General features: G+C 42.8%; 3 protein-coding genes across 3 annotated transcripts; 1 reads left to right on the top strand and 2 right to left on the bottom strand.

Moving 5' to 3' along the window:
* Window positions 1–416: 416 nt before the first annotated feature.
* LRIT2 (leucine rich repeat, Ig-like and transmembrane domains 2) lies at window positions 417–4,567 on the bottom strand. Its single transcript, XM_072340739.1, has 3 exons — window positions 4,455–4,567; window positions 3,238–4,019; window positions 417–1,234 (listed from the first exon to the last, which is right to left on the bottom strand). The coding sequence occupies exons 1-3, from the start codon at window positions 4,565–4,567 to the stop codon at window positions 417–419; spliced, it is 1,713 nt and encodes a 570-aa protein (XP_072196840.1).
* Window positions 4,568–10,843: 6,276 nt separating this feature from the next.
* On the bottom strand, window positions 10,844–22,387 carry LRIT1 (leucine rich repeat, Ig-like and transmembrane domains 1). The gene is made up of 6 exons (XM_072340572.1): window positions 22,319–22,387; window positions 22,140–22,176; window positions 20,731–20,992; window positions 17,866–18,332; window positions 14,362–14,667; window positions 10,844–11,829 (listed from the first exon to the last, which is right to left on the bottom strand). The coding sequence occupies exons 3-6, from the start codon at window positions 20,850–20,852 to the stop codon at window positions 10,844–10,846; spliced, it is 1,881 nt and encodes a 626-aa protein (XP_072196673.1). The 5' UTR covers window positions 20,853–20,992; window positions 22,140–22,176; window positions 22,319–22,387.
* An 11,445-nt stretch (window positions 22,388–33,832) lies between these two features.
* RGR (retinal G protein coupled receptor) lies at window positions 33,833–47,967 on the top strand. Its single transcript, XM_072340642.1, has 7 exons — window positions 33,833–34,102; window positions 36,956–37,112; window positions 37,716–37,837; window positions 44,366–44,519; window positions 45,035–45,152; window positions 46,474–46,587; window positions 47,559–47,967. Exons 1-7 carry the CDS (start codon window positions 34,024–34,026, stop codon window positions 47,700–47,702), a joined length of 888 nt encoding a protein of 295 aa, XP_072196743.1. The 5' UTR covers window positions 33,833–34,023; the 3' UTR covers window positions 47,703–47,967.
* The last annotated feature ends 3,266 nt before the right edge of the window (window positions 47,968–51,233 follow it).

Genomic DNA, 51,233 nt, shown 5'->3' on the forward strand with positions numbered 1-51,233 from the left:
GGCAGCTCTGGCCTGTCACTGCATGTGCTTCTACTGAGCTGTTGGGTCTGCGGTTTGGTTAATGTTTGTTTCTTTGCATGCCAGATTGAAGCAGTCACACCATGGCTTTAAAACATTTCTGAAGAAGTGACTACCAAATATTTTTGCTTTGTAGTTTTTTTGGGTTGAGTGCATTTCAATGTGTGTGTGTGCCAATGCATGTTGCTCTGTGGCAGTGCTGGGCAGCCTGGGGTGCTGGGGTGCATGCTCCATAGTCCTGGGGCACCGAGCCCACTGGAGATCCTGGCCGTATGCCCCACCACACCCCACATCTGTGCCACATGGGGATTTTCACTGCTCCTTCTCAAGAAAGCCAGCAGGATGGGGACCATTCACCAGACCATGCAGCCACAGGGATGGTTGGGGCGGGGGCTGTGCTAATAGAGGTCAGCGCTGTTCCTGTGGGGCAGCCGGGCCTTGCCGGGGCGCTCAGGCTCCTCTCGTGCTGGAGGCCGCCGGGCACCACGGCCACCATCAGGACGGCAGAGTCCATCCTGACTGCCACCAGGCAGGCTGTCCAATGTGCTCTCCTTGCTGCCAGCACCTGGTGGCTTGTCTGCACGGCGGCGGCGGGGCCAGGCAGCGGGACAACGGGCCAGGCAGCCAGGACGGGCCTCGGCGGTGCAGGCGTACATGCCGGCAGGCACAGCCAACACCATGGCGCAGACGATGACAACAATGTGGATGAGCTTCTCGCGCTGCTCCATCTGGCTGACGTCACTGCCTGTTACAAAGACGACACACTGGCCCTTGCGCGGTGCTTGATTGCGGACGGCCACGCAGACTTCATACTTGGTGGCAGGCAGCAGGTCGGTCACAGAATAGGTGTTGACACCAGGGCCAATATAGATGGCGTCCTTCTGTGCGGTGTCATAGCGGCCCACCAGCAGTGTGTACCAGATCTCCCCTGGCTCTGCCACTGCTGCTGCTGCAAACCACTCCAGGGTGATGCCGTAGACCGTTTGCTTGGCAATACGCACCTCCACATGGGAGCCTGGCTCAACTGGGGCGGCAGCAGCCCATCCTGGCTGTGTGGCAAAGGCTGGTGGGGTACCCACATGGAGCACGATGGTCACCGAGGCGTTGCCCAAAAAGTTGGTGGCTGTGCAGGTGTAGTTGCCTGCATCTGCAGGCCGTACAGCCGGGATCAGTAGGTCGGAGCGGATGGTCTCCTCACTGATGGGCTGAGTAGAAACTGCGGGGCAGAAGGAAGACATGTCAGTGGCTTGAGTAGCCATATTGTGGCTCTGAGACCACCTCAGAACAGAGTGGATGTTCAGGGGCCTAGCAGCTCTTGCCCATTCTGGGGAGAAAGGAACAGGAGTGTGTCCCTGTCAGCCAAAAGAGCCAACCCAGTCCTGGGCCCATCGGTCACAGCACAGCTAGGTGGCTGAAAGAAGTGACAGGCACACCGCACTCAGCATTGGTGCAGCTTCACCTCAAGTACTACTTGCAGCTTGGGGCACTACAGTATAAGAAAGATATAATAGTATTATGTTGTGTCCAAAGTAAGGCAACAAAGACAATGAAAGACGAAAGTGTATGACTTCTGTGGAGAGGCTGAGGTCCCTTCGCTCTCTCAATGTAAAGAAGGGGAGCCTAAGGGGTACCCTCACTGGCCTCACAGGGAGAGCAGAGAGGCATGTACTGACCTCAGCTCTTTGGTAACAACAGGATGAGAGGTAAGGGCTTACAGCTGCATCAGGGAAGGGTCAGATGGTAGGAAAAGGTTCTCCACTGAAAGTCTGGTCAAGCACTGGAACAGACCCTCGAGGCAGTGGTCTCAGCATCAAGCATTCTGGAGTTCAACAACTGTTGGGACAACACTCGAAGTTAAGTGGTTTAACTCTTAGCCTGTCCCGTGTGGAGTGACAAGATGGGCTCGGTGATCTTCATGAGTGCTTTCCAGCTCTGGATATTCAGTGAACCTAACCTGAGAGGGACATTTCAATGAGCAGAACCTTAATACCACAGGGCTCTCAAGCGCCTGAGGCAGGGCACTGGAGCTGGACTAGCCCACCAGTGCACCGTCTGCCCTCCATGTGTCCAGGCTGCAAGAAATCAAGGAAGGCTCTCTAGTTCAGACACATGCTACATCTTCCACTAGACTGGAAAATGAAAAATTCCATTTTTGGGCTCTGACCTAAAAAAAGGAGGCACGTGAGGCCAAGGAAAGGTTTAGGTGGATGCAAAATGCAACTTCAGTAACTCTATGAGCTAACCCATCATCTACTCAAACATGGGCATGTCTGTAAGGAAAACCTGTGTGTAATTAATCCAGCATGTTCTCACAGAAGGATGCGCAAGTGCTGCTAAAATGCTGAACTAAATCAAACATCAGACCAAGATTAAGGGCAAATGCTGCCTTAGATAGCAGGATCGTTAGGGCTACACGTAACCTGCACAGTGGCTGTGTGTCTTTTTAGCTCTGAATGTATGAAAATAGCAACTTGCCCTGTTGAAGACTAGTACCAAAAATAGATGTGAGGGAGGACTTCTATGAGGCCAGCTGGACAGAGAGGAAGATAAAAGGTCTCCTAGTATGAAGTCCTCAGCAAAGCAGGCAAATTAGTGGGGTTTATACAGAACGGCAGCATTCATTTTGATTATAGAGTGAGTGGACACTGTCTAGTGATGTGACTTCAAGGGTTTGCAGACTGCATGGATATTTCCTGAGAAAATGTAAGGAAATAGTCTATAAGTGTGTACCTGTTCACACGTATTCTCCTAAATACATATATAAATTTATTCTTTACACATATATCTCTCTGTATATAATTATGTGCATATAGAGGATATATATATATAGCCATCTCTAGTCACACACACCTATGTATTTATATAATTGTATATGATGTAGTAAATATTATATATATGTGTCTAGATAACTGTATAGTTAATATGTATGCCTGGCTGAGGTATTATTTATAGTTCTTATATCATTTGCCATGATGGAAGGGCTACTAAAAAAATCCACGCAACATAAAATAATTGTGGAACTTGTTCCTTTCCTCTTTGACCAATTTCTTACATGAAGTGTAATAATTAAGATTGTGTGGATGCTTTTGCAACCCCAATGACAGCGATGCACCTAAGAGGCAGAGAACTGGTGTGGTGACTAGATGGTCTGAAGAACTATGTCAGCAGAGTAGCAAAATGTAAATAAACACACACAAAAAAAAGCTTTGCTTTGCTTACCATTAAATGCCCTTAGAAGTTTGAGTGCATAGGTCCACCAGACGGCTGGGGCAGGGCTGGCTTGCACAAAACAAGTCAGGGTGACGTTCAGCCCCACTGGAACTGTCAGGTTGGTGTCAAGGGCTGAAGTCTGAGGCTTCATGCAGCTGTTGAGCTCCACCTCATGAAAAAACTTCCCTGCCCTGAATTTCGGGCTTGAGCAAGTTAAATAGGAATTCATAAGAATAATAGGAGGGCCAACTGACTTGATAAACTGGACAAATCCCCTCAGGCGGCAGTCACAAATCCACGGGTTGTCATGGAGGGCCAGGACAACGTTGGAAATAGCTTCTCCCTGCCCTGCCGCCCTCTGGCTTCTCTGGTAGATAGGCCAGCTATAGAAGACATCCCTGGATATGACAGTAAGCTGATTTGAGGATAGATCTAAATAGGTCAGGTTGGACAGAAAGCGGAGCGCGTGTTCTGGAAGGACATCCAGCCGGTTGTGCTTCAGATCCAGAATTTTCAGAGCTGGGGTGTCTTGAAATGCTGTCCATGGCACTGAACTTAATTTGTTCCCTTGCAAGCGCAGCTCCTTCAGAGCAGGCAGGTACTCCAAGCTTTTCATGTGCATCACCGTGATGTTGTTGAAATTGAGCCAGAGATACTCCAAGGCACTAATGTTCGCAAATGACCCGCGAGGCAATTCTGTTAGGTGAGAGTTTTCTATTCTAATTTTTCTTATGTCTTGAGGGATGCTTTCGGGAATCTTCCTCAGCAGTGCAGACATGCAGAGTAAACTCCTGAGGAGGAAACGAGAAAATTCTCTAGGTCACATACAGCTTTCATGGCTAAGAAATCTGTTCCCAATATAGGTCTGCAAGCACGCGAAGAATTATCAAGTGTTGCTTTCATGGCAACGTGGCAATGTATCTACCCTTCAGTTCAGTTTTACACCCATTTTTCCCACTAAGAATGCCATTGAAATAATCTTTGAAAAGCATTAAGAAAATGTTACATGTGCAACTACATATCTCAAGGGAAAAAAAAGAGATCTCATAATTATATCTTCAAGATGGTTATGTGCAGTATTAGTTATAGCAAAGGTGTACTATGAGACCACTTGGTTTTGGTCCTCATCACAACAACAAGTATGTAAAGGAATATATATATATATACATACAGAAATCTCTGAGCTGCTTCAACGCTGTTACAGCTAAGACAATTAGCTCTCTTACCTTCCAAAACTGTCTTGAGAACAGGAGCATCCTGTGACACAAGATGAAAAAGAAGGGTTTATCTTGAGGAAGGCCACAAGAAGAAGAAAAATGTGATGAATAGTAGGGTCCATATTCTCCTTTAAGACAGCACTGTGCAGGGTGTTCACCAAACATGCCAACAGCCTCCAAGAAGCAAATCCTATTATCTGTAATCTTCCTTGACGCAGAAATAAATCCTGCTGGGGACCCAAGCCTAAAGATGACATGTAGTATGGTTCACAGCCTATGTCGAAGGGCTAAGAATCACCCCTGGTCTCACTCCTGGCTAGCTCTTATTTAGCCACGGGGATGATAGATTTACTTGGATGGTAATATAAAGGTCAACAGGTTCCTGAAGCCAACAACTTTTCTGATCCCAAGTAGTTAACCAGGCCTATTTACATTTTTGTTTGTTTGGTTGGTTGTTTTTAAACAAGTCTGCTTCACTCTCCTGTATTTTAGTGGCATTCATTAAGGCCAAAAAACACCGTAAGGGCCAGACCTCCCAGTTGTGATTTGGCAGCATGTAGTGCTGACTGTGCAAACCCATCAGGCTCCAAAACCTGCTCACAGCTTATTGCAGGGTACACTATTACCCACGGTGGGCAAGGAAGCTACTCGGCCATCCTGCCACTGAAACTGGACACTAGTTCTCCAGTGAAACAACTACCTAAATAAATAAATAAATAAATACTTTTCCCCTTCATTATCTCCATTCTTACACACTGCAATGAAAACAGCAACATAGGTACAGCCATGGACTTTCCTGAGAAAAGTCTGGTTTTAACATTCATCTACATTGTACAAAATACAAAATTTCAGTGCTATTGCAATATGGTAAGTTCTCAGGCTCCCCATGTAAGACATGAGTGCCAACTCTCTTTGGTCCCCTTGAAAAACTCAGTCTTAATAATTTCATGAGAAGATATATGTGTTTCTTTTTAAATCCAAAACCAGACAGTTTTCAGCTCTGATTTCCAAGCATCACCGTGTTCTTTTGGGGCCATCTAGCGTGCTTGAGCTTCATTACATCCCGATGGATGCAGCAACCGTCGGAAAAGGGCTTAACCTCAGTACCAATACATGTGAAGCTGGGTCACAGATCAAGATTAGCCTGAACCTACTTAACCTCCAACCTGCGGACCAGGATAGAAAAATATTTATAGCACAAAAGCTTAGAACCATACATGTCTTTTGGGGCACGTGCGCTAGCGTAGCTGCTGTAAGCCTCTGGGAGACACAGGGCTGATTCTGTAGATTTTAATTCAGCAGGCACTTTGATTTCAAGGCTTATCAGAAGAACAGACTGGTGGAGAACATTGAGGACTGCTGCTGGGTTTTGTGACTGCTTCCAGCTCACAAGGGGCAGGCTGCAATTAGTAGGCCCATTGGGCAGCGATTGCTGCCTATGTCTAGCAGCTAACCACATCCATACGGGCATGATGTTTTTAGCAAAGATGCTCATTACTTACCGTGATGTTGTACTTGATGATATTTCAACAAGTTCCCTGCATTCTAGTATGTCATTAAGTCATGACATGAAAGAGAAAGGTTGCTGGTCTGTAGTGCAGCAGGGCCAGCAGCTATTACCTACTAGTCCCCACCTGACTGGTGGCTGCAGGGAGGTCACTGAGAGGTTCTTACAGTGTGGAACAAGCACAGACCCTGCAAGCCAACATAGGCTCTCTTCATCCCCTATTAGTAAGACTTAAGTGGCAAAGTGGTCACCAGTCAGTGGGGCTTGCTGGCTGAACCAGGAGGGCTGAAGGTAGCAGTGATGAGAAGCTGTGTCACACGGTGGTCTCAGCCATGGGAGCAGAAGCCTCAAGACTCCATGGTCCTACTTGGTGCAGGCAGGAGTATCTAGGAAAGCAAACACCACAGGCACCTGTGCTCACAGTCCTCTCCTGTAGCCTGCCATGGAAATAATTCCTAATGGAACAATGTTATTATCATTTTATAGTAGTAATTTTACAGTTTATTATAGCTGCTAATAATATTACATGGTAAAAATAGTAGTAACATACATACCAAAAAAGAGTTAGGCATCAGGGTCAAGCCTCTGTGTGCTTCAGAAGCCAGAAGGGAAACACTTTCAAATGAGGGGGGGGAAAAGGGGGAAAAGAAACGAAGTCTTGATGACAGTCATTGAGAAAAATGCTGTAGGAAATGCTCATTTCATGAGCCACCAAAGTGCAACCTCTAATACAGCTGGGCTGAGCATCATTGGTGAGAAGCTGTGGTTGTTTTCTTGGTTCCACTTCTCCAAGTCCTGCCTATCTCCTACAAGGCTGAAAAATGGCCTTTCAGAGCTGCCTGCCAGTACCACAGGCTAATACATTGGCTGTTCTAAAGTCAGAATTTATTTGCTACTTGAGAGGCTACTCAAATATTCCCAAATAATTCCAAAAACTACCAAGTGTACTCAGAAGGTTCAGTATTAACCTGAGGAATTAATGAGGAATTACATATCAAAATAAGATGAACTGATGGGTAGAGAGTACCCACGCTACAGGGTAGAGACTGGGAAGGGAGGAAAGAGTATACATTCTCCAAATAGTGTTAGCCACAGCCTTTACATTTATGCTTCTTACTGAAGAGGGATTTTGTTGCCTCTTCAATTCAGCCGAATTTATGTTTGCCTTTAAATTTAATGGTCACTTTTGTGACAGCAGATGTCCACTCAGTTCCGCTGCTCTTTACTGTCATGTGACATCACAACTGAAGCCAAAATGCAGAACAAGCTGTCTAAAACCCAAGCTGTCAAAATAAATTTCAATAGAGACATCGTATGCTAATCCATGGGAAATGGAATTTAAGAGATCACACTCACTGCCAAAGCAAATGCTGAAGGGAAGCCCCTTGCATGCTTCCAGCAAGAGCAGGGGATCCAAACTCTTGTCTTGAAATGATAGGCACGTGCATCTGTAAGAAATCAAGTTAAGGCCAATGCCTTACAATTAGAGTCCCTTTGCCAGGGTTATCACAGCTAGAAATCCCTGCTAGGAAGGGCAGATGAGGTGAAGGCTGCGGTTGGGTATTTCAGACACGGTGCATCTAACACCAAATGGCACAAGACTGAAAAAGCAGCTTTTGAAAAGAGGACAGTGATGTGAAAAGGAAGAGGTAAATCCCTTCATGAACCTTCAACACTAGCTATACAAACCTGCAAAACTTTCCCCGTTTTCTCAGTAACCCAACACCTCTGGTAACAGCCCTCTGGGATTCCTGGCACAGCACTGACTTTAGCAGGTCCCACAGAAGGCAGGCAATGCAGCCACCAGCCCCCCCAAACGTATAAATCACTTCATGGAAATGAGGTGGTTATCAGCCAGGACATTATTTTGCACCTGTGGATTTTTTAATGCATATGTTCCATTGAAAATATTTGCAGGGACTTTATGGTTCAGATCACACACTATTCCTTTTCTGGATCTGCTTCATCAGACAACCTGGGCACTTCTGAACATGTCTACAAAACCATTTTTCAAAGCCTTAACCTACTTTTTTTACCTTCCTTCTAATCCACTTCAACTACTTGCAGTATTCCTTCTTAATCACTTTCATCATATTATTTCCTTTATATTCTGCTCAATTCTTTCATCTTGATAGCTGCTTTTCTCAAGATTCTTTCAATAAAAACAGCCTTTCAGTGCAATTCAGTGCTATTTGGATCCATTTTAAAAACACTATTTCTTTCTTTTGTACACCTTATCCTTAATATTTCACTTTTGCACCAAGAAACCCAAAAAATTAAAGGGGGGGTGGGGAGAAAGGAGGGAGAGCATGGAAAAAGTCCTTACAGCACTTCTAAGGACTGACCTTAACCAAGTAAGAAACTGTTCCCTGTGATGAGCTCCGAGCCAGCTCTGTTCTACATGCAGAATAGAGAGCATCACTTGCCTGCACTGACCCTGCCGAAAGGAGGTCCCCAACACCCACAAGTTAAAGAAAGAGAAGAGTGCAACGAGGTTTTTATTCACATTTTCACTTGCCTCATACAACTGCAGATCTCATCCAAAGCTTTGAAATTCATCTGCGAACCATTCAGCAGAAAATAATTTTGCCTGTAACAGTTTGAAATTTCACGTACAGTTTAGCAAAGTATGACACCATAGAACACAGAGCTTACACATTTCAATCTATTGCCTACCTTGTGTGAATCACCAGTCTGGTACAGACATTCTGGTTTTGGAGCAGCAGCTGAGCTGCTAAAGTATTTTTCCTCACCTACAGGACAGTAAGAATCACTGTAGGAAATAGAAATGGAAGATCACATTTATTCTACTCGGGATTGCTGTTCATTCAAAGTGCAAAAATATCCAGTAGAGTCTAAAGCTTAACACATCCACAAGGATAATTTGTTCTTCCTGACCCCACAGGTAAGGAGTGACGGGACTTACCCAGTTGCTGCCTTCCTCACTATGGTTGCAGACCCTGTGTTGGAGTCGGTGAATGCTGTTCTTTACCATGACTAGGTGTGGTAAATTACCTTGCTCCTGCCTCCAGACAGCTGAAAGGTAAATACATCTCACTCCCAGATGGCTGCAAACCTCACTTGTGGGAAGGCCCTTGGACAGCAGAGCCACTCCATTCATGGCAGGAGAGCTTCAGGAGAGCCTTGATTTTTCAATACTAAAAATCAACCACCCATGCTAGGCTGGGCTCCTTGCTGATTTCTGCACAGCCCAAAGCAACACCGCTACAGATGAGGGCAGGAATTGGGTTGAAGAAAACAACAATCCTTTCAACCCATACCAAAAACTGCTACTGGAACGTTCTTGAAGACTTGAAATCAATCCTGGGAAATACATATGTATAAATAAGTAATAGACCTATTAGATGCTACCTATTTCATCAATTAATCCACACTCTATGTACACATCCAGAAAGTGAGTGGAGATCTTTCCAAGACATTTGCAAGCATACATATCAAATCAATTCCAAAAGACTGAGGCTTCATCAATTATCATTTCAGCTTGGCTGAATCCCTCCCATTCAAGATTTCGCAGGTCTCACAGCATTTTCTTTATTAAGCATATTTTTAACGTACAGAAAGCCATTATATACAGAATTACAACCTAAGGGACAGGAGTGGAAAATGACAGGGCCGTGAAGTGCTTTGTGATAAGTATTCAAATCTAAATTCTGGCACAATCACAGGACTTCAGTAACAAATAACTGATTAGCAAACCGTGGTTAGAAAAACACATTTAGACAAATATTAGCCTTTTTCCTTCTTCTTCTTTTCTTTTTTCTAGAGTTTTCAAACTTGAAAAATGTTTGAAACCCAAATATCAGCATGGAGCCTTTGCCACCATTGCTGCTACAGCAGAAGTAGTGCAGAAGCATGCTCAGTCAGCAATACACACCTCTGCCCTGCTCGGAGCAAGAGATTTTCACAGGCAAACTACAAGCACCCAGCTAAGCCGTCTGATCTTCACTATCAGTTTTACCAGCACAGCCAGCAGCAATGACAGGGCTTATCTGGGGGATTTTTGCAGAACTATCTAACATAGGTTTTGCAGTATGGTTACAAAACATTACAGTGCCACACATAATTGGCAGAATAGGCTACTGTATGAATTTTAAGTAGCAAAACTGATATAAAGCACACTGTACTAATTACAACACTGCTAGAAAATGACAGCTAGGTCTGATACTGAAAGGTCTGTGTGGTACTGTTGTTCAATTGCGTGATAAGAAGAACAGTGGTTAGGGTCAAAATGCCATTCTCAAACTTACCCTGTTGTGTGTTCTTAAGAGTCGATTGCTTTTTGTCTCTTCATATCTCTTTGCACATTTCTTTGAACTGAGAATATAAAGCTGTTTTAGATGTACTACAGTTGTATTTAGCTATCTATTAAGCATGAATTTGCCGAATTTGCCTGTTTCATGCAAATATGCGGCACATAAAAGGTAAGACTCTATCTTCACATTCACAGATATTTGTATTAAAACTATCAAGTAGTCCCCAATTTGTAAACCAAAGAACCATAAAAGAGCTGCAAATAAAATACTTAGCATATTGCAGAGCAGGTACTAAACAGCACTGAGCAGAGCATGCTCAAAAGTGGTTGCTTAATGTCCTCACACTCAGTGTGCATGCATCATTTTATGAAAATAAGAATGGTCCGAGAGAACGAGACCGTTAGCACAGAAGCTTTTGATTGAGTACAAAACATCAAACCCCAGCTGGTCAAATAACAAGTTCCTATAAAGTCTGGGCATCTTCTACTTTCTTGCAACCTCCTCCAGAATATGTCTGAGACGCACAAACTGACACAATGGCATACAGTGTTGGAACACAGTCATACATACAGCCACATGCTTTCCATCTAGCGAGACAATGGCCAGGCTAGTAACTATCAGCAAAAGTATTCATTAGGTTGCCCCTCTGTCTTTGGTATTGCTTCTGAGTCCACACTGGATCGGGCAGAGAGGAGCCTGTTAGACTCATCAGGGGTATGTCTAGTCAAGTACTCTCCTTCCACTCCTTTCACCTTGGCCCCAGGAGAAAGACTTTCAAAGGTGACGTAGGACTCCTGAATTTCCTTGGGTTTCCTCACAAAGCACTTCTTGCAGCGTCTCTTCAATGCTCCACAGCAGACCACCAGTGTCAGAGGAACGGCAATGACACAAGCCACACTGATGACAACCACGTTGATGAGTTTCTGGGTCCCTCCTGCACTAGCAACTTCATCTGTGGAAAATATGATGCACTGCTCCTTCCTGGGGATCAGCCCTTTCACACAGACACACACTATATATTTGGTCTTTGGTAGCAGCCCATAAATGTTGACCTTGGTCTTCCCTGGTTCCACATTGATCCGACGCATGTCCCTCTCTCCAAAGACAGCATAGAGGACACTGAACACTGTCGTGTTCTTCGCCAGAGGCGCCTTCCAGACCAGGGTGACACTCTGGTCAGTGTCTCCTATCACCCTGACAGATCTCACAATTCGCTCTGGCTCCTGCTGACCAGTAGGTGGGCTCACCAGTAGGTTTTGGGGGTTGCTATCTTTAGCTCCAGCTGGGATGAGGAGATCCTCTCCAGTGCCTGCTCCAGCCCCTAGGGTAGGCATGGTAGAGGTGGTGATAACATATCTTGCCACTAGCTTGTCATTGTAGGCAGCTGCCTCCATCCCGCTTGCCTTCCCACTCCACGTGCCTTTGGCATTGGAACTGGGGTCATCCGTGCTTTCCGAGTCCATGATGATGAGGGATATGAATGCTTCTGTTGCCCCCAGGAAATTCTTTGCTTTACAAATGTACTCTCCAGAGTCAAGGTAAGAGACTACAGGCAGGCCCAGGATAGACCAGCTCATCCCATCACTAGAGATCTCTTGGTGCACTGCAAAGAAGGAAAAACATAAAACAGTCAGTCGTCACTAGAATTAATAATGTGTTTTGTGAACTGTTAGGTCTCAATCAACAGAATATCTGCCTGAGACAATAAAATCATTTATTTTTGCCACCAAATATGCTACAATACTAAAGTAATTTCAAGAAAATGACATTAACACTAAAATAAAGTTATGTTAGGATTTAGACTGCTTCAAAACAAATGGATGCGAAGCATTTCATGCTGTTTCCCTCCATTTGGCACACAACTTGCAAACTAAACAGGGAAGTTTCCTCCACTTTCAAGAAACCTGAAATTTCACATATGCAGGTACAATATTTAAAGCAGCAGCAGGAGTGGGCTATAACGCAACCTAGTTGAAGACTGAATGCACTTCTCAGAGACACAGAAAATAAAAACAGAGGAGATTTCCTTCAAAAATAACACATGAATTACTCTAGAATAGTTGCAGCAAAGCAGCTGAAAAACAATTTTCCTTTTACTGTGAAGTTAGGGCAGGTTTTTGTATCAAGTCAAACACAGCGAAGTCTGATCACTTATCAAAGCATACAGCTCCACTAAGCAATATGTATGCAGCTGAGTGCTGATTTTCTCATTTCATTTGACAACAGATGCATTTTTTGCATTTTTCTAATTATGAAAGAAAAAAAAAAAAAAGGTGGTGGGGGGCTACTTTTCCATTATTTAACCAATATCCTTAGGATGAGCACGTAATACCTCTCCTTTCCCATTTAAAGGTAAACAAAGTAGACATTTGAAAGGCAAAGGTAAGACAGAATGAAAACCTCTCAAGCCCACATGGGTCAGAATCCAGCCCTGGCAACTAAGGCACATTCCAATGCCAATGAAATGGAATAGAAGCAAAACTTACCTTTTCCATTTAACTTCTTACTGAATGGAAATACTAGGAATCAAATCTACTTGTCTTCCTATGCCTTTCTCCATTCATGTAGGCAATGAACTGTTTCTTACTCTTTTGTACTCAGAACACCACTGTTTCAGTGATATAACAACACTGGCATTGAGGCTGCCATTGCTGATAAATAATGCATATTTTCAGCCATCTTTTTACTACAAGACATTCAGGTCTGATTGGATGGGGCACAAAATCCATCATTCTCACTTGTAACTCAAAGTACCTTTTCAGGAAAGCATTCTCTGTTTTTTGTTGTGACTCTCTTTTAAATGTATGAGAAATGCTTGCAGCATGATGATGGACATCAATATAAGGAGAGGCTCTGCTGCAACCTGCACGTCACGCACAGTGGAGGAATAGCTTGTTCAACCACTGCTGAGAAGTGCTCTCTCCTCTGTATGCACTGCCACAGTAACCTTTTGTAATTGAGATCCCATACTTTCCAGTCAGGCCCAGGAGCCTGTACCATCTATGGAGATTAGAAAAAATAAAGGTTCAGTTTCTGAGCTAAAACCTTACAAAGCTATGAGCAACTGCCTTGAATGTAGCAATGGTTTCTTTTGTAAATTCCCCACACTCTAAAGGACCAACTCACATCGCAGTTCTGTGTCCAGCCAGTCAGAGTGGGAATGAAAATATGATTGCTCACAAAGGCAGAAGCTTTCCAAGCAGGGTACGCACAGGAGAGGAAGTTGGTCGTTGTATCACCTCAAGAGCATTTTTCAAAGAGGCCTCATCAATCCTTCATAAGTGAACCATTCACTGGAAGCAGGGCATTTTTACTGAAGTGTTGTATTCCTCAGGGGTTTGGTGGTGTTTTTATGATTATTTTTAATCTATCAGTAACTTAATTTTGCATGTTTGCAGTCTTCCTTCTTTGACACAGAAGATCTGAATTCCAGTTGAACTCATGTCAGACATCTCTCCTCCAGAGAGCTCATACTTACTCTTACGGACCCATTAAAGAAGTCAGTGGGAATCCTTTTCAGTGACTGAATAACTAACTAAATTAAGCCAGTCTCTTGCTACAGCTGGACATATCTCACTTCTTCAGCTCCGACAGATTTGCAGAAAACCCTTCAAGTCACCTCACCACCAGCACAAACGTGAAACAAAACAAACAATGATAGCATGTATTTATCTGACAATATTTACATCAACATGTAAGCAATTTTACAGCCTACAGAAAATTTCAATGCAGTAGTGAATTACACATACTACTATACTCCTTGAGATCATCTCTGCCAAGAAGGACCTGGGGGTCCTGGTAGATGAAAAACATAACATGAGCCAGCAGCGTACACTTGCAGCCTGGAAGGCCAACAGCATCCTGGGCTGCACCAGAAGAGGGGTGGCAGCAAGGATATGGATGTGATTGTCCCACTCTGCTCTGCCCTCATGAGGCCCTACCTGGTATACTGTGTCTCCCAGTACAGAAAAGGGATCAGGTCCAGAAAAGGGCCATGAAGATGCTCAGAGGGCTGGAGCACCTCTGCTATGAAGACAAGCTGAGGGAGCTACACGTTCTGTAGCCCACAGAAAATTTGGTGTGTAGGACTCACTCAGTCCACACTGGGAAAAAAAAACCTTAAGCTTAAACGTACCTGTGCCATTTAGTGGAGCACCATCAGCCCTTCTCCAGCTGAGCTCAGGAATGGGCACCCCCGTTGTCCCACATCGCAGTAGCACAGTGCTGCCCAGGATGGTCTTCACTTTGGCTACAGATGTATGTACAACAGGGCTTTGACACTTCCTTAGCTCGACTTGGCTGAAGAAGACTCCTGCTAGGCTGCGAGGGGTGAAGCATTTCAGCCTGGGCTCAATGAATGCTATGTTGGGAGATTGGAAATTCAGAAAGTGGACCATTTCATACAGACTGCAGTCACACGCCCAAGGATTGTCTTGCAAACCTGTCAAAAGAAAGCAGAGCACTCAGTCACTCCAACAGTATTTCTGTTCCTGCCGCTTTTGTTTCTGTTTTTCAGCAGGACAAACTGATAGATTCCCAGTCTGCCCCTAGAAAAGGACATGCATGGGGATCGGAGCAACAGACCTGTTGGCTGAGGTTGAAGTGTCTCACAGTACTGGTCAGCAGGAGGGAGAAAATAGGGTTTGCTATGGTATCTCAAAACTTAGACATTAAATCACACTTGTGAAGTTCAAAGCAAGGTAATTCGTCCCAAAAACACGTCACTATTTATGCATTTAGTGAAGCAAAACAAATAGTTTGTTATAAAGACTTTGGAAAAGATAGCCTTGGGAATGAGCTGGTTATTTGTTTTCATTTTCCTAATAACACGCAGGCTATGAAATTCTTCTCGACAGTGATCTTTAAAATCATAACTCAGCTACAGTCAGGCTAGCAATCAGGCCTACAAAAGGCTTATACACTTCTATTAGACAGCACCTGTATTTAGAATACACACATTGGAAGGGCTATATTTAAGAAAACACTTCTGCTTCTCTGTCCCAGAATGCTTCTCTTTTTTGGCTTTTCTGCTCTTTCAGAGTGTGCATACTGAACTCAAATTCTGTAAAAGGAAAAGAAACATTACCCCATTCAAAGCAGATTTGTGAAGATGGTACCGAAAAAGCAAAATCAGATCTGGAGCAATGCAAAAGCATGAATAGGACAGGTTGGATGGGGTCTTGGGCAACCTGGTCCAGTAAATGTGGAGGTCGGTGGCCCTGCCTGGCAGAGGGGCTGGAGATTCATGATCCTTGAGGTGCCTTCCAACCTGGGCCATTTTGTGTGTGAATAGCAGCCACTGCATTCTAGCTAAATCTGTATGTCACCTCAGACATTTGCTAGTCCTACAAACAGCTTCTGGTCTTTAATGGCTTCAGCTAGCAGCATTGCCACTGGGGACCTAAGAATAAATCCAGGCATGCATTCGAAGACTGAGACGGGAGCTCCGAGTCCCAGACCTGTCTTCAGGGGGGGTTTCACCCTCTTTCCAGCAGGCAGCCCAAGGATAGGGCTCAGGACTGGCAGCAGCCAGAAAGTAAGGAGCCCTACTATCCCCTTGATTCCCAGCAAGCAGAAACATCTGCCCACACAGCAGTGCTGCTATTGCTGGTCCCTGGGGCATGGCAGCAGCAGTCATACAAGCTGCGGCTTTTCAGCAGGAACCAAGACTTGGCACAAGCACAGTGTGTGCAGCACAAGGCTCCATGAGCATCAAGGGGCTGCTTGCATTTGCTAGAGTCAGCTGAAACACAGGGTACATCAAAAGAGCCTGATGCCCCAAATGAACTGTTTTAAAGATTCTGCTAAAAAATACCTTGCTGAGACCACTGCATACCATCCTCCATAGGCTTGTAAGGCGGTCTTGGCAGGAATGCACCACTTATTAATTAAAATACATAAAAGAAGACTAAAGAAAGAATGAAAATTAATATCTCCTTTGGGTTATTTTATGGCATTTTTGCTATCTGCTTACTTCTGACTTCAGGTACTAGATAACCATTTATTCTAGATATTCTGGCAAAACAACAGCTTTGACTTTTTTCATTGCCACTTTAGCTCCTGTACAGACTCATCACAGATTAAATAATCAGTAGAGCCATCCTTCACGACACTTTATTAACTGTGAGATCTGCTTTTCCTCTTTCACATGCAGGTCACGTGGGCAATCTTCACACTAAGAATCTTGCAGCCTTGGCACAGACTATCAGCCAGGAAACTACTGCTGAGAACACTTCTCCCTCTTATGCCTATGAGTCTGAATACTTTTTCTTGAAGCACTGTACAAGCAAGGGTCCTGAAGAGGATTCACAATGATACAGTGTAGACAAGGGAAGGGACTGAGTTCATTCTTAGCTGGTGGATTTTCCTATGCCTCCATATGAAACACTCAAACAAAACATATGAAACAGCAGAGAAAATAGAGACACGCAGCTGTGTACTCTCACTTGGCTTCTGCAAAGGGACATGTTTTTCTTCATGATAGCCAGCAGAATAGGAGCTAGGAGGTGGCATGTCCATACATTACTGTATGAATGCTAGCATTATACCCATTTGCTCACATGAATTTTTTAGAATCCTGGGACGGGAAACCTGTGTGCAACTGCTGGTGCCAACAGCAAAGTGATCTATACTTCCTGACAATGCACTCTCTTCCATATTGAATGGAAGAACACTTTTACAAGCAACTCTACTCTGAAAAAAAATAAAGGAAGAAAAGAAAATGTTTCTGGTGAGATTATCACCAAGTGCCTGAACTCACACCCATGATTGTAGACGCAATACCTGCAGATGCACACATCCCATGAAGCAAAGAGCCAGTGGAGCTATGCCAGTTCGTAACTAACAAAGACAGCAAATGTCAACACCTTTGAAACATCATCAGCCTGCTGAGGATTTGAACCAGCGTACTATGGCTGAAAGGCTAAGCAGTAATCCCCTGAACTAGTAAATGTACTCAGAACCTCATCAGAGCATATCACACTTTGGAATAATTAAGACAGTGGTCTGTAATATGCTCTCTGACACAAAAATGTACTACTGACCTGGACCGTACTTCTGAGGAGCATAGAAATGCCACCAGCAAGTGGATTCTCACCCTTGGAGGCAGCATTATGGTAAAAGCTCTGGAGAAACTGAGGTTTTACGTGGAGAGACAAAAGAGACTCTTAAGAGGCGCATGCTGGGACAAACTGGCTTTTCTGACCCAGATTATATGCTCAGCAGCAAGTTTATTCCTTTTTAACTTGGACATAAGAAGAATCCATCTTTTGATTTAATGCTGCTTAAAACTAATCAACTCCATGCCAGCTGTTAGTAGAAAACAGCATTGAAAGACATGGAGCTCTAATCACCTTTGTATGTTCTCCAAAAGTGACAGCGTTCATAAATAAAAGCTCTTGCAAAGGAGTAACTACTTTTCTGTAAGAAAGACTCAAGTCTGTGATAAAGTCTAGGCTGTAATAAGCTGGGTGATGAAAGGCTGAAGTGAGTTGGTTAAGGTGTAAGTGAACGTGCACACTTCATATAGGGCATTAAATGAGCAGTGTACATGTTATAGCAACCACAGTGAGTGAAAATGCTATGATAAGATAGAGAGCTCTTGTCATTCTGCCTACTGCAAAATCAGGGTCACTCTTACCTAAGATGATCTTGGAGTTATCATTGGGAAAGTAAGGGACAGCCTGCAGGTTGGCCCAGGTAGAAATAAGAGCCTGAGGAAGAGTCATCAGTTTGTTGCTAGACAGGTCCAGGTACGTGATATTCTTGATGTAACGAGCAGCATCTGGAGGGATTGAAGTAAGTTCATTGTTGTGTAAATCCAGAAGCCTTAGCTGTGGCATGTCAGACAAGGTTTCCCAGGGAAATGATATTAAGTCATTGCCATCTAGCCTCAGCTCCAGCAAGCGACGGAGGCCCTTGAAGGTGATCCCGCTGAGGCTGGCCAGGGAGTTATAGGGCAACCAGAGGTACTCCAGGTTGTGAAGAGCGTGGAAAGCTTCCCCCGGCACCCTGCGGATGGCTGTCTTCTCTATTCGAAGCTTAAACGTATCTACAGGGATATTCACTGGGGTGAGGGTCATCTCTGGGTCATTACACAGCACTGTCCTGGTGAGAAAGAAGCACAGACACAACTTTCTTATATTTCGAGACATTTTGAAAATTTCAGTACAATATTTTATCTGCCTTTCTTTTTTTTCAAAAGCTTTGTTCTTGTCATTTCTTACTTGATGCTGATTCCCACATCGTCACCGTAAGTACATTTGGCTTGCACTAACTCATACGTACATGTAGTTTTTGACTGCAGAGATTGCACTCTCCTACAGTGGTGTGAATACAATTCTGGCCCATATTGTGTTCCTGCTTTTTCCTCTTCCAGTTTTTTATAGTTCTTATGACAGACAGCAGTGCCAAGGCACTGCAGAACATGCTAATGCATGTTAAAATAAAAGGATCAATAGACCAAACATCGAAGTACAAGTAAAAAGAAGCCTTAACTGTTTGAGGAAGTCTGGGGGGGGGATAAAGTAATACAGACTGAATACATCACAGGATCTCTGCTCATGAAGTGAGGAGAAGAAATAATACTCTATAGCAAGCTCTGCTTCGCTGTGAAACTGGAGGGTTTGTAGAGATGCAGCGGTCACTTCACCACAGAGATATATCATTTAGGAGAGCAAAAGTACAGAAAACTAACCCTTTAGAAAATGCTTTACTGAAAGCAAAGCAGATTCACGTGTCTTAACCATCCCTTTCTGTTTACAATTTCCTGAGTTCAAATCCTGAAAACCCCGTGAAGCATTTTGCAGTCTTTGTATCTTTGTGTAAGAAACTGTAACTTTGTCAATATGAGAAAAAAAAAGGCAAGTTCTTAACAAAGTGCAAAGCCACTTCACAAAACATAACAGGTTAGATTGGCATGTCCCACTCCACACACTAAACCTCAAGTAATGTAATGTGATCAAACAAGTACCATTTTCTTATCATACTGCCTGACTGATAAATAGAACATTATAAAGCTGCCAAAACCAGACTGATGGTGGCTGAAAGCAGCTATTCCTCTACTGCCTGCAACAATAAATAACATGGCTGAACCACACATGCAGCTTTCCTGAAGGTAAATGTTACTGGAGCCTCCAGCTAGTTTATAACAAAAAAACCCTATGTATTTCTGTCATCCAGCACTTCTATGGTGGTATTAAGTCCTGCCCTCTCCCAGCTGAGGGTTGAGATTTCATAGAAGAAAAGAAATATGCCAAATAAGAAAAATTCAGAGATCATCTCTCAATCAAACATTTGTTTTTGTGTAAACATGACACAAAGCGTGAACTAACAGATATTATTACAGAAAAACTGTGCTCTGATGCTTCTCATAGCGTCCCTCAACTGTGTGGCTAAGCACTAAGCAATCTATAGGATAATCTCCTGCTGCTAGTGAGAAATACAAATCTCAGTGCAGAAAAACGCGACATCGTGCTCATTAAGAGACTAACGCGCATTTGCTTTAATATGCATCTCACCAAAACATACTGCAGCTTTTTCCAGTCTCTGAAAGGAAATTCTACCAGGAACTATGACACTTAGGGAGCAATTATAGGCTCTCCTGCTATTGTGCTGCCTTTAAAAAATTCTAAACTATTTGTAGTTTATTACTATTTGTGGCTCTGCCATCCTTCTCACTGGGACAGTTCCTGGTTTTAAAACTGTGCTGCCATAAGAGATGAAGCAGATGCACACGATGGTGATCCAAGTACAGAGGACAGCCTTTCATTGCTGCACCGCCACCTGGTCTAGAAAAAGCATTTCTTGTAAAGGAGTCGTCAGATACTCTCTGCCATAAACCTCCTCTACTGTGAATTAGAACTGATTAAAATGTAGCTTGTATTTCATTAGGTCAGATCATTAATTTCTGATTACCCTTCAGAATGCCTTTTTATTCTTATTGTAGTCCTTCAGTGAAATCTCCGTATAATGGTCCTGCTTCCCCTTCTGGCCTTACTTGCCTTTCCAACTGAAAGTTTCCAGTCTGAGAACTGCCTTATTTTATTTTTATTCTCTACTTCTTTACGTTTGTTGTTATCCAGAGTCGATTACTTCACCTAAAAACTCCACCCCGAGGATGTTTTAAGTAAGCAGAATGGATTGAGGGCTTCGGTACTGGCAAAATAAACCTGCTTACACTTCAGAAACAGACCAACAGAACAGAATAAAACCAGTATATTCAGCATGAAGGCAAAAAAACCCCAAACCAAAACGTTTTTATTGTATTCCTTTTTGCCATTGCCCCAGCGGTAATTATGTTGCTGTTCTCACAGAGGAGATGCCCAAACGCTTTCTCTGAAATCAGCTTACTGTGTTTTCAGAAGCTAATCCTCTACAAATAAAGCTGGAGAGCAAAGAGACTGGAAAAATAACAGACATGAAGCCTAGATACAACATTTCCTTCTGAAAACACCCTTAGAAAGAAGAAAGAAAACCCCCAAAGCCCCAGAGAGTATCAGCATACCTGGCTTTCGTCCCTTCGTTGAGGCTGTGGAAGGCACAGCTGCACTGTGAGGGGCACGAGCTGCCTGCCCATGGCAGCCCCCCGAGCACCAAGCAGCAGAGCAAACTCACGGTGATCCACATGGCTACCTGTGCATGGGAAGGACACCTGGGCAGCAGGCAACGTGCAGGGTCTCGCCTATTGTTTTAGCCATTGACTGGTCACATCTTGTTAACTCCCTTTCGTTTTCAGCCACGCTGTGATCTTCCAGCCCTCGCTGAGTCTATCAGATAAAAAAGGATAGGCAGGGATTAAGGATGGGGACTTGAGTTATTTTCATGTGGGTGCTTATTGCTTCCTGGAGCCGTACAGACAGCATCGCTTCCCTCTGGGAGCCCCAGACTCCACTCCTCAGGAAATCTGGGGCTCTTGTGTGAGAAAAAGCAAACATATTTTGGGGGGATGTGCATAACTGTTATCCTACCAGGAATTAGTAATAGAGTGCTTTCTCAGAGTGACTTTGGAAATGCTTTTAGGAGGAAGTTTTTTACCCAGAGGGTGGTAACGCACCAGAACAGGTTGCCCAAGGAGGCTGTGGATGCCCCATCCCTGGAGACATTCAAGGCCAGGCTGGATGTGGCTCTGGGCAGCCTGGTCTGCTGGTTGGTGACCCTGCACATAACAAGGGGTTGAAACTGGATGAGTATTGTGGGCCTTTTCAATCCAGACCAGTCTATGATATAATAAAAACAGTGTCCTACGCTACTGGAAGGTAAGCCTCCTGCAGAATCATATTGAACAGACATATTGATACTGTTGAAAGCTTTTACTTATAAAAAAAAAACAACCTCTTAGGTGGCTAACTTCTCAACATTTACTGAGCTCTTGGAATCACTCCTGATATTAACAAGCACTAAATAACCCAGTAAATGCACACAAGTTTCTAGCAGGCCTGCAGAACCGAGCACTGTGCTCTCACTTGCTGACACTGCACAGCCTGGATAAGGGACCATCTGTGGAAGCACCACCTGAATCAGAGCCATAAAAGAGCTTTGGAAACACTGAGGAAAACTACTTTTGTCCACTCCCCTTGAAGACAGAAGATTCCCATTTATTCAACTGTAACTGCAGAGCTGATGGAGATAACCCATGTTTTCAGCACTCCAAAGAACTCAATATATGAGAGAAAAGTGGAGTCCGTATTTGCACAAAGTAAAGCTTCAGCAGTTGCTCTTTGAGATAGGAGCAAAACTTAATACATACAAACCAGGGCATCTCATTCTTATAAGGGCTACTGTTTTCTGGTGAGTGTGGAAGTATGCATATCAAACACACCACAAACATGAAGCATTCCTTTAAAAGTAAAAATCTTTGTCAGAACTTGTAGGTGATTACATTCAGCCTGATCTGATTGCTACTCCCACACTTACCGGTATGGTTGCATGCTTCATAATAGCTTTGGCACGCCTGTGTCATACAGAAAACATAAAGCACAGGTTAAAAATGTTAACAGAAGTGAGGAGCAATTGAACAGAGCTGAAAAGCTAGCAAAAGAGCACTAACCAGGCACAACTCACTCTTAGATGCTTTAGGAAAAGGTTTCTCATACCTCTGGAGTTCAGGATAGCCACGGTATCCAGTATTGTTATCCAGGGGAGAGCCCCAGATGCCTCACTTCAGCACAAAACAAAAGAAATTCTACCAAAATCCCAGACCTTATTAAGTCAATAGGAATTCTGCAGTCAGATTTCCCCAATGAAACTGAGGGGCAGGATCAAACGTAGCTGACTGAGGCATAGATCATATGGCATCCTATTGGCTTTTCAGGACCAGTCACTTCCCAGCTTCACTGTTCTTCAGCTAAGGCTGGAGGAGAAAGAGAAAGAAATTACAAACACAAAGATTTTCTCTAAAAACTAGGCTATGTTGGACCTTAGTTCTAGTCACACTGTGCAGAAAAAAATACCCATGACAGAGTCTTCCATCCTTCTGCTATATCTCAATTCATATTTCCCAGGGAGAGAACTACAGCTCTGCCGCCCCTTTTAAAGAGCATAACTGTACCTACAAGTGCTCTTCTGCAGAGCATATGAGTGTCACATTACATGAACACCAAGAAGGAAACAGGAATAACCCCATCCAAAAGACACTTCGGAGCTTAGAAGAAAAATTGAAATTTAAATTAAACAACAACAACAACAACATAGATGTTTCAACATGTAATGCTTCTGTGATGAGAGGGATATGAGAAACAGATGCATTTTGAAGAGCTGATGTGGATATTGTGTTTCAAAACTTCACACTCTTTCATGCAGGTAGAAAAGGCACGAGAGGCCACAGCCAGCCATGCAGATTTCTATAGATCTTTTCTAATCTTCAGATCTTTGAGATCCCATGGAAGGAAAGCATTCATACAATCCAGCCTTGTGCAGCCAGCTCAGATCTGTAACTAGACTAATCCTTGGTAGTTGTCAAGATGGAAGAGGTCTTTTTTTTCTTTCAAGAATAAAGACAGAATGTTGGGAATAATTTGAGACTGAGGGTGGATTTGGCTGCACCCAAACTCCTCTGTGGAGGGATCTGGAAAAAGCATAGGGTTCATTCTTAAGTCCAGGAATGGAATAAGATCCAGTTACTTCTAGACTCTCCAGAGTCCAGAAGGCAAAAGGAAGTCTATTCCAAATCCATGAAACTATTCTCAGTATAATGTCATCAGATCCAAAGGCTGTCCTTGGTGTAATGCTGCCTGAATGGGTTTTCTTTGTAGCTATAATCTCTTCTATGTAATATCATTCATGTAATTTACACTTAAATGTTCCTTGATGCTTTAGTAAATAATCAAGTGCACCTCAAACCTTGTTAAACTTGTCTTACTCATAATAAAGTTTTATTAAATCACCATAGTATGTCAATAAACATATTGCCATTTCTTTCTTAAGAGTGAAGTGTATAATTCCTTCTGCAACCTCTTCAGAACAATCAAATTATGCTGACAATTTTTTCAATATATCTCAGTGTTTCAAGATAATCTAGATGCATTTTGGGGCCAACTATTAAACATACATTTTATGATGCCATAGTTTTGCCTAAGCTTGTTCCACGAATAAATCCAATAATCAATTAAGGCTTGCAGAAATCACTTACTGAGAAGATGGCCCAAAAGATTATTTTTCCCTATGCTATTTTTATGTACTATTTCCCATTCCTCAAAAATAAATTCAAAGATTTCATTATTTATTTCTGAAGAGTTGGAAACGTGATGCAGTGCTCATTAAACATCCATAGTTGTTTTCTCATCAACTGCAGAAGCAGCAAGTGGACTGCAAGAATCATAGAACCCTAGAATCATGAAGGTCAAAAAAGACCTCTCAGATCATCTAGTCTAACCATCAGCCCATCCCCACTATGCCCACTAAACCAAAAATAAGCTGTTTCTGCTTGCATCTACGCTCCCTCTGAGAAAGATGGAAGAGATAAAAAAAAGAGAAGTAAAATCTCGCAGTGGCATTCTATTGACACTGCCATTGTCTATTCACTTTTTCCCCACACACTTGTGGTTTGTTTCAATGACTTGTGTGCAGCACAGCAGTTTTCCCAATTTTCATGGTATTTTTAAGGCTAAATTTCACCATATCCTCCCAGCTACTATAGAGATATTCACAAATAATTATTAAAAAAAAAAAAAAAAAAAAAAAAAAAAGCATTCAATAGCTAATTCCTATGTGGTTATAGATGATATTTATATGAAACTTTTAAAAATCAATATTATTTCTTTCCAATGCCAAGAGTATACAGTTAAAGTAATAACACTTTTTTCATGATGGACAACTGTATTCCATAATGAAGACAATGAAAGTTAGGCACTTCACTTTCATGGACAAAATTATGCACTTCAAATGACAAAAGTCATTCTCCTTGCTGCTACATAGGAAGATTCTTCTCTGTTTTGATCTAGAAATACGACCTGGAGAATCAAATATTCTATGAAGCAACAGGTGTCATTCAGTAGAGGTGTAAGAATTTGTTTTACATTGTCTGAGAATAGCCAGATCCCCTGCTTATACTTGTGGTGTAAGTAAAGGCAAAGCAAATGGGGTCAAAGTCTACTGTCTGTCAGTGAAGTTCAACACAATGTAATCTTTCCTGCCTTTCAAAAACAGGATTTAATTTAGAAAACATTTTTTGTTTGGTTCCTAATAAGATTAATAACTTCATATTACAGTCTCCACCTTTTTCCCCATATAGATTTTCTGAGCACACACATGCCTTATCAGTTGATTCTACTCACAAGTTCAAATGTGACACTTAAGTGACCATGCTCTTCTGACTCATTCTTTTTAATATGGTCACTGGGCAGAACTTATTCCTTTTCCTCATACGCTTAGAGAAAGATGGCATAAAGTAAATAAGACAGCATCCTTTATCAGAAAAGAAAGCTATAAGATACTTATTACCCATGATTTTGACTGGGAGGTCTTATTAGCAGGCAATATGGGTCAGATACTAAATCAATTTCATTAAGTAAATGCACCTCCAAGAAGCTTCTGGCAGGGCATATCTTGTAAAGTGGAAAATCCTTCCCACTGATGCAAGTCGGAGCGCAGTAATGCACTACGTCATTCTAAATTGGATCTTGCACTTAATGCCAATGAAGGCAGCTCCTCCAGAGGAGGAGGAGTGAAGTCATTAATAGACCTCTAGGCTTGCTGAAGAAATAAAAGAAACATAAACATTATTATTATTTTTTTCCTTTTTTTTTTTTTTTTTTTTTTTTTTTTTTTTTTTTTTTTGCATGGGGTAATAAAACTCTACCAGTGGTATTTATTTGATGTACATTTGTCTTGGTTGTTATGACCAGTACAGAATAGCAGAAAAGAGCAGAGACCTACGGGAGGAGGAACATAAATGCATGCACCTTCCTCACAAACAAAGAACATGGCCCATTTTTTTTTCCTGCACAGCAGAAACCACTTCACAAAGCCATGTGACAAAGAGCAGTGCTTATCAAAATGAACTCCATCTGAAGATGGAGGCGCACAGTAAGTACTTTGCCTTTCCCCCTTCGCTTCAGGCTCACACACCCAGGCAGGTCTGGCTATGACTGATGTAGATTCACAGTGTTGCATGTCCCTGGCACTATCACACACGGGACTTCTGGGAACAGAAAAATGTTCCTTCAAGTCCTCAGCCCCCTGCAAGACAAGCCGGCCCCAGGGTGGAAGAGGTGCCTGCAACTCCTGCACCACAATCTGAAGGGCGGAGAGGGCCAGCCAACCACAGCCACGGCTCTCCTCTTCTCCAAAGACCCCACAGCAACAGGCAGATGCTTCTTGCATCAAGCATACAGGACTCCAGAGTGAAATTCTCTGGGACAGACTCTCTGAGCTCCACTGCTGAGGGAAAATTCCAAATGAACCAGACATTTCTTTCTTTAAAGCTTTTGACGTCTTTAAAGCTATTAGTCTTGAGAACTGATGAGAGAGTAAACACTTTGCATTGCCCACTGGATTGGATTTTTTTCTCCCTCAGAAAAGAATTACTATTCTCCTTTGAAGTATCACAACCATACATCACTCCACAGTAGTCCACTTTGATGACTGGATATGCCATAATCATATCTGACACATGCATTTAAAATGACTAAAGTTGTGTTTATTCTCCTGGTCCCTCTTCCCTAGCCTGTACCTTTTATCCCTAAGAACTGGGAAGGTTTCCACAGTGTAACAAAATCTGCTAACTTTGGGCTTAGTAGCCTTAGCTGCACGGCAGAGGAGGCCATGCAATAATGTTGCTGACTGCAACAACCTTTTCTAATTTGGATCTTAATAGCATTAGTCTAAGCCCTGCAGAGTCACCTCTGCTTAGGAAACGGTGCCTGTTTTATTTTGATTCTTCAGGCTTGTCAAAAGCATTAAACTTCCTGCACTGTTTATGTGGCTCCTAAATGCAGATGGAGCATAACTTGTTTTACACAGCAGCCCTCTGCCCTCTTTCCAGACTGATAATCCCATTTTCCTACTCTGATTTGCCCGACTTCAGCCTCAAGAATTCACAGTCTGAGTACATGCCCTTGTGGCAGCTGCAGTTAACTTGAAGCCACAAGTCTTACAAATAGGAATCAAGAAAAAAAGAAAGAGGAGAAGGATATAAAGGGAAAAAGAAGGCCAGGATGGAAAGGAAAAGGAAAGCTTCTGCCCTGGTGTATCTATTTTCTTGATATTATTTCTCTCAACCTACTCAGAGATTCAGTGTACTTATATAGATACATATAGGTATGTGTGTGTCAGTGTGTGTACTTATGCATTTGGTGGGGGGACATAACATGAGAACTAAATTGCTCTTGTAATTAAACCGTTCTGATTATTCTTGGACTAAATGCTTCATTATATTCTGTTTTGTTGCTGTTGTTGTTTTTCCAAAAGGTGATCATTTTACAGCTTACAATAGCAGAGTGAAATGAGAGTGGGAGACTTCACTGATAACATCATACCTCAGGCAGCCCCTCATAGCCACAGCTGTCCTGCTGACCCACAAAGGGAGGGACCATTCCAGAAGGGAGTGTGCCATGCTTCAGTCCTTCTAATTTGTGTTACAACCCATACTTCATTGGTTCAGCCCTTCAAGGTACGTAACTAATGCAGTTTTGATGTTTTATCTAAAGAAGAGTAAGAAAGAAAGGTGAGAAAATGGAGGAAGCCTAAACTGATGGGGAGCTTCCTCTAAGCTTTGATTTTCTCACCTGGTATTGATCGCAGATGCAGTAACATTAAATCTATGCAGACTCATTCTCCGAAGAAATCAGTTTACTCTCAAGGATCTTTGCTTGGGCAAAAGCGGCCCTACATACCCACTAAGGCCAAATGAAGGGTGTGGAAGACTGATGCTCCAAGGGCAGCAGTAGGACGTAGCAGTAAGTGTGTCAGCCTGCAGGAAATAATACACAGAATCACAGAATGGCTTGGGTTGGATTGGACCTCAAGGATCATCAAGCTCCAATCCCCCCCACCGCATGCAGGGAGACCAGCCTCCATGTTTAATACCAGACCAGGCTGCACAGATCCCCATCCAACCTGGTCTTGAACACATCCAGGGATGGGGCATCTGCAGCCTCTCTGGGCAGCTGTTCCAGCACTTCACTACTCTCATAGTAAAGAAATTCCCCCTGACATCCAACCTAAATTTCCCCTCACTGAACTTACAACCATTTCCCCTTGTTCTGCCATTATCTACCCTTATAAAGAGTTGACTCTCCTCCTGCTTGTAGGTTCCCTACAAATCTTCCTTTTTTGCCTTCTTGATTGTTTACTCCTCAGTGCCTGTATTTTAAACTCAATGATCCCAGGCAATTCTACACTACTAAGTAAACACATCCATTAAAATATTAAAATAACCATTACTTAAAGCACTAAAATAAATACAGAAGTGTTTGGCAGGTTGTTGCTTATGCTGGAGGCACACAAGTAAAACAATTTGTTTCCTTTCTCTCTTGCTCCAACTTGGTAGATTACCTGTAAAACATCCATGTAACGTATGGTTCTTATTTTTTTCTCTCTTAAAAGCAGTTTCACAGTCAAGGTTTCCACTTCACGGATGGATTCTGCGTACCATAAATTCTGTGCATGAAATTGTGTTTTTCTGAAAAAAGAACCATAATCAACAGTAAAGAAACTCTGAATAAGAGGGCTGGGACTATCATTTATAAATGGCACATTTTGTAATATTCCTCTCCTTTTACACTAGCTAGCAAAGATGATAATTCAGCAACGTTTTCACATTAGAGATGAGAAGAAGAGGACAACTGATCCTGTAAAGACTTCACCTTCATCATGATTGATTCATCTCTGTGAGATAGCAATAGACTTTTTGCAAGTCTCATCCCGCCATATTATAAAAGACAAGAGCTTTGAGAAATTGCTTATTACTCTGACCTTGAAGAACAGAATAATAGAAACTTTAAAAAAAAAAAAAAAAAGTTTTTTTTTTTAATTTTTTTTTTTTTTTTTTTTTAACAGAAAAAGGAGGGGGTAACAGGTATGATTTATAAATGGTTCTACTGTCTTTAAGGTACACTAAAAAGTGCTCTTGGATAACACAAAAGGCCTTGATGCCTCCATTGTAAACAGTGCATATTTGGCTAGGTTACTATAGGAGCCTTTCAGGAGAAGAAGGAGGCCTAAAGAGGAGCTGGCAATGGCTCACACTTCAAAGATGCAGGAAGACCAAACATTTTTGTGATCTGGTAGAAATTATTCTCCTTAATATACATGCGAGCAAGGTAGGCACCAAACCAAACCTCAGCAGTCACAGAAGAGGCAGAATTGTCTCCAGAGCACGTTATGTCCTGCCCTAAGACAAATGATTCCTTCTGTTACCAGCAGAGCAAGTGATGGTGAATTCCACGATGTAGATACACCTCTCATAGAAAAGTCGAGGAAAGCAATGCAGAATTCAAGTTTAATTTATGAGGGATTATCAGCAGAACATCTGGAGACATTCCTACAGAGATCTACTGGCAGAAGATTAAGACAAGCAAGATATACAAAGATACTGTGACAGGAAAAATGAGGTGGTTCTGTCACAAATGGCCTTATTGCCATACCTTGTCAATTGCATAAACTCAGTGAGGAACAGTCCAGACAGATACCTGCTTTTTGTTGACACAACCAATAGTAAACAGAAGGAGAGCTGGTGCACAAATCCTTTCTTAGTGCAATTAAAGCCTCTCCTGAAAACAGAATTTCTTCTGAGAACTGGGCACTGGTCTTTGAACTATAATTCCTGAAAGAGTTATTATTCTCCATGCTGCAAGAAGGCCTGAGCTCTGTAGGGCAAGTTAAGCAAGCAGTATTAGGTAGATCCTATACTCTGTAGAACTGCTTTCTCATCCAAAATCCTGAAGCATACCACCATTCAGTAGGGAGCGATAGAGTATTTCATTAATTTTTGAATATTTTTATATGACTCTACAATTGGCGCACCAACTGGAAGCAAAGCATTATTTATCGAAGTCTAAAATACATTTTGAAAGATGGATAAAAGGAACAAGGCAACAATTACACATATTTGATAGCAAATCGTGATTGGTATATACAATGATTAATAAAGATAGTGAAAATGACAGTGATAAAAATAATGATTAATATTCTAGTAACATTATTCGTTTTGTAGTCCACACGACTATACATACATTCATCAAATACATATTCAGTTCGCTGTAAATTAAGGTACCTGTCTCAAGAGGGATAGTACAAACAACTGGAAAGGAAGGTGATGCTTCTCAACTCTTCGGTGATGGCCATCCCTCTAACGCCTGCCGTGCAGTGATATGCAGGGCAACAGGCTCCAGCCATAGCCTGGCTGGTAGCAGCATGGTTCAGATACCGGGCCATGGCATGGAGCCCATCCCCAGTGAGCATGGCCACTGACTCCTGTTCCCCTTGACCATCCTCAGGCTTTCATCACCATTTTTCCAGACAGCACTGCAGGGAAATTAGGTTGCAGAGCATGTCCAATTGCTGGGCTGCATCAAGGAAGAAGGTTGCTATGATGCAGCAGGCTTCTCCAAAGGGCTGCCCTGTGGGCTGATCCCCTGCATTGTTTCTCCTGTGGCCCATTTACAGTCTGGGTTCCTTTCCCATGTACTGCTTCTTGACCAAAACAAGCACCCTCAACTTCAACCAGGAGGCCTCCAGACAACATGCTTTTGGTGTCCTTCCCTTGATGAGGAGTATTTCCAGTGAGAACCAATTCCCACACACTTCTATGATGCTGGAGTCTGGTGTGGTGATACCCCTGAGCTGCTTCTGCCAAACACTGCAGTTTGTCTTCAAAAGGTGTTTTTCAATATAAAAACTAAGAGATGATGTAGCTAAACTGGAATCAGAAGAAAGGATTGGGAAGGCAAAGGAATAATAATACATCAATTCAGTCAAGTTCTTGCTGTGAATATAAAACAGTATGTCAGTATTCTGCATTGATTACCCAGAGAAAATTTAGTATCTGAGTGCTGCATTATCTCTGCTCTGCACCTTTTTTGTTGCGCTTGTACCAATGCATATTTTACAAAGATTAATATGCTCCCACCAAATCCATAGAGTCTTATGAAATCCAGGGAGACATCTGGCAAGTATGTATCAGATCTTTTTTCTGTGTGTTCCTAGCAAAGAGATTAGCAGCCAGTGAACTATTCTTAAGTGAGAGGGTGAAATGAAATGGAGGTTTTATTGATGGAGTGAGGAGATTGCTGGGAATTCAAAATGTGAGGTTGTAAGATGACTTCAGATTGAGTTAAATATCTCCTCCCCTGACTTTAGAAACAGCAAGTAGCAATTGAAAGAGTGCAAAAAGTAGAAAGGGACTGCTAAACAACTTCATAGCTTAAGGAGCTAATAAATGCCTTTAATAAACCTGGTATCCTTTGCATGTTTTCACTGACTTCACAGGCATATTGATGTGAGGCTGCGTCTTACATAAAAAAAGAGGGAAAGGTAATTAATACAGCTTTGTTTGATTCTAGCAAATTCACTGATTTATTCCCCATTTACCTCTTTCCTTTAACGAATTGAACTTAGCAGCCATATTGAACCAAACAGAATCCCATCCTATCCTAGTGAGTTATTAGAAAGCGAGCTTAACTCAGCCTCAAAATAGCTATCAAATAGCCTGATCCATACAACTTCTATTGATACCATCTGCACTTGAATCAGATGCTGAGCCACCTATCCCTGGAAAGTTTGCCAGTGACTGGCTGGCATTACTTGACTCAGCACTGAAGGAAAGAATAAGGTTTAAATATAGAAAATCTTTAAGACATTTGAAGAAAAGCAGCTGACAGTTTCCCAGTATTCACTCTAATAAAGATCTGCTAATGGCAAAAGGGTTGAGGCAGTAACCTACTTTGCTGGGGAAAAAGAAAACGTTTGGAATGAGCGAAGTCTGTACCACAGACTTCAGTACGCAGCACAAAAAACAGCAGCAGTGTAGTACACATGGGAGGTTTACTTGGCAATGAAGGTGAGGTACCCAACAGCTCTCATGAAGGCAGTGCACAAAGTATCCGTGTCCTTCATCCCTACTCTGGCAGAGCCACACAGCTTTATGCTGACAAGTATTACAACCAGCCATCTATTTTTAAAACCATCCCAACATAAAAATTTACAGCACATTCACAAGATCTAGCACTAATTTTTTGCAAGAATGCACTGTGGATGACCATTAAAAACACAGGCTTAGATCAGTCATTTGCCATGCTAGGAGGCAGAGCTATCACCTTTTCCAACAAGACACATAGATGAATGAAAGACAAACATAACGATGGATTTATGTGCTGAAACACAATTCTGCTCTGTTTAAATCCAATAGCTTAGCAAATATCTTATCCTCCTGAATCCTACTTCAAAATCCAATTGTCAACGTCAATAATAGCTGTAAGATGAATAACAGAGGTCACAAAATACAGCAAAATGTCTTCATAAGTCTTGAAGCTCTGATCAGTGTGCCTGGACATCAGCACTTGCAATAAGCATGGGATAGGAAAACTGTAAAATACTACTTTATCACGGCCAAGAACCAAGGTTCAGTCAAGAACCTTGACTGTGAATGCACCTCCACAGTGTAGTAAGGATAGCCATTAATAAGCCCTAGCCATACCTGGGTCAGAATCTCTCTGCATGACTTCTCAGTCAGCCAGGAGCCAGGTCAGCACAGTGCAGGACTGAAGCTGGGGTAAGACAACATCCCTTGAGATTCAGCTCCCTTTTTCTTCCCATTCCTGAGAGGGATCAAGCAGATAAAGAATGTTATGCATCAAAAAGGAAACTATCATGGTAGTGACACCTTGTTGATTGAGGTAATGGATAAGTAGGTAGAAAACAAGCAGATATTGTGAGCAGGGAAAGACTGAAGAAAATTAAAGCAAGTGAACCTAGAAAGACAGAGTAAAGTGCCCTTAAAAAGAAGGTAACCTCACTTAATAGACAGTGTAGTTATTGCTGCTCTAAAATGTAGAGTAAGAATTGAGAACTATGGACAAGTTGCTTGCTTTTAATGAACAGGCATTGAAAACAACTCAACAGATGTATAGGAGAAAATTTTCTAGTCACTCAGACTCTGAAAGCCGTTGGCTTCCATTCTCCGGTATCCAAGAAAATTCCCGGAGTTACTTAATCAGTAGCACAAGAAACAGAAGGAAAACAGTTGACCCTGCTAGTATGTGGGAAGGGCTTGCATTCATCTCGGAAAAAACTGTGTGATTTGCTCCTAAGGGCTGGCAGATAAGAATCATAGAATCATAGAATTACCCAGGCTGGAAAAGACCTTGAAGAACATCAAGTCCAACTGCAGCCTAACTCTAAAAACCCTCTGCTAAATCATATCTCTGAGTACCACATCCAAACGGCTCTTAAACACATCCAGGGATGGTAATTCAACCACCTCCCTGGGGAGCCTATTCTAGTACTTAACTACCCTTTCTGTAAAGAAGTTCTTCCTAACATCCAACCTAAACTTGCCCTGGTGCAACTTGAGGCCATTTCTGGACAAGGTGCACGTTGCACACACTCCAGAGCCTGACTACACCAGGACCCCCAAGCCTCAAACATCTCAGAAAGGACAACAAGGTCATTTCCTTGAGCATTCACCACTGGGCAACTTATATACATCCTTGTATGCCTGGGACCCTAGTGCAATAATTAGCACATTTTCTTTTAGTCAGTCTGTGCCAGTGTGCACCTCGATGTAAGCTTCATTTACTAAAGGGAGAGGATGTTAATGTGCAGAACAGTCATTGCCAGAAAAACAGACTGCCCATTTTCTAAAATAGGTGTGAGAAGAAGATCTATATGCTGAAAAATTTCTCGGTTCCTACTTTTTCCCTAGTTACCAACTCAATGAGTGCCCCTTTGTTTTCCAGGTCACTTTCCAATTATATTATTACATGTTTCTTTCGTTCCACAACCTTTAATTCTTTTTCAGTGTTGCAGAATTAACTGGACAGGGTTCTTAATCTTGTCTCTACAAAGAACTTGTTGTAATTGCAATGAATGCTTTCATTTTGCTGGTGTCTGAAATACGATTTGCAGGGGAAGGAGGGGTGAGGGTTGTTGCTAGTCCCATCATTAATGACATTCTTGCAGGGATTGTAGTGGTGGGAGTAAAAAACCCAAAGCTTTTATATAATAATGAGCATGTGTCTGCACGTGGGCTACTCCTTTAAGAAGCCTTGGGCTGGTGGATGAAAGGGGACGTAGGAAAAAGGCAGCCCCATAGCCATAGAAGAGGGCAGAGGTTAAATCTGTTGGCATTTTTATCACAAGAATGGTCACTTCACATCCTCTCCCTGAAGGCTTCACTGAAATAGAGGTATTTGTCATCGGCACTGCCCTGCTGGTAGAAGGTAAGCTCAGTTTGGGACCTCAGCAACAAAAAAATAAGATTTTTTGCCTCTATTATTCCTGGCGCGGTGGATGGGAACCAAAGCAAATAGCAGCATAGCAGCACTTGTGATATGCTGACCCAGACCTGTGCTGATTACTGTGTTTGCGTTATCAGTGCTTCTGGTGGGCTGCCAGCTGTTTGCAGTGAAGATCTGCTCTGTATGCACAGCTTTACTGTGGTAGGGAAGTACTTGCCAATTAGATTTCTCATCAAGAATTTGGGACGTTAGAATATGTTGCTGACTTTTAAAGGCAATTTCATCTTCCTCAGGAGAAGGATGCTGAAATGACTGATGATCCCTCAATAAAATCAGGCTGCTTGTTTTGTTGGCCATGATAGCTATTTTATAATCAAAAATGATAGATCCAAAATAGCCTCTTAACTGCTGCATATATCCAAGTTGCACTAGCACCGCTGAAATTAATGGCTTCTGGGTAAAAGTAACAAACAGAAATACATGAGCATGAGGTTCAAAAACAGCATTAAGAAGTAAAATTTGAGGTAGGACAGATTGTGTTCATTTAATGAAGCCAGTATGAGCTTTTCCTAAGATGTTCCACCTAGATGAGAGATGAACAAGATTGTCAGTTGTACCTGGCAGCCAAAGAAGGACAAGCTTGCAGCTGGGAACACATAGATGTCAGTCACTGTCCTCTGTTCATAGCTGAATCCAGTCACGGCCTGGGCCCCACTCCTGCAATTTGCTGCCCAACCACGGATGCAGGGAACCTGGGGTCAAACAACAGAGGAGAAGCCATACAGTCAAGCAGAATGGGACAAATGCTCGTCAGCTCACCCCATGCATGTGCAGTATGGCAGAGGGAAGGATGCTCACCTTCTACTTGCAGGCTAGCTCAGCCGGAGTGCAGCATCACATCTGCCTGCAAAGGAAAGCTGGAAGAGCTGTGCCAGAAATTCTTCCTTGGAAGAAGAGAGAAGAAAAAGCTTCTGCTACTGGCCCAGGAGTCAGCTGCTGCTTAAACACAGACTTAACAGCCATACCAAGCCAACAGCAGTCTGGGCCTGGCAGTACCATGCATAAATTTGCCCTTCATTCCTGAGGAATGAGAGGCAGCAGGAGAGCAAGGATTCTGGTGTGTGCTGGCACAGGCTGACAGAGAGGATCCTGTTAGGGTCTGGTCCCGCAGCCCTGCCAGCCCCCACCTGGCACCCACAGGACAGGGACCTGCAGCTGCTCAGGCCCAAGCACAAAACTCACTGGCAAACTGGCAACCTCCACTTATAGCTAGAAACAGTCTGACACGTTTATGTTTCACTAAAGACAAATGGCCACATGACTGCTCAATATTTTCTGCAGGGTTTTAGGGTGCCCAGTGGGTTCACAGTAACACTTTATCTTTGCCACCTGACTGGGAATACTGAATAATTAAAGACTAATTTACTTTCCCAGAGACTTTGAGAGAAAAGCGATGGAGATCTTTTTTTGCTGCAGTATGTGCCATTTGTAAAATACTGCTGAGAAACAGGAAAACTGTGCATTCACTTTTTCTAACTGGACAGATCATCTGCTTTAGAAATAAAAACTCAAAGATATGTGATGCTGGCCTTTAAGAAAGCAGTGTGAGGTGAAGCCTTAAACATCCACAAAAAGAGGGGAAAAGACAAAGCTGATATAAGTAATAACTCTTCAGCTCTACCATAAACGTGGTCCCAACAAACCTCCCTAAAGGTTTGGGAACACTTGGGAGGGCTGGCTGCAGTGTTACCCTGCAGGTGGGAGACAAGCTGACAGGGGAGAAATAAGAACAGCAGACCTCACACGGCTCCAAATATTTCTCCTGGAAATATTGTGTTATCCGTTGTGTAATGAAAGGCACGCATCAGCTGTTACTATGGTTATGCCATCAGCCATTAATGTAATTAAAGTAGGAGCAGGATTTCTGACTATACAAAATTATCCATCTTATGTAACTGCAGAATTAAGACAATGAGCACAAGTAATAACGCTACTTTAGAGAATTAAGGGATATGGATTTTTTCTGCTCCACATCATTTCTCCTTCCAAGAAGAACACAAAGAAAAAGACATACTGCCTCTCATGGAACTGAGCCTTAGAGATGAGATGTTGAGTCAGAGACTCATCAGAGCTAAAATAACTCAGCTCTTGAAAAGGACATCAAAGGACAAAGTTTGATTTAAAGCAGTGAAGGATGGGGTTCAGGGCAGCACAGCCAAGTGAATAGCTGGGGTTGCTTAAGCACTCCTCTCTGACAACAAACATTAACTCATTTTTTTTAAATCTATCAGTGACTGCTTTTTATAATTAGATTATTCCTTTCCATGTATAGTCTATTGACGAAGGGCAGTAATAAGATTGAGCCGGTGTGATTCAAGCACCCTCTAGGTTAACCCTAGGCAAAATCCCAAAGGGAGGCAGGCTGACAAGGGACTTCTGTGCTGAAACACACAAGCGTGTAACAATCAACAATAAATATGACCCATTTCCCTGCCACAGCCAGGCCTGGCGACGTGTGTGCCAGCAGTGCGTGCTGGCTGAGGGTCCCCGTGCAGCTGCCTCCTCTGCAGCTCCCTCCCTCTGACCCTTGTATTCCTGGATGGAGCCTAGAAATCAGGTCTCTCCATTAAAACAAAGCATAGAAGTGCAAATAAAACTGAAGTGTTTCTTCCCTGCATGAGTGGACACATCTCCAATGAGGACTGAAACAGTAGCTTCAGCTGTCACCTGTGACTGAATGTTCACAACTTGCAAGCAGACCCTTTGGATATATTTCCTGTCCTTATAGACCTTTTCCGTTTCCAGTTGAGTCACATCAAACTATTCTGTTTGCAGCCCTGCTTGGTTTCTGCCTGAATGGCCTGACGATTATTTCCTTCCGAAAAATCAAAGAGCTCCGAACACCCAGCAACCTGCTGGTTCTCAGCATCGCTCTGGCTGACTGCGGGATATGCGTCAATGCATTCATTGCTGCCTTTTCCAGCTTCCTCAGGTATGTGCTCCCTACTTCTACCAGGCAAGGAAAAAAGCAGACTTTACCACCAGCTCATTAAAGAAACAAGTTAACCAGAGAACTTAACCGGTTGTTATAATAGAAACAAACTGAACAGTGAAATAGTCATACGTTTGACTAAACCTCGACATTGACCACAAATTTATCTGCAAGCCTTTCCGTTGTTCCTAATGAACTTCTTGATTAAATTTCTTATTCTAGAAGCTTGTGGAAAAAGAAAATGCAGACCAGTTTGCAAGGAGTTCAAATCAGACATGAAATCTGATTTTCCACATTCTCCTGTCAATCATTCAATCACGACAGAAACTGTATCAAGCTTTTTCATCAGCGCCGTACTAGTAAAAAATACAGAGCCCATAAAATAGCTGTTTAATAATTCCACTTAACGAGTGTATTTTTAAACTGTGGGAATGGTAGAGAACACAAAAGCACCTACAAGAGATTGCAGGCAACTCCAAGAAGTTTCTCAGACTGGAAAACATGTGCACAAGCTATCGCCTTCTCCCCTCCATTAATTCAACTTATAAACGTGCCTTCACTTGTTTCTTTCATTTTCTTAACATCCTGCTTGTCTGTTGACAGGTACTGGCCCTATGGCTCCGAGGGCTGTCAGATTCATGGGTTCCAGGGCTTCCTGACAGCGCTAGCCAGCATTAGCTCCAGCGCAGCAGTTGCCTGGGACCGGTATCATCACTACTGTACAAGTAAGGCTAGGATTTACCTACCAGCTTTACCCCTATCTTGTTAAAAAACAGCATGTTTAGATTTCAGAGAATCCAAGCAAGCACATATTTATTTTTCTTTGTATCTTTTACGTATCAAGGAACTCTCTCTCCAAGGGACACCTTTCCAGCCACTAACCAATCACTTTCAGAAGTGATTTGCTCTTCCAGATTGCATCTAAATACCAACTCTCTTGCCATGATTTCACCTCCTCCGTAACTAATTATCAGGGTCCCAGACAAAAACCAACACCTCAAAGAGAAATCTATGCACCCTGGGCTTCCATCCAGCACCCTGCTTTGTACTAAGAAGAGCTTCATGCCCATGCAGAGTTTATTAATTACAGAAACTCAGTGTAGCTACAGAGCTGGCTCTGAAGAGCCAGCAGCTGGCACACAGCCCACAGCAGAGCACTTCTGCAAAGGCACAATGGGGCAAAAAACACAGCAACCCAACTGCACGATACACTGGAACTACGGGCCATGAGCCCCTTGTGGGTACCTTCTGCATTCCAGATCCCCTTACAAAGGCTGAAATGCACTACATCTGTTCCCAAGCAAAGAATAGATTATGTGCAAAGTTTGGTAACAGCAGCAGAATTATTTTCAGGAGGAATGTTATTTTCCTTCTCTTAGTGAAGGACATTTTTTGTTTTTCTTAACAATGTAGCTGTTAACTCTGACACCCTAGAGCTGGAGTTAATGGAATCTAATATTAGACAGGGAGGCTGACACAGGAAAACAGATTTGCCTTTTTTGTGCACTTATGAAAGCATCATTTTGAGTTAGGTGAAAAATGGGACTTTACAGGAATGTCAAAAGTATGGATTAATAGAGATAGGCTTAGTCTTTTGTCACAGAGCTATCTCCCATCCATTGGTGGTATTGGATTTGTGCTTCCACATAACATGAGAGAAAATTTCTGCTGAAGTGTGGTGCTGAGGTGGGTTTGGTGTCCACAGAGACCATTGGATTTGTGCTGATGCACCAGCTGTGATCCAGCCATGGTTGCAGTTAGGGAGAACTGGGAAATGAGCGCATGCTCTTAGCATGGAAGTCAGGAAACACAAGTAGGTGCACCATAATCTGCTGTAAAGCAAACCAGAGTAACCTTGTGAGCACTGGCACCAGCAAATCTTGCTTTCCTATGAATATGGCACTCAGGGATGATGCTTGCTTTTGTCTAGTAAGACATTTGTGGTGGCTGCTCCAGAGGCCTTCCAGAGGAAAGAGGAGCCTGGAGTACTCCACACAAGCACACCATTCCCGAAAACACTGTGTCCTCTTGGCAGCATTAACAGACGATGGCAGCCCTCCTCTCCTTGTGCTAAAGCACAGGATGCCCAGATCAGTTCATATAATACATCCTAAATCAAAGTTTAAAAGCTGGCCAGGGAAGAGACTGCTGAGCTGTAGCACTTCAATGCCACCTTTAGCATCAACACTGCCATTCAGACACAGCCTCTATATAACCACATAGAGCAAGAGAGTGTTAAAACAAACCCAGAGCACACAGTGAACGTGGCTTACTTGATGATATGATTGAGGACACAAAGGCTGCCAAATTTTTGTTCTGCAACTTTTGCAAAGAATTCAGCTCAGGCAAAGAAATGGCAAAGAAAAAGGCCCTAAATAATGCAGGCTGCAAGCTACATCCATACCAACAGCCGCTGGACAATAAAATGCATTTGGAGCGAGAAGAGTGGCATCTGTACATTATAAGAGAGCAAGCCTGAAAAACAAGTGCATCTTTGGGAAGATATTTTGCTCTCTGCAACACTGACTTTAATGCTTTAGTGTCGCACACTCCTCCAGCCAAGAGCATTGTACATGAAGAGCACAGGCAGATATACCCTGAGGGCACAAACTTCTTCACTTTGCTCAAACAGTTATGAAATGATGACCAAACACAGCTGTTGTTACTGAGCATTTTGAACCAAAAAAAGCAAAAACAGGAACAGGTGTTGTTAAAAGCTTGCGCTCTTTGGCTGTTCCAGTAAAACCAGCCAGTTCCCAGTTTCATCTGTCACACGCTGAGTATGAGAATGATTAAGTCATATTTCACAGATCTGATACACCAAGCCTACAGGCTATGCTGTGTTCTCAATCCATATATTAAACCCCTGTTGACACTCATGTGAGTTACATGCCTGTAAAGAAGGTACAAAGCACCTGTGGCTGAAAAACAACACTATCAACCTTTTATCTTCATCTTGGGAATTAATACTCTTCCCAGACTCACTTACACCATCCCTGATGTTTTTATGTCTTAAGAGTTTCCAAGAACATCTCTAATCACAGCATTCCTCAACCAGACACTCGATTATCAGGAATCAATATTTTTGAGGAAGAACGTACTGATGAGAACACGAGAGGTTATGATGATGAGGAGTAAAAATAAACAGACTTTCCATCTGTTCTGGATGCCAATAACATGAACCAAAGCATCCTGATGATTTCATGGTAGCGTTTAAGAATTAGGGGGAAAAGGAAAGTCCAAAGCGATTTGTCAGTGCTTTTCTCAATATTACAACACAGAAGAACAAAATGAGCAGGGATTTCACAGCAGCAATCAATTACAACAAGTAGGACTGCAGAGAGTTTGTATTTAATCCTTAAATTCAGAGCAATCTGGGTTGTGATATCAGTTTGGGAAGATTAGCAAACTACCATTTGCTCCAATTGCAGCTGTCAGCTCAGCCAGATTAGGGGCAAGTCCTCACCTCCTGTCACACTGTGGCAGCCACCCTGTCACACGTTCTCCATCTAGTCTTGCTCCTGCATCCGTTTGCAAGATGAAACATCAGCCTTTATACAGCTCTTTGCATTTTCACTGAAGCAGGAAATAATTGCCAAGACAGCTTTATGGTTATGGAGGACCACAGGAAAAAAGAAACAAATAATAATAATTAAAAAAAAAGAATAAAAATATCCCATTTTTTAAAGGTTATTTTAAAATGCTTTTTTTTCCTAATGTTTTCGTTTGTTTTTTCTGTGCACAACAGAAGCCATTACATAGTGCAGCTTTCTTATTCCTCACGGATACTGTGTGCTCCAGTCACCGCTGCTTTTCCCACTGCGCCAGCCCCTATTTTACTTCTGACTGATACACACCATTCTCAACAAGTTTTGTCTCTGACAAACTTAGCCAGTTTTAATTGGTACGTGCCATGTGTAAGCCTGAGATGAGCTGGATCGTTCTGGAATATTTCAGCTATTATAGAGCTTTGTCCCTTCCACTTTAGAAAAGCCTGTTGACCTTTTGTTTGAGAAATTCCTCTTGAATATCAACCTGAAATCTAGTTGAAAGGCAGCCACTGTGTCAGAGATGTATTTTTTTGCTCTTTCTGTGAAAATCAGCTTACCTTTTGGCCAATTTATAAATCTTCCAGAGATTTAAATTCATAAATGTCCCCACAGATTACAGGCAGTTTGCAACAATTTTGTTTTGTTTGTGATAATTAACTCTTTCCATTCCAAAGTAATCTTACAGACCTATAAAATTCCCTACGTTAACGTCTCACTGCTTGAAAAAGAGAAGCTTCCCTCTTGCTCTTCGAGGAGCCAGAGCACAAGAGTGATTAGACTTAATGAGACCAGACTGCCAGCACCGGGCCCTAATTAAGAAGTATTTCTTTGAGCGTATGCTGAACTCCATATATACACATTTAACTGAATTAGGACCTACGTGGCTATTATGCTAAATTGTACCCATCCAGAGAAGGCATTTAAGGTGAAGCGATGGCCTGTTCAGTATGACAGCAACTGAACTGCTCTCAGCTTGCTGGTACACTTTGGCCTCTCAGAGGACATTTTGACCATGCGCACTGAGGGCTGTTCTTTCCCCAGTCTTGCTTTTTTTTCCCCTGGGTTTCCAGCAAAGCATACAGAAAACTAAAACAATTTGTTTAATATCCCTCAGGACCAGACATGCACCTGGGCTGCCAGGGCAGGTAGCAGAGGTAGCAGCAGCTGATGGGTGAGAGCTTCCCCTGCTGTTCTGTGCACAGTGACAGCACATGCAACTTGCAGCACCCCACACACCTGTGCATGCAGCTGGATCACTCACCCCTATCAGCATAGATATTCATGAGCTGCCTTCAGTATGTTACCAACACTGCTCAAGTGACAAATTTCATCCATGCAAAGATCTTTCTTTTTCTTATATGCAGGGATCCATGAGATCTTCATTTTATAGTAGTCTGCAAAATGAAAGGATGCAAAGGGAACAAGTTTCTGCTGCAAGCTATCATGAAAAACAATTGCTATCAACTACCTTATAGGAGAAACGAACAAACAAAAAAGAACAAGCAACCTTTAGTTTGTGGGGTGTTGCTTGTTTGATTCCTTTTCCAGATTATCATGAGGACTTACCATTTACAAAACTGTATTCCCAAAGCAATAATGCTGCTTTTGTCATGAGCGTGGTGTAAAAGAAATACATTTTAGATCTAGGTCTCACTGCAGCTGCTCTTGGTAATGCCTTTTTAAAGGGTGCTAGAATGTGCAAAAGACAAAGCAAAACTGACAGCTTGTGTAATAAGCTGTGTCCTGACTGAATTTCAAGATACAGTTGCTTAAAGCTGAGCTACTAGAAGGATGATGTTGTAAAACACAAATGGAAATGGAAGCTCTGGATCAGTAACAACACCAACATGCTTGCTTGAACATAAACTTAGGAAGGATGCAGTTCTGAAGGGGTATATGCTACATTGCTGCTTCGGGTTGGAAGGTTAAGGATAATTACAGTAATTTCTAACAAGTTTGACTCAAATTTCTAGCCCTTAAATCACAAGATATTCCCTTTTTCTTCCCTATTGATGTAATCTGTAGCCATATTAACAACTTTATGACAAAGAGTGATCTGAGCCTTTGTAGCCAAAAGACATAATCTTTGTGGGAATCATACAAAAGATACTTATTAATCATTATTAATCATCAATAATAATTATTAAAAAGGATGTCTAAAATGACTAAAAACGTCAATAGATTTCTTGCTACCTACCATATTAGAACAAAGTATTTAATAATTATTATTTTGTTTTTTCCTTAGTATTTAATTTGCAACATGTACCCCTTTCTCTCCCAGAGCCCATTCTTGAACATTCGCAGCAAACAATTTCTTCAAGCCAGTCAAACTCTTCCGTCAAGAACCACTGAAATATGAGAATCACAGAATCACCATTCCTATGAATCGGGAGTCTCACTGACGCACCTTGTTATTATCCTTCCTTAAACCAAAGGAGGGCAGCACTAACCAAAATAGCTACTGTGGAGTTTGTGATCCTTTCTGAGCTGTCAGTCCTTACAGGACTCGGCAGCCTTCATTACAAGCAACCCTAGCAGGTCCTTTGCCCTCAAGTCAGCCCTGTACACTCAGCAGCAGGGCTCACCTACTGCTTGCATCCCACCTCCAGACCCTCACCTTCCCAAGCAAGGTCAGAATTGCCCTGAATCCCGCTGGCTTGATGCTGCTGTCAAGGGCAGAGGAGAAGACTGCTTTCCAGCCCGAGTGAAAATTGCATCATTACTTCTCTCTAATGGGAGATTTGATTAGAAAGGAGTAGTGGGCAAAGTAGTACAGCTGGCGTCATGGGCAATTCAACCCAGGCATGATTGCGGACGTCAGCCCCGGTAACCAAATTATCCAGGCCTCTTTACATGCAGGCAGCGTGACTAACACAATGTTCTGTGCAGCAGGGAAGCCTGCCTGCCTTCTCCATGAAGAAATACTTCCTGCACCTTATGGAGCTCCCAGTCTTTTATTTCATTCATTGACTTATTCCAGTGATGCCCTATGGAACTAGATGAGATAGGCACAAGTGAGCGTTTTTATTATAAAATTAGAAAGAAAAGAATAATGACCTTGAGCTTCTCATTTCCTGTTCTAGGCTAAGCAACAATCTTAAAGGCAAAGTAATTCAACCATTAGTATTTTAGAACAGGATCTGTTGTCAAGTTAACTGCATATATTCATATATATGTCAAGAACCATCATTTTTAGAACAAGGTAGGTTGAATAGCCACATGTCCAGCCCTTAGGGCCAGGCAGAAAGGAAGCAGCAGGGGTCAGGTTCACAGTCACAGCCCTGAGCTGACCAACAACCTGCAGCAGAGCTCCAGTTCTTAAAGCACTATTTATTGCATTGCATCATGCCTTCTGCTCTTTGCCTCTCCTGAGTCTTCAAATGCATTCCCAAAACAAAAGAATATAGTGTGTTAACAGCAGCTGTATCTCAAGCACAGTACAAAGCTGAGCAGCAACATAGCATTTGAGTAAGGCATGTAGAAAAAGTACAGTTTGCTATTCCCAAAAGCAAAAACTTACCCCAGCTTTTATGCAAGATAGATATCTCTGGACTTGGGTCAGCTTCAAGCTACAGAACACAGAACTGCTTGTTTCTGCCTCAGGCCTGGAAGCCAGGACTCTGCTCTAGCTACACACGGCTCGAGAGCTTTGCCCAGAGGTTTTATACCAGGCATGCAGATCCCTTTTTTCTCTTCCTGCAGGGAGCAAGATGCAGTGGAGCACGGCCATCTCCATGATGGTGTTTGCATGGCTGTTTGCTGCCTTCTGGGCCACTATGCCCTTGCTGGGCTGGGGGGAGTATGACTATGAGCCCCTCCGAACTTGCTGCACCCTGGACTACAGCAAAGGGGACAGGTGAGGATGAGTCCAGCTCTCAGGGGAGGCTGCTGCTTCTTAGGGTGGCCTCAGCAGTGCAGCAGGGCCCAGCCATCACCTACCTGCTGTGGTACTAGGACAAGGCATGCACAGCCCAAGGCTGCCTCAAGCACATAAGGATGGCCAGAACCAGCTTCCTCCACAGGACAAGCCGGTGCTGGGATTTCTGCTGCTCCCTTGCTCATTAGTCATAAGCTGCATCTTTTTGGGGTTTAGGACTTGAAACACTTCATGGTATTCTTTACGCAGTCCAGCCCTGATGTCCTAATAAGGATGCCTGGGGTTAGCAACCAAACACCTGTTGCGACTTCCTGCAATACTGTCCATCCCATGTGCAACAGCGCAGCACAACTGCAGAAAATCCTGAGCCTAGAAGCAAGCTAACAGAAATGGTTTGGGCCATATTAAAAATGCTGATTACTTAATAAATGCAGAAAGAGATGCACAAAAGAGAAATTAACCACCTCCTTTTTTTCCCTCCTCACCCTCTCCAGAAACTATATCACATTCCTTTTTGCTCTGTCCATTTTCAATTTCATGATCCCGGGCTTCATCATGATGACAGCCTATCAGTCCATACACCAGAAGTTCAAGAAAAGCGGGCACTATAAGGTAAGGAAGCTTCCTCTGCCCCTGCAATTGCCTTGCCAAAATAGGGCTGCATCCAGTCTTCAGAAATAGTTTCTTTCAGAGAGGCTTTGGCTCAGCTCCTTCTGGGCTATCTCATCACATTATGGTGCTCTGAGCAGGAAGGTAGCATGAAAATCCCATCTGTAGAGGACTCAATTTTTGACTGGACACAACTCCCATGACCCAACAGGGAAAATATTCCCCTCAGAGGGAGCAGTTGGATTAGTGACTCCAAGGACTCCCTTCTGCCATCAGTCCAATTCCAGTCATAAAACTAACACGCAGCACACACAGTATCTGCGAACAGCACATCAATAACCACACAGAGAAATTCAGCTCAGGAAGGATCATTGTTTCTAGTTTCACTACAGGTTCATAGCTGACAGGCTTGGGAGTCATCCAGAACCACACCACCGCAAGGAAACAGAGATGTGTGGTGCAGAGGGGAGAAAGGCCTTCCTAAGCACACCACATTTACACTTGGCTGAGGAAATTCAGAGATCTCCATGAGCTGAGAACGATGGAACTGCTCAGGAGTGGCAGGTTTATGGGAATGTAATATGGTGATTCAGCCAGTTGTTCCTTTAGATGCAGTTTGGGGTGCTGTGCATTGCAAGGACTGTCACTTCTCAAGGTGATGCGTAGAGAGAGTAGGGCAGACAGGCGTGTAGCAATATGGAATACATAGCATGCATGTCCTCTATGTTTTTCTCAGACAAATGTTGGTTTTCATTATTACAAGTCTTGTTTTGTGGTTTTTTTTCCTAGTGAGTTTTTGCAATGGTGTGTAATTTTTTCTATACTACTCTGTAGCAGTGAAGTTGAAGCAAAGTAATTACACTGCAGAAAATGTAAGGGCAAAAATATCACCTCCCTATTCATCAGTATTTGTGATACTTTCACAGTTTGCCTGCCTGCGAGGCCCTCAAGAAGTCAGCTAAAGATCACTTCATCTGTTTTCAGAAGTGCACATTTCCCTTCTAATCTGTACCAATTACTGGCTGCGTGTGGCACATATGCTGATGTCACAGGCCAACCATAAGGTGCTCCTGCCTCTGCCCAGGAAGGACTGTCCCCCCCCCCCCCAGCCCCACACCAGGTGCAGGGCTTCAGGCTCACTGTGCAGGCAGCCCTCAGCCCAAAGAGAGCTGTACTCACATGCCTCCAACACTGATGGTTATGGCACTCTGATGGGCGATGCTCTCCTGCTAGTAAGCATGGTCTCTCAGGATCTTTCCTATCTGCCTGTTGCAGCGTGAGGTTGTGGGACAAAAACAAAGACTGTGTTGTTCTTGCTTTTCAGTTTAACACTGGCTTACCGTTGAAGACGCTGGTTGTTTGCTGGGGTCCCTACTGCCTTCTGTGTTTCTATGCAGCAGTTGAAAACGTGATGTTCATTTCACCAAAATACCGAATGGTAGGTCAGCGGCACCTGGAGGAGGAACTCTCACACATTCCTCTCGTGCTCTTTCCTCTTTTCCCATGGAAACATACCAACCTGAACACTAGCAGTCCTATCACATCTGTTATGAATAGATCACTTATGCTAAGCCACCTACTCACCTACCGTTTTAAGGCAAAATAGTTCAGCACAGCAATGAAGCAGACATTATAACTAGTGCTTGGATCAAGCTCCATTTGAGGAATAATGCTTTTTGTTGTGTTTTTTTTTTTCTTCAGCAGCAGGTACGGAACTGAAGCCTGCATTGCTTCATAGTAGTGAGCATGGGGGTGATGAGCTGACAGTTGGACTAGATGACATTAGTGGTCTTTTCCAACCCAAACGATTCTATGATTTGGAGAAGCATTTTGTGTCCCTTTTACAGTGAAGTACAACCTCAGAGTTCTCAGTTTTGAAGAGACTGATTGTCCCATTTGTCTTTCCTAATCCTTGTCTCCTAAGGGAAGCTGCAACTCTGCAGTTCTGATGTTTCCTTTTGCCTATGAGCTTCAGCTCCGAGGGTCCCTCCAGGATTAATATTAGACTAATATTACAGTGCACCTTTCAACTTCCATTCGGTCATTAGCCCACTTTAAGATCACTAAAAGCATTACTGTATTAAGGTATTTAGCATCCTACAAAGCATGTTAGCAATAGTAGCCCACTCACTCATGCAAAGGTGTCCATGGCATACCCTCCAGTCCTCCCATTCACACTGTGCTGAAATATCCTAGTTTTTGGTGATACTAATCTAACTTTTCCTTCCTGGAGATTGTCCTTCCCTAAGGGGCCCCAGCTGAACAAATTGCTTTCACCTTTCTCATCATTCCAGAGCAGCAAGCTGCTGCCATCAGGGAAAGGTATTTTTTTTTTACAGAGGGAAATAGCCTAGCCTAAAATTATTCCGTTAGCTCATTGGCATGTTTTCCTCTCGTGCCTCCCTACAGATCCCTGCCGTTATTGCCAAGACAGTGCCAACCGTGGACAGCTTTGTGTATGCCCTGGGTAATGAGAACTACAGAGGAGGAATATGGCAGTTCCTCACAGGACAGAAGATTGAGAAAGCAGAGGTTGATAACAAAACTAAGTAACCCACTACAGCATCAAGACACATTAATGCAGGTACACCAGTGAAAGCAACACAGTAGAGGAAGACGTGTGCATTGTGGTATGTACGTGCAAAGGTGATTCCACACTGAAAAGGCTGTGTGCTGACTACAAGCAATGAAAGAAAGCCCCACGGATTATTGTTGAAACCACCATGAGCTGCTTGTCAAACAAGCTGCCTTAAACCTGTCTTGATTGTCATCAGGCCTATTTTATATGTCACTGCAAATAAACTGTATACTGGAAAGTACTTCTTTTTCTCGTGATAGACTGACATAAAAGCTCATCAAATTAACTGAAGTAGGGTATTCATTTACCCAGCAAGGCCTCCCCAAACTGAACTGCAGTTTGTCCATATGGCGATGCCTGAATTACTAAAAGATTAGAGAATCCAGAATTATGCCGCTTGTCTGTATTGATAGCTTATCCATCTTAAGAATGCATTTCCTATGCACCCAAAATGGGAGTTTCCAGACTTCTGCAATGAATGTGCCAACCTAATTCCATCAATACATGTTAGTGGACATTTCACTCCAGTAAGGAATAACAATAAATCCTAGCAGAATGCTAAAAGCCACTAAAAATGAATAGGAAACTAAAGAGGACACAACCTCGTACCGCTTGAAAGCCACTATGCTCAGACTTGTTGGAAGAGACACACAGGTTGGGTCATTCCAACTCACAGAGGGAACAGAAAAGCTAGAAAAGGGCCTCAGGGCTGATCAAACCTAAGGAAGATCCTCCACACGATGGATATGGGAGATAGGGAAGAGGGCTGGCTTAGAGGATGTAGCTGGTGAGGAGCGTACTCCTACAGCAGAGCAAAGGAAATGAAGTTGATTGCAGCTCATGTATTGGATCGTAGGCAATTAAACTCTCTAGAAAAGTAAGAAAGAAAAGGACAGAAATATAAGCTGACAGGAACAGGGCACAAAGGCAAAAATTCTTTTCTAGTTATAAACTAGTTCTCAACATTAATTAATCAGAATTAAGCAGAACTGGCTGAAGACCAGCAATAAATGCCCCAACCAGCATGCCATTTCCTTCAGAAAAGTGTCTGAAAACAAGTTGCAATACATCAAGAAATCTCACACAGTCTTCCAGTTAACTACACATTATTCTTAGCACACACAGCCTCCATCACAACAGTGCCACAATGGTACCCTCCAGCACCCTTGTCACCTCAATCCTGGCAATAAGAAACCATTATCATTCTGAGAAAACCTATCACATCAAGGTCCGATTCATTACTGAACCACCCTGCTTTCCTTATTACTGACAGTCTACTCCTGCTAAATTTGCTCCTTTGTGTTAGAGGAGTCAGCATTTCAATGCTCTGGTGAGAAACAGACTTCTTTAGAAGAAGTAGAAGACATTTTTCCTTCTTATCACTAGCCAGAAGCAGCATAATTTCTTCAGGTTTTCTTTCAGCACAGAAATACCTCGCTTTAAATAGCAGTCCTATTTTCAAGTCCTATTAAACACCCACAACTCCAAATGAAGTTTCTGTGTGCTCAATTGCGCTGCAAATCAAGATCTTGCTGACTCAGCTTCTTCCTGCAGTACCCACGCTTACAACCACCCTACAGCTCAATAAAAGGGAGTCGAGTTTTTCTGCAGCACACATTTTTCATGTGCTCTATATACTTTCTGATGTATACTTTCTAGCACCTCTTATACATCCAACCAGGGCATTAAAAACTGGTTTAGAAGCTAGGTCTGGAAAAGAATTTGTACTGTTCCTAGCTTACCATCATATCTCTTTGGAATTCATTACTGTGAAGTAGTGAAGTGAGTTATTTTTGCCAGGATGAGGAAAAAGGATTGCCAAATGACTAAATACACACTCGGCTGCTAACGATTGGTTTGTTTCAAGCAGCTGGAATATGGGGAGTCAAAGCATAGTGTAGTATTCCGATGAAATGATGACAGAAAGTATTAGTCAAGTATTTACCCTTCCCATTGCATTTCACTTAAGTTTCTGTTCACATTTCACCCATAAGGATGGCTGAAGGGAGACTCACAGCCCAACATCTCAGAAGCAAAATGCAATTAATAGTTGGTAACATGAACATCATGTACATATTCACAGCTAGAGATTATCCATCAGAAAATTATCATCGAGGTTCCATATGAACTACTGCAGGAAGGAGAACACAATGAACAATCACAATATACTTTGTTACGGAAAGAAAATTCCAGTTCCTAAGAGGAATAAGTTTTTGATGAATTTTATCACTTCACAGTGAAAAATTATATCCTTCAGACAACAGTGGAAGAGCTCCAACTGCTGCACAAGTCTCTATTTGAGTTTGGGTTACTGCTAAATCATAGTATCATAGTATCATAGTATTGTGCAAGTTGGAAGGGACCTTAGAGATCATCGAGTCCAACTCCCAGGATTCGAGCCCTCTGTGTAGCAGAGCGGCACTTCTACCCCCTGCTCCACAGGAGGGGATTCGAACCCGGGCCCCCTGGTGTTGCAAACGGGAATTCTACCGCTGCGCCACCGGAGGCACACGAATAAATGAATAGCAAGATAACAGATTTTTTTCCCTTCATGGTATTCAGTGATTTGCACCCACTGCCCTGAGTGGGTGCTACCACACAAGGAGATACTACAGCATCATTCCTGATTTCTCTCTCTGAAAGAGTGAAAGATCCATCATTAAAATACAGGTAGCTTCACAGGTGAATCGCATTACATCAGATGAGAGGTCAGGGGGCTGAAAAGCAGCTACATGAGCAGAACTTCAAAGATGCTATCAACTAAAGATGAAAAAGGAAAAGTGATGTCAAATAGAGGAGGGACAAAATCAGTGCTTTGAGGGTAGTATCTGTCAGCAACCTCACTGTTCAAAGTCAGATTGAATCTCAAAGCTAATCGACACTCAGTAGTTAAATTTCTGACCCAGCAACATGCTGAGTGGCAGCATGTCCCAGGGCCTTTGCTGAATGGCACCTCTAATGCAGGGATCAAATATATCCCCCAGAGAGCCCTGCAACCTTCCACTCACTGAGAAGGTCTCATCTCTCTAGAAACAGATACAACATCTTAACGGAGGCAACACACTGATTTACTGAGTCCCTTGGCATAGTCATGCATTATGTCCAGTGCCTGAAGGACAGCCTCCAGAGCTATACATAAGCTCATCCCCAACAGTGGGATCCACACACAAAATAAGGAAAACCATCTTAGACTTTAACACTGAAAGGAATATTTTAATATCATATCTTTCCTCCTCATCATTTGACTGTCACAAACCTCTCATGTCTCCCTGCTGACACAGTCCATACCTTACGCAGAAAATAGCAGTGTTTTGTCTATAGGGTAGAAAATGACCACGAGCAGTCTAGGATTGACTGCACCTGCCTATAAAGGAAAGAATCTGGATCACGATCTTTACTTCTGGGACAAAAATGCAAAGGCTCATGTGTTACTAATGAAGACTTGAAGATTAGTAAAATACAACAAATTTCACATCCCATGGGATTAGCACAGAGCAAAGTCTAAG

Source organism: Excalfactoria chinensis, chromosome 6 (genome assembly GCF_039878825.1).
Source record: "Excalfactoria chinensis isolate bCotChi1 chromosome 6, bCotChi1.hap2, whole genome shotgun sequence".
Lineage (NCBI taxonomy): Eukaryota > Metazoa > Chordata > Aves > Galliformes > Phasianidae > Excalfactoria > Excalfactoria chinensis.

What these genes read in the sequence shown, in the direction of transcription:
- LRIT1 (XM_072340572.1), bottom strand. Translation starts at nt 20,852, where the DNA reads ATGTGGATCACCGTGAGTTTGCTCTGCTGCTTGGTGCTCGGGGGGCTG. An exon ending in TAACTCCAAGATCATCTTAG is followed by an intron (nt 14,668 to 17,865) that starts GTAAGAGTGACC and finishes TTCTTTTGACAG; the next exon opens with GTTTGCAAGACAATCCTTGG. An exon ending in TGCTCCACTAAATGGCACAG is followed by an intron (nt 11,830 to 14,361) that starts GTACGTTTAAGC and finishes CCTTCTTTGCAG; the next exon opens with TGCACCAAGAGATCTCTAGT.
- LRIT2 (XM_072340739.1), bottom strand. Translation starts at nt 4,567, where the DNA reads ATGGACCCTACTATTCATCACATTTTTCTTCTTCTTGTGGCCTTCCTC. An exon ending in TCTCAAGACAGTTTTGGAAG is followed by an intron (nt 4,020 to 4,454) that starts GTAAGAGAGCTA and finishes TTTCCTCCTCAG; the next exon opens with GAGTTTACTCTGCATGTCTG. An exon ending in ACTTCTAAGGGCATTTAATG is followed by an intron (nt 1,235 to 3,237) that starts GTAAGCAAAGCA and finishes TCTGCCCCGCAG; the next exon opens with TTTCTACTCAGCCCATCAGT.
- RGR (XM_072340642.1), top strand. Translation starts at nt 34,024, where the DNA reads ATGGTCACTTCACATCCTCTCCCTGAAGGCTTCACTGAAATAGAGGTA. An exon ending in GCCTTTTCCAGCTTCCTCAG is followed by an intron (nt 37,113 to 37,715) that starts GTATGTGCTCCC and finishes GTCTGTTGACAG; the next exon opens with GTACTGGCCCTATGGCTCCG. An exon ending in GTATCATCACTACTGTACAA is followed by an intron (nt 37,838 to 44,365) that starts GTAAGGCTAGGA and finishes CTCTTCCTGCAG; the next exon opens with GGAGCAAGATGCAGTGGAGC.